Source organism: Tachypleus tridentatus, chromosome 11 (genome assembly GCF_004210375.1).
Source record: "Tachypleus tridentatus isolate NWPU-2018 chromosome 11, ASM421037v1, whole genome shotgun sequence".
NCBI lineage: Eukaryota > Metazoa > Arthropoda > Merostomata > Xiphosura > Limulidae > Tachypleus > Tachypleus tridentatus.
In genome coordinates this window covers 2,024,745-2,078,577 of record NC_134835.1, presented here as the reverse complement: position 1 = coordinate 2,078,577, position 53,833 = coordinate 2,024,745, and the positions used below count along the sequence as shown (strand labels likewise).

Genomic DNA, 53,833 nt, shown 5'->3' with positions numbered 1-53,833 from the left:
TGTATAGCGAAACCCGATTTCTCGCGGTGCGAGTCCGCAGACATGCCGCTGTGTCACGGGGGACAACAGTTTTGTAATCCTACAAATGTGTCTTTTGTAATATTCGAGAGTTGTAATTTTAGATATGTGCTTCTTTTATAACCTCAGATATGTTTGTTTTTATAATCTTATATAAGAATATTTTTTAATCTTTCAAGGTGCATCATGTAATATTAAAGAGATGTATTTGTGACGATCTACTACAGTGAAAATCTTACATAGAATTTTCTCATCAAGTTGTCATTCTTTACACAACAATCACATAAAGAGTTTCCCTGTGGAATAGCGGTAAGTCTACAAAGTTGCACGGCTAAAATCCAGGGTTCGATTCCCGGTGTTTGACGTAGCAAATACCCCAATATGGCTTTTCTCTAAAACAATCAAAAGAAGAAGAGCTGAAAAAATTATCACAAACTAGTCCTACATAAATGTAAAGTGTATTCAGGAATTCACAGTAAATAATTTACAAATAAAATTCTGGAGTTTTTAGTTTAATAAGCTGCAGTTACACTATGGCTGTTTGGTATCCAAAAATAGCTACAAGACTACAAAACCTTTCGAAGCGCTAAAGTATTTTCAACTGTATCGTAACAAAATACATTTTACGCACAAACACACAAACAATGATAACACTCATATAACACAGCGGTTCCTAATAATGTGTAAGAGTTTCATATGTTAGTTTAGCAATGAACGCCAATCCATATGAACACAACATACTCATAATATGCTGGTGAAACCAGCAACTTTGTATCAAAGGTCAAGAAAACAATCAGCTTTCTGTTCTCTCTGTACTAAAAATAGGTTTTAAAAGTGAACAACAAGTGGTTTGAAAAACATTTTGTTGGAAGTTATTTTAAACTGGTGCTAGTGTAAAACACTAGTGACCTTTCTGATGCGTTTCGCTTCTTTTACCCTGAATAAGTAGCACCTTAAAATTATTAGTATAAAAGATAGGTGGCTATTCTATGGATGTTTTTGTTGTTTGTTTCTCTGAATAAGAGACACCTTATAAGTATTAGTGTAGAAGATAAGTGTCTATTCTAGGGATGTTTTTGTATTTTGTTTCTCTGAATGAGAGACACCTTATAAGTATTAGTGTAAAAGATAAGTGTCTATTGTAGGGATGTTTTTGTTGTTTGTTTCTCTGAATGAGAGGCACCTTATAAGTATTAGTGTAAAAGATAAGTGTCTATTCTAGGGATGTTTTTGTATTTTGTTTCTCTGAATGAGAGACACCTTATAAGTATTAGTGTAAAAGATAAGTGTCTATTGTAGGGATGCTTTTGTTGTTTGTTCCTCTGAATAAGAGACACCTTATAAGTATCAGTGTAAAATATAAGTGTCTATTCTAGGGATGTTTTTGTTGTTTGTTTCTCTGAATGAGAGACACCTTATAAGTACTAGTGTAAAAGATAAGTGTCTATTGTAGGGATGCTTTTGTTGTTTGTTTCTCTGAATAAGAGACACCTTATAAGTATTAGTGTAAAAGATAAGTGTCTATTCTAGGGATGCTTTTGTTGTTTGTTTCTCTGAATAAGAGACACCTTATAAGTATTAGTGTAAAAGATAAGTGTCTATTCTAGGGATGCTTTTGTTGTTTGTTTCTCTGAATAAGAGACACCTTATAAGTATTAGTGTAAAAGATAAGTGTCTATTCTATGGATGTTTTTGTTGTTTGTTTCTCTGAATGAGAGTCACCTTATGAGTATTAGTGTAAAAGATAAGTGTCTATTCTAGGGATGCTTTTGTTGTTTGTTTCTCTGAATAAGAGACACCTTATAAGTATTAGTGTAAAAGATAAGTGTCTATTCTAGGGATGCTTTTGTTGTTTGTTTCTCTGAATGAGAGACACCTTATGAGTATTAGTGTAAAAGATAAGTGTCTATTCTAGGGATGTTTTTGTTGTTTGTTTCTCTGAATAAGAGACACCTTATAAGTATTAGTGTAAAAGATAAGTGTTCATTCTAGATATGTTCCCTTTTGTTTTTTTTCTCTCAATAAGGGAAACGCGATAACAGCTAATGGTCATCCCAATATTCGGTATGAAAATCACACCAAGTTAAATTTAAAATAATAGAAAAGAAGATTCGAAATATCAATCACAGGAATTATCAAAATTCTTATTAAAGATAAGAAATCGTTTAATCCTTATTATAATATTTTGCCAACAAGAACACTTTGTTTACTATCCTGGACTGAAAGATAAATCAAGTTTCTTTAGTCTTCATACGTAACCTGTTCTATTGGTGACTTACGTACCTTATTGGGAATTTTCTTATGACAATATGTTTTAATCGTTTATGTTTCCTTACGACTATTAACAACACTAGTGCTTTTACTGGTGAGTTTGCGAATAAGCCTAGCGTACAAATAGACCGACGTAATGTGGACTTGTGGATTGTTTACAATTTGTTTGAATGTTCAAGGTTTGAGTCACTGACTGTTATTTTACCAAAAATCTAAATGTTCACTTGTCATTTAGTAACATTTCCCTTTGTAATGCTATTTAATGTACGCGATATACATTATAGATAATACTATATCTGGTTAGTAGGTAACCCTATAGTTATAAAGCACTACGTATACTGTTATGGGACCTTACCTAGTTCAAACGCAGTGGATGAGCCACGTGAAAAGAATGCTATACCTTATACCTCTGTTTCAGGTTACTTCAACTACTATGGTATTATCTATAACTATAGGGTTACTTACTAACCAGATATGGTATTATCTATAACTATGGGGTTACTTACTAACCAGATATATTTCTGTAATTACAAACAAATACAACGTATGTTATAACTTTCTATTTATTTACGTACAAAATACAGAATGTAGTATTTAATATTTTTATTTAATCGATAACTATGTTCTACGAATATTTAACGTTTCTAGTGATTTTGTTCTAAAAGACACTTGAATTTGTATTGTAATACTATTATTTGTTTTTTATTATGAAGATCGATTAATTAATTACACAACTTTTTAGAAACGTAGTTCTAGCATAATTAGTTAGCTTATTTTTCCAATATAAGTTCTGCATAATAGCTCTGTCTCTTACTATCAAAAGTGTCGACTTTTCCTATTCTGCTGTTTTGTATGGCAAACAATATGCTGTCTGTCTGGTTTTGTCACATTCGTGATGACTTTAATTGTGATGAATATAATTGCGTACAACTTTAAAAGAAGTCCTTGAAACTGTTTAATACGTTTTAGAGGCAAAGCACTGATTATAAGATATAACAAAGACTGACTGTTCAAAAACATTACGAATTTATTACTTCCATTTTTTGTGTGTGGTTTTAACATTTCGGTTACATATATTTACGAACAGACAACAACATGGCGTTTCGGTTATATATCCTTATCAAGAGGTTACTTCAACAGGCAACATGTTAACCTGCAGCTTCATTATTTTTCTTCACTATGCCAGATTACATCAACGCAACAGGCAGCATGCTAACCTGGAGCTTCGTTGTTTCTTTTCACTATACAAGATTACATCAACAGGCAACATGCTAACCTGAAGCTTCGTTGTTTCTTTTCACTATACAAGATTACATCAACAGACAACATGCTAACATGCAGCTTCGTTGTTTCTTTTCACTACACCAAATTACATGAACAGGCAACACGCTAGCCTGGAGCTTTATTGTTTGTTTTCACTATTACACCAGACTACACTAACAGGCAACATGTTGACCTAGAGCTTTATTGTTTGTTCTCACTACACCATAATGTTAGCTTAATTGCCTGGATGAAGTGCTTAGTGTTTAGTGAACACTATGTAAAAATTAAAGAGATCTGTTATAAAAAAAAACAGGATTGTAAAATTTATTGACAGTTTTGCAGATTAATAATACGTTACACCCTCTGGCGTCAATACAACTATATAAAATTCAAGCGAAAGTCTTCTAAGCCGTGTATTGATTTCTATTAAAAAATCTTAGCTTGAATCCATTTTAAGGGTACTTTATACCTGATTGCTATATCCAATTATTGTAGCTACACAGTTATCTTTGCCGTCTTACATTTCTACATTAGAATTAGCCACGTTTGAAGATTTGTGTTTTTCCATAACCACATCATACTGGGATGAAATGAGTTTGATCTATTGATATATTTGTGAAATAAGTTACAACATTTCTTATAAAATTTGCTGAAATTAAATGATTTGTCTCTTTTATTATAGAGATTCAAAACGATGCATTTTATCTCAAAATGCATAGCTTTTAGTGTTGCATATAATCCCAGATAATTCTCTTATTTATTATTGAATTAAATATATGTCAATTTTAAACCTTTCCACAAATCACATTATTAGTGCCTTTATTACATTTTACAAAATAAGAGTTTGTAAGTGAGGGAACATGTAATATTTATAGAATGTGCTTGTTGTTAAGAAGTATTTAGAATTCAGTTTACTTGTAGTTGTTTTTATTCCATTAAATATTTCTAATCAGTTTTATAGGCAGAATTGCTTTAATCAAGTTGCATGTTCCTTTCTAATTACTTTACTTCTGACATATTTAGTTAAATCAGTTTTTCAGTAGAAACTCTTAGAAACAAATGATTTTCTGCAGTAGCCCATTATAAAAATAAGATCCGATCATTTGTAACCAACATAACGATTCTCTACAGTATTTCTATTTCAGTATTCCATCTACTGAGAGGCAGATGTCTGGATGAAAGGTTCACATTTCTAAATATTATCTTTCAAGTTTTGAAAATTTATAATAAAAAACTGCCTGGACACTATGTCTGACAGTTGTCGCTGGAACTATATTGAAGTGTTATTAAATATAATGACCATTATGACATCACGTTTAACGGCAAAGAAGCTTTAAAACCTAATTAACATCAGTTAAGACTACCAAAATAATCACTGATATGTTACTGTTCGCGTTTGACCTGAATAAGTTATTTTATATGAAATAAAAATATTAACGTTGGTAAAATGACCATCACGATGCAATTCCCGTTCATTATCACTGAAGTGTAACAAACGTTTCTTTCACAAACTACTGTTGCCAGAAAGACCACCAGCTTACTTCTCCCAGTTATTGTCATTAAAGTGGATTTAAGGTCTTTACATAGAGTGCGCTACTGTCATGAATCCGTGGACCGTAGTTCCAGTTATTTTCGCAAATTAAAGGACTGCTGGAATTGACACCTACTCTCATGTTTTAAATCTGATTCTGAAGTAAAATTTCTGCGCGTGAATTAAACTACATACTAAATTAATGAGTCACTGCCCCAGTAGCTTTCTAGGTATTAAAACAAACAACACTATGACTTAAGTATATATCTGATCTCTAGCAATTGATCAAATATAGATTGTATTTGCCAACTGTTCTTCCAAACAGAATAACATGAATATAACATCTAATAATCCAAGTTATATAAAACGTTATTCACTAAAGCCAGGGAGAATTTGTAATTCATATTATTGTATATATATAAAAATTCAATAATCTAGGGGCAAAATGTTTTTGTTATTGAATTCGTGGTTTAAGAAGTTCCTGGATTTAAAAGTAAAAATATCATTAAGATATTAAGTTGGCCTTATATGAATAATTCATGATAATTAATGTTAATTATTCATTGCCTTTAGTAGAGGTGTAAATGGATCGGAAGTATATGACAAAGAATTTCTTTTTATTCTAAAAAGAATGATAGTATTTGATGACCTAAGTAAATGTGCATATCTGCGAAGAAGAAAATCACTGTTTTATATACTTCTAGTTCGAATCTTTATTATTTTAAAGAAAGTTTGCTAACTGGAATCCTATAAAATATCGTATTACGTGTCATATCTAAAATATGAAATGTATTGCATTAATAGAGGTATTTATTTCATTTCTTTCTTATTAATTTGTCTTTCTTTCTGTTACTCAACCAAGAAAACCCAGTCCAAACAAATTGCAGTCAATAAAACAATTACTCTTTTATATGTTTTTATAATTTCTACCCATTTCTAATGGCTAGTTGTTTTTTTTTTGTCCTCAATACATGTTAATGAAGAATGATAGACGTGTAAGAAGACCGTATACAAAAAGTAGGTGTATTTTCGTGGTTGTGAAAAAGATGGTCACTCGTTCTGGTAGCTCGCAGAAAACGTCTTATTGGACTAGTATGAGTAACGTCAGAACAAAGACGTTTCAGGGTTTTTTGTTTCGTATTCCTTCACGTGCTAGGTACCGGAATCTCCTCGTATCGAAAGCAACGTTTTAATGAGTCGTAATTATATAAATATTCAGAAATATATTTTTGTATCGACAAAACGTCATTGCTATTGTTATCTGGGAAAACCTTGAGAGATCAGTTAGATATTCATGTAAACAAAAACTTTCACATGTTTAACTGAACTGATATAAGAGTTGCTCAAGGGCGTTAGAAGAACAGGGAGGGAATATAAAACATTCCTGGAAATTGTGTCACTACACCCCAACTTGCCCTATCTACAGGTATAAAGACGGTGGTTGTGATCGTTCTTGGGATAATCCTACAGTTACAGCTTCAAGACAGCCACAACATGAAAACTACGGTAAGTTTAATTTAATTACTGTTGATCCACATGTGTTTGTATACTATAAGAAGTAGAGATCCTATTTTCCTACATAGTCTTTTAAAACCCACTAGACAAGAGCGAGGTACGTCATCACTGAAGTCAGTTTCATTTGCAACAAGACATGAGTTGTCACAATCTTTTGTGTTGTTTGTTTGTAGCGAGCTCGATATTTTAACACAATCTACGAACCGTTTAGGATAAACATTAATTAATTATATTTTGCTTCCTTCTAATTTTCTTGGAACAGCCTTTTCTTACGTAAACAAGTATTGCTCGAATCGCCACCAGGATATTATTTCTAATTGATATTAGAATGAAACCGCCTTTTTTATTACCAAAACAAATATTACTTTGTTTGTTTGTTGCTTGTAGAATATAGCTACACTGGACTCTCTGTGCCCATTGCGGGGAATCTAACTCCGAATTTTAGAGTTGTAAGTCCGTAAATTTACCACTGTCCCATCCGAGGACACATATTGTTTAGAATGACCATCAAGATAGTAATTTCCTGAAGTTAATAAGGTTGCATTCGTTTTATATTCGGACAAAGCAGTGTTGTCATTTTACTACAATGTATTTCGTTACAGCTGTAAGCTGCGATAGTTTAGGTAATTATTATGGTAAGTTTTAAATGCATGTTAAATAACTTGATAATGTAAAGCTGATACACTTTAATAATAATTAATAATAATGAATATCATTTGAAAGTTCACGATTTACTTTTGTTTTATGTTTCTACAAAAAAATCCGTAACGAAATACATCACTCATTACTCACTTTTAAGAAGATTTGAAAGTCAATATTTTTTTGTTTTATTGTTCTTTGTTATTAAACACAAAGCTACACAAATGACTCTATTCATATCAAAATCCGGTTTGCTAGCAGTATAATTCCACAGACATGCCACTGGGAGGCAATTCGGAAAACAATTAATTTTATCCACAGACATGAAAAACAACTAATATCCTAAGATCAGTGTAACTTATAAATTGGCATAAATTATTTTTTTAATAAGCTAACAGTCTCAAATTCCAACGTATCTATTCAACAGTTTTTTTTAACATTTTATCTGAGTCTAGAAAATGATTACGTTTCAAGTTCAAAAGTTGACCACATGTGTTTCATTTCTTTTCTACAGCTCCTGTTCAAGCTCAAACGTTGACCACATGTGTTTCATTTCTTTTCTACAGCTCCTGTTCAAGCTCAAAAGTTGACCACATGTGTTTCATTTCTTTTCTACAGCTCCGGTTCAAGCTCAAAAGTTGACCACATGTGTTTCATTTCTTTTCTACAGCTCCTGTTCAAGCTCAAAAGTTGATCACATGTGTTTCATTTCTTTTCTACAGCTCCTGTTCAAGTTCAAAAGTTGACCACATGTGTTTCATTTCTTTTCTACAGCTCCTGCTTCTGGCTCTATGTACCTTTTTGGCAATTGCTTACTCGGGATTTCGAGGATACCCAGTACATCTGAGTTACAGATATGGACATACGTATGGATATCCTATCCGCAGTTATCATTATGGGCGAAGATATGGTTTTCTAGGCCGACCTTTCCGTACCTATGGTGGCTATCCTTATCATGGAAGATATGGCTACGGTGGTTATGGGCATGGTCGTCGCTATGGTGGCTATGGATATGGACGTCGTCATGGGGTATATGGCTATGGTCATTCTTACTGGTAGACCCTACAAGGCATGTATTAAAGTCAGTATCAGAAGATGTTCTTGTTTTTGAATTGGTAACTGTTGTAAGAAACATAAACAACAAATTACTAGTTTATAATAAGTAACACTATAATAAATTACAAAGCATCTAAACGTTAAATTTCTGTTTTGTAATGACACTTAACTTTATAAAAAAAACACAGCAATATTACTTCCCAGCTGTATATTGAGAAAATAATGTTGAAAAGAAATAAATGTGTATTTTTAACGGGTTTGATTTTCGATGAATGTGTGTGTCCATTGTAAGAGGTCCGGCATGGCGTTAAGGCGTGCGACTCGTAATCTGAGGGTTTCGGGTTCGAACCCCGTCGCGCCAAACATGCTCGCCCTTTCAGCCGTGCGGGCGTTTTAATGTGACGGTCAATCCCACTATTCGTTGGTAAAAGAGTAGCCCAAGAGTTGACAGTGGGTGGTGATGACTAGCTGCCTTCCCTCTAGTCTTACACTGCTAAATTAGGGACGGCTAGCGCAGATAGCCCTCGAGTAGCTTTGTGCGAAATTCACAAACAAACAAACAATTTTAATGTGTTAAAACTCTTTTTCCCAGTTAACAAAACTTCTGTTTCTACTTAACAGAACTTGAAGTAATCCGCTGTGAACGTCAGAACTATTACACCGGAACTCAAGTGGCAACATCTCTCAACGAGAGGTTCGACTTCATTCTCTTACAAATGTTACCGATCAAGTTAAAAAAGTTACACTGTCATCCAGTTATATATATATATATATAATAGTTATGTATTATCAACATTTGGTTCCTCCTGGTTAAAAAAAATAAACATATTTTTTGTGGCGTTTCGTCGTTACTTTCTTTTCTTTCTTGACGTTTCATGTCACAAAGTTACACTGTTCACTCATTTTACCATGCATTAGAAATGAATATATCAAATGTTTCGTAAGGAATACTCCCATACGGTTAGAGGTTAACACTCTTCAATTATTACATTTAGTAAGGAATGTTCTTAAACAGTAGTACAGGTTAGTGTTACAATTGTTTAATTGGCTAAGGAACATTCCTCAACGGAAGAGCAGGTTAATATATTAAAAATATTGAATTCCATAACAAAAAATATTTTTAAACAGAAAAAGATGTTAATAGAATATAATTATTAAATTTTGTAAAATTTGGTTTGCTTTGAATTTCGCTATCTGTGCTAGCCGTCCCCAATTTAGTAGTGTAAGACTAGAGGGAAGGCAGCTAATCATCACCACCCACCGCTAACTCTTAGGCTACTCTTTTACCAACGAATAATAGGATTGAACGTCACATTATAACGCCCCACGGCTGAAAGGACGAACATGTTTGGTGCGACAGGGATTCGAACCTGTGACCCTCATAATACGAGTCGAGTGCATTAACCACCTGGCCATGCCAGGCCCGACTGTAAAGTCTTGAGCGTTTTAAACTTGGATATAAAGATTTTTTTTTTAAATTAAAATTGCATATCTGCCAGGAACATTAGCGTATAATCCATCTAATTCTATACAGGGCACATTCCGTAAAGTACTCAAAATTATAAATTTGTTTACAATAATTACTTCACTATATATTAAACCTTTTAAAACACTTTTAGAAGTTTCTAGCTAAGGTGTTTCACGATTAAACAAATATATACACCTCAAGCTGATTGGGATTGTAAAACTATCCTAAAATTGATAAAGTAAAAATAGTTATATCTCAATGCTTGCTAGCGTTAATAATAAGGTCGTTAGTGTGTTAACATCAGACAAGTTCTCCATTGTTACAATTATCTGTCAAATGTTAACGTTAGATAAGTTCTCCATTGTTACAATTATCTGTCAACTGTTACCATTTTTTTAAATCACGACTCTTAATTGCATTTGAAAAACAACACACAATTAGTCTAATAACTTGAAAAAATAAATTGTGATTACACTAACAGACTTACGAAATATTACCTCCAGGTGAAGAATCATAAGATTATAAACCAGGTTTCGATACACGCGGTCGGCGAAGGACAGACAACTCGCTTATTGCGTAGCTTTTTACATAACAACAAATAAACGAAATATTAATTTATCATTTTTATTTTACCAGTATAGAAGGAAGTTTTCCAACACAGTCACTATTTATATTTTCCTTTTTCCATGCTTTACTTCCCTGGAAATTCCAACCTGAAACTATACACTAGACTGAACAAAGGAGGCTACAAAGGAAGTCAGACGAATAAAATTCTATATTCAGACATGTAGTTTGGTCACAATGAAACTTCCAATATTTATAATTTGCAGTAAAAGTCTGGATTATTATTAAGAATAAAATTAGGACAATTGCATTTCGGCTAAGTATAAGTGAAAGTTAAAATAATCGCTGGTTGGTCAATTTTACAAAGTTTTTACAGATATTGTACCTTACATTTCACTATAATTTAGTATTTTTCTGGAATCTGAAATAGATTCGTATTTCACCACAGTGGGATAAGAATTTCTCAAAGACTCGCAGAACTGAGAGTTTCCACCAGGTGGCGAGCAATTCAGTGTTTGTTATTTGTTACAGAGAGTGCATCATCTCTATCAATAACATGATCCAACAAAAGCTATAACTATGCAAGAAAACTCAGGGGAACTCAGATTTTGTAAATCTTATGTTTTTAATCATTTCTGTACTGAAAGCGAAAAGAAATAAATTCGTATTAAATACTTATTGCAGCAAGTTAAAACCAGTTTGAAATTACCAATAGAAAAGCTTGTTTTATCGAGAAGCATTGTTTTCATTCTCTTGTAATATTCCACAGTATCTTTTTTTATTTTGTTTTAGCTTATTTCTACAACAAAACAAAACCATCCAGTTTTACTCCTAAAAAGTCTTAGCTTTATTTTTTGATAAACCTAACCCAAACATTTTAGCTTCTAAAACATGTTAAGTTATACTTTGATAAACCTAAACCAAGCATTCTCACTTCTACAGTCTCATCCTATTTGTTGTTAAACGTAAACCAAACGTTCTTACTTCTATATAGTCTTAACTTTATTCTTTGATAAATATATTAGGTTGAGGAATAATTCGTGAGCGCTTTTAAATAATTTCATTCAAGCATTACATGCAAGACTATACAATACTTCAAGGCATGAACACATTACACCCAAAACATTTATTATGATACTTTATTTCATGTAATACCTAGGTATATAGCATGCATTTTTTTAAACGAAATTGCAAGAAATTAAATGCGAAAAGCAGTTGGTGTCGAAAATGCTCGATTTTGTCCACTTGACATTCCATTTAATAAGCTAAAAATGAAAGCAAAAATTAAAGACATATGAAAATCAAACACACCATCTATTAGAGCAAAAAATTATCTACCAAATGACATGAAATATTTTGCGAAAGCGTTTCATTTATGAATATATTTTTTTAACTTGAAAAAAACGCTCACGAATTATTCCTCAACCCAATAGTATTGTTTAATATGTGAATGTTGTTGTTTTTTTCTAATATTAAACATAGAATAGATACTACTACGACTTTTGGTTGGTCTACTTCAATCGCAAGATCTAAAGGCGTTCTACTGCTATTTTCCTGTAAAAGTATACATCATATTATAATTAACTAAATATATATAAGTAGTGATAAATATCTAATTTTTCTACATGTACAACGTAAACTAATTCGGACGATTAGTCTAACAGCTTGTGTTAGAAGGAATTTTAACATATACAGTAAAAGGACACCAATTTAAACGGTTAATCTATCATGCTCTATTGAAACGAAAATTAATACAAACACAAAAAAGAAGCCAACCTGAACGGTTAGTCTAACAGACAGCGTAAGTTTAAAAGGGCTTTAACACTTATGCAGCATTTAGTCTAACAAACAACCTATGTTAGAATGGACGTTAAAACGTACCCAACAGAAACCAACCTGAGCAGCTTGTCTACGACCTTATAGCAAATGTTCTAGTTTCCATACAATCGAGAATCAGTTGTTGGCTCTCAGTTTCCGACTCATATTTGCCATGAGAATCGGCTGCACAGTTAAGAACAGTGAATCCTGTAGTGAGAAAAATGTGTAATGTTAGTTTTATAACTAACATTGATCACCGATTAGAGAGAACTGAATAAAATCTAGATTTGTTTTTTCCATATAAGCAAGCAACTCAGATCATATACAGAAAGTGAAAAAAAAAAAAGCACAAGAAAATAACTCAAGATATTTTAGCAACGTCTACAAGTCGTAATTGAATTTAAAATATGATGTACACTTGTGACGTAGTATTCCGAGTCACTTTTGACTCGTTAAATTGCTGCCATATTGACGCGGATTCTATGCCATAAATAAGGCTTGTCTTATGATTTTAAACGACGAAAACGAGACAAACTTTTATATAATACTATTTAGCATCAATATTTCGGATGTTTAATTTTGTTCACTGTTGTTCAGACAAACATTGAACAATTTGGAGATACCTATTGTCTCTAAAAGAGACAGAGTGAAGGGCTGTGTTCCTCTTACTTGACTCTTTCTGAACACAATGGTTGACTCCCAAACATAATAATGCACTTACAACTGGATTACAGTATGGCAAACCGATCCTCAAGATGCTCTGTGAAGCTGTCTGTAACATACGAACATAAAATGTTCTATTTTCCTTTATAAATATTTTTGTTTGTGCATCTGTTTGTACTCGTACTTTCAAGTGAGTGTTAAAGTATTTAATCCAAGCTTTTTATGAATATAAATTAGTTAATTTTACACAGTAAAGCTTTCTTGAAACTAATTTACTGTGCCTAAAGTATAAACAGTGAAGATATGTTAAAACCACAGTTTCTTAACGATGTCGTAATCACTGAAAATCACGTTAGCTGAAACTCATTAACCAGAGTGTGCTTACAAGTTCAAAACAGTGCCAGTAGGTTACAAACACTGTAAAGTTAACCATAAAATAAAAATGCCTACTAAAAGATGTGCGCAATATTCTCCAGAAAACGGACTAAATCCTCAGCCGACAGATTAATTTGTTATTCCAATTATGTCTTAAGCAGGGGACGTATATTATGTAACACGTGTAAATTATATTTTATCAGATGTTGACGACATGGAAAGAAGACTACAATCAATAGTTGACTTAGAGCTCCACATTGTACAGCCTTTTGGTCGTGCAAGAAGAACGATATCAAAGATTATTATAACCTGGTGTTCATTCAATACGTCTTGCCAGATAAAAGTTGTTTAGAAAATCATCAAAAGTGGACAAGACCATTGGGGTTTATGTGAGACTATGTCCTCCAGGAAAGGAACTGGATCTTCAGCAACCTTTCTGTAAATTCCAAAAATCCCAGTACGAAAACCTGAAGCAATTCTAAAAAACATAAAAGGAATCATATATATATTTATATATATTATAAATGTTACACTATACCGTTTTTATATTAAGTATCGTTTCACTTGGTATAACCGTACATATTCATACAACATTGATAGTTACTGTGTGTGCCACAAACACCATTGCGTACAGCATATCTACTACACTGATAATGAATAATCATGTCATTATCTATTACACCGATAGTCAGTAACCATGCAACAAATACCATAACGTATAGAACGATCTGCTACATTGATGGTCAGTAAGTATGGCGAAAACAATAAGATTTAGAAGATGACCACACACTTGTGTAGTCACTGACACTACGTGATAGATATTCAACTAATTCATTGTCATTTGAAAGCTATGATTATGATGACATAGTATTTGGTAATAATACCCTGATGTGATGCTTAAACTAATGTTTTATCAAATTTCAATAAGACAAATAGAATATCTAACACATTGATACACAGAATAGATTAATTAATTTATGTTCTACTTGCCATCTGTAGAGTTAGCTCCCCCTTTTATTAGAGTTATTGGTAATATTTTAATACGATATTAAAGTATTTCTAAACGTATTGTAATATGTTAATATATAACAGAATTGAGAATGTCACTGTGTAACTTACTAACGTTTAGAAGTATTCTAACAGTGTTAATTAACTCATTAACTAATAAAAGAAGTGAAGAGTAAAACTACTTAACATGTTAAAGTACTTGGAAGAGTATCATGTAACTCATTAACATATAAATATATTGGAAGAGTATGGTATAACTTTTTAACATGTAAAAGTATTGGAAAAAGTACCAGAGTTTGCCCCTGAAGAAGAAAGGTCCACCTTTGGAAAGCGCTTGGGTTATAGGGTTGTTACTCTATTTCTTTCAAACGTCTTAAATCTACGTGTTTTTCTAACATCATAATTATTGGGACAATTATTAATTAACGAATTAACATTTAAAATTAAGGTGAAGGGTAATGGGAAGAACTGTGTTACAAATCGACATTGAATTTAACCAATGAAGAACTGTGTTACAAATCGACATTGAATTTAACCAATGAAGAACTGTGTTACAAACTGACATTGAATTTAACCAATGTACCTATTGAAAAAAATTTATTGTCGGTTAAAATTAAGAAGAAAAAACGATCTTTACATCCAAGATAAATATAAAACTATATTTTTATTTAAACCAACGTTTCGCTTTCTCAGCTAATTCATGGTTGGTTGGATGGTTGTTGTTTTTATAAACAATACCACTTTGGGCTTTCCTGTGTTCTATCCAATGAATGAAACCCTGTATTTCAATTTTGTCAACATATTTGAAGGAGAAAGTATCAAAAAGAAAAGTTTGGTAAACACGAGTATGGACAATTCAGTTATAATATTTACTGTGTAAAACTGAAGAGTCCAAACATGTTATATCGAAGTTTTACTATAACAAGGATTTTGTCGCGGCTGTTATGATTAATACCAAGGGCTGGTTTCTTTATACTACAACTACTTAAAAACACATATCAACAAGTCATACGACAACCCCAGCAGATATAAAATCGTATTTATCAGAACTACGTTTGTTATTGTTTGACATCTGTGGGTAGTGTGGTGCCATTAAAAATTTATACCTTTTGGGAAAAATATATAACAGTATTTTCTAAAACAAAATATTATTATACTCAAGTGAATCAAAGATTTAGAAATTTCAAGATGGAGGTGTCTTTCATATTTAATAAACCGGAAAACAAACGTGTATAGATCAACTTGAGGAAATAAGACCAGCTAGAAGGAGACTTGCAACAAGACGTGTCCTCGCTATACTAATCATAATGGAGCATTTCGTAAGAGGCGAAAATCCACAAACATAATGGTAAATGGAAAAACAAAAACACACAGGCAATAGTTTCCAACATAATAGAGAAATATATTGGTCTGTAAAAATGACACGGGTCACGTGTAACAAGTTTCTTCAACAAAATAATCGTACAATGGTTTTACATCTTAAGTAACCCGAGAAAGAAATAGGAATTCATGCTGTTACATACAAAAACATACGGATAAAGTTTCCAGAATTTGTGAATTTCTTCGCGTCCGAATTGTTGAAAGATGCTGGAAAATCTTTGTTTTCATATATTAAATTGATTATGGAAACCCTACGTGTCGGAATTGTAAGCTTTGAACATGACAACCTTATGACGGAGGTTTTTGCAGCATAAACTGCAGGGTTGTTGTCAAGGGTCTCTGTATTCATATACAGCATAAACAAACTTAGCGACATAGATTAAACAACGTGGCAAAATTGTAAAATAATATAACGTATTCAACCCTCTGTATATGAGAGATAATATAACGTATTCAACCCTCTGTATATCAGAGATAATATAACGTATTCAACCCTCTGTATATCAGAAACGTAGATTGAAACCGTCACAAAACTCATCCAAATCTAATCTCACCTTGCCTTCATTGATCATCTATCTTAAACGGAACTTGTTTGTATTCATTGTTTCTCATAATTGGACTTGTATATTGTTTCTGTTAAATACGGATTGTTTGCAGTTTCTCTGGTGCGCTAAGTATCTCTATTGTTTCGTCAAGACCGGATGTCAAGAGCAACAGTTACTTTAGACGGTTTGTCCAACTCCTACATTTTATAAATTCAACGTATTATTATTACTATTCAGTAGAATCACTAGTCAAATAAATATATAACAAATTTAGTCTAATTGGTGAGGTTTTATTTATTATACATTGTAAACTACCTACCTCTATCTCCCGCGTTATAACATCATAAGCATATCGATAACCCACAGGGGAATATCATAACTAATTATAGAATATCAATATTATGTCTTATATAAATTAAGGGTATCCATATAAATGTAAAAATGTTTACAGAAACTCTGAAGATAATCGTGTTTATTTAGTGATGCCACAAATAACCACTCAATTCTAAATAGTTGATGCAGTGTTTATTTGTGAAAAATGCAAAACAAATAAAACGAATCTGAAAATCGCAGAAGATTCTTTGCCTATTTCCTAAGTTGTTAATCACGCTCAAATTTTCCATTTTTGTTAGAAGTTAGTGTTTATACACTAATGTTAATGTTTTAAATAAATGGGTATCAATTTTGAAAGAGAGCTCATGGCTACTACCAGTCCATAGTTTAACAAGGTCAACAACAACTACGTTTATACTGGTTTTTATTCTGGTCGGATCATGCTGACGTTAACATGGGTAGGATACAGCTGAGACTAACATCTTTGGTTTTTGTTGTTGTTTTCTCTCAGACGATACAGATGTTATGAACACTAGCACTTCTCGGTGTAGCAGGTTACAGGTAGGTGTAAAGAAACGATAAGCCGATTAACCTTTGTTCACAAAGAGTTGAAAATATGTTACATATAATGCTACATTAAGTTGTAAATACAACTAGCCCTTGTATACGTGCACTACAATACATGTTACATACAATAACAATAATACTTGTTAAATCCTAACATTCAAGTAAGGACTATATAACACATAATAGCCCCTCAGAGGTACAGCGGCATGTCTGCGGAGTTACAACGCTATAATCCAGATATCAATACCTGTGGTGGGCTGAAAACAGATAACCCGTTATGTAGCTCTGTGCTTAACTGCAAACAATATATGATATTACGAGTACTTAATAAACATATGTTTTTATCATTTGTGTGTATGCGTTACATATAATACCAACAACACTTTTTAAATTATACTTGTTTATCTTCTGCGTTTGTATGATACAACGCACGTTACATATCTAGATATATAAAAGCTATTGTCTGATTGCAACATTCAAATTACCTCGGAATTTTGTTGTTCTTTAACCACTACGGTTGGGATTCATTATACCTATATATATAATTTAATGAATGACCAGACTAAGAACACGAGCTTCCGATATTCAGGAAGACACGACATGCTGGATTTCAAGGTGGTTAAGTCGTTGCAGTGCCATTACAGGTTAAATCGTAGATTTTAGACACACGTTTACACCATCAAACCACTTCGTGATTTTATCTCAACTGAACACTTTTATCGCCATCTATTAAACAAATACTAAACTAAATTTCTTAATAAAGATAAAATGAAAAAAGCTGAAAAACATTGCGAACGTTCTTCTAGCAAAGCCACATCGGGCTATCTGCTGAGTCCCTCGAGAAGAATCGAACCCCTGATTTTTGTGTTGTAAATCAGTATACCTGTACTAACAGGGGACTCTTCAGCAAGAGAAAGAAGAAGAAGATAGACAAAACAAAGGGAAGCAAAAATTAGAAAACATGACAGAGTCGAATAATCTCATGAAAAAGCAAAGAGATGAAGACGAATTGATGCTGAAAGACATGCAAACATGTTTTACTTCCCTTGTGCCATCCCTGTGTGTGGAAAGGGTACATCAGCTAGTATATAGTACACTTAGTAATACTAAGTATCTTATATATTATGACTTATCAAACTTACTTGTTAGCCTGTGTTTACACTGGAAATCTTAAGTTCATTATTTTTATTATTAACTTATGCATTCAGTATCGAATTTAAAAATGTCTTAAATATATTTTTTATAAAACAAAATGAGCGTCTGTCTCCCTGTATAACATTAATATCACTGGTGCATCAGGAATACTAAGCGTTTCATTTGGCTGTACAAAACATTAGTCAGGATTATACAGTAAATTCACCTCACTTAACTTTCAAGCACTTCTGTTTGTTATTGTAGAGTGCTCATGTTAATTGGTTGTCCAAAATGGCAGTCATATTGGTACAGTAAAACCACCTTAAATGATTACCTAGCAAGTCTGCCGGTTATTGTAGTAAACTTACCTTCCTTGAAAATATTGTAAAAATTAGGTTCATCACAAAACAGATGTACTGGATCTAAACTTGTTAAACTGTTGATTAATACCAGACTGTCGCCCAGACGATACACTGAGATTGTACTTTCTGTAGTTAGAAGTTGGTATTATATCACAAAACTGATGTACTGTATCTAAACTTAGATTGTTCTGTTGGTTTATATCAGGCTGTTGCCCAGACGGTATAAAATAAACTGGTTCGTGTACATATTTGCTGAGGTTAATTATTTACATTCCGTCTTTTAATGCTATAAATTTATCCTCACAAGATTTGGTAGACTTTTAGTTATGATTCCAAGTCTTTTGCACACAAAAAATCAGATTTATTAATGAATGTTTTTACTCACTCAAGAACTGTTTATGATTATATCAAGTCTGTTTCGTCACTAGTCCGAGTGTATTTTCATTTTATGAATAACAAAAATTCTTCATCCCAGAAATCTCACATATTATTTATGTTCTCTTTGAAACCTCTTAATTCAATTTCAAACTTTTGTTTTCAGTCAAACTTTATGTTTTTGTATTATTTTCTGTTCTCTAACTGCAGGAGCCTGTTAGTTTGACCGACCACGTAACTACCATCCAGAAGAATTAAAAAATAAATATAAATTATGCTATTTTTGTTTTGGAATGAGTACAGATTATAACACGAAGCAACAAATGTGCACTCACGTTACCCTATGTAATAATATATAAATGACCTTTAGTTATTACAAAGTGATTTGTCTTGGCTGTGTTTGATTTGATAAAATACAGTCACATTTCAGTTATATTATATATGTATATAGATTATTACTATTTACAAAAACATTCTTAAACAAATTTTCTTAAAATATAAAACAATAAATGCCGAGCTAAATCAAACAATTATCTCTTTTTGTTAAGAAATTTGTACTTAGTTGCTGCTTCTCAAAGTTCGTTAAACCTTGAAAACCTTGGATATTTTGAAAACATTCTTCAGGTTTAATAATATTTTGGTTATGCATATATAATATAATTATTTGATAATTTATCAAGTTTCGTTACTAAGATGTATTTCGGTAAAAAAAATTAAATTTTGCGCAGACTGAAGACACAGTCTTGACGCTTTGTTTCGAAAGAACGAGATGGCGTCCTGACATAAAAATGGTTGAGAAAACATCTAGAAATACATTCTGAGCTTTCGAGTAGTTATTCACATGTCATGTACACAAGTAAATATATATAACGGACCATTTACAAAACTGGAAATAGGTGAATGGAACCACTATGTTTGATTCAGTAAAATTAAAAGATATGAAGATTTTATTTTATATTATTTTCATTATCTGTCTTTTGAGTTTCCTATTCAAACTGTATTACACACTTTGTATTTTTATACCAAAAACATTTAATTTATTCCCAAGTAGTACAAGGTATGTCTGCGGACTTATACTGCTAGAAACCGGGTTTAGATACCCATGATACGAAGATCACGGATAGCTCTTATTGTAGCATTATGCTAATAAAAATTAGTGATAGCCATAATACAATCATCTAACACCGGGACACAAAAATCGTAAGATGTCTCAATATGTAATGTATTCTTGCTTTCTGAGGTAGTGGTGTAAGTGAGACACAAATTGCGTTACACTGTCTGTCCAGCTTATCCTCGTTTTCGCCGGTATCACAAGCTTAAGAAAAAAAACAACACGAGAGTAGATGTGAGTTATGTAGAAACTTCCGTCTTGAAACTTTTGGTCTTTTAACAGCGAACCCAAACAGAAAAAAAAAAATGTTTATAATTATCAATATTATGAAACGTTAAAGTTTGTATTCGGTTTGTTTGTTTGTACATAATACAAAACTACAGATAAAAGGGTTATCCTTTCTCTGTCCGTCACGGGTAGCGAAACCCAATTTCTAGCGTTGTAAGTACGTAGACGTGCAGCTGTGGTAGTGAGGGGGGGTGACTGTTGTAATCGGAAAAGAATGATTCTGCTACAAAAAAAAAACAAATGAATTATAACCCACATTACTACATCGTATGTTTCAGAAATAATTCCAATTAGAAGAGACTCTGCAAACCAAAGACAAAGGACAGTTTTATAACAACTGAAAATATTACCAAATTTCACTGTACCATAAAAAAACATATCTTCATTTAATAAAGGAAAAACTGGGTATATTCTCTTGCTTTGTGTAGTTCGTGAAATTTCCACTAATTCACTGTTGGTGTTTGGATATATAATACTCCTGGTTTGGATATATAATACTCGAGGTTTGGATGTAATAGGGCCAAATTATCACATTTTCGAATACTATATAATTTTTTCTCAAATTTCTCACTCGCTATTGAATAAGTAGTTTGTTTATCACCTCAAATTTGTCTATTAAAATTATACAAAACATTTAACTCCACATTTCTTGTAATGTGAAACTATCATATTTTTGATTCTGATAGACTTTTAGAATCCTTAATGCACACGGTTCTGAATATGAGAAGACTCACAAACGTGAAGATGTTATCAGGTACAAAATCATACTAAATTACCTCTCTAATCCCGGCCCCACATGAACAGGTGGGTTAATGCGCCGGGCTTGCAATCTACGGGTCGTAAGTTGGAACCCTCGTTCCACCAAACATATTCAACCTTTCAGCTGTGGGTCTGTTATAATGTATGGTCAATCCCACTATTCTTTGGTGAAATAGTCGTCCAAGAGTGACAGTGGGTAGTGATGACAGGCTGCATTTCCTCTAATTTTACATTACTAAATTATTTAAACCAGATAGTTGTCGTGTAACTTTGAGCGAAATAAAAAAACACATAACTACTCAAACATCATCCTCGTGGCAGAAAGCGAATGCATATGAGGCAAGCAAGACAATCATCCAATTTATCCTTTTAGCGTGAAGTTCTTTTTAGTGTCTTAAAAAGATATTTAAGGTATTATTTGTGTTAATTTGTTCATTATTATAGAAAACTAGAATAGGTTATTTCCATACCTGGAGGTAATTTTGTTTGTGTACTTCTTTTAACTCATAAATATTATGTGTTCTGTTGTTTGGTATCAAATAAGAAACGTGTTTATCACTGATATTTGTTTCAGAAATAGTGTTAACTATGAATTTAACACGCAGATTTGACAGAATATTTTAAAATGTACATTATTATTATATTTTTACAATTAAATTTACCTTACGTTTAGTGAGGCTAATCTTGTTACTATAATGGAATCTATTTGATAATTATTATTACTTTAAAGTTAAATTGCTTATACATATATTTAACCTTTCTCTATAATAATTTATCATAACAATTTTATTTACTAAACGCGTGTATGGCGCATACTTTATTGTACTTTTCATTATATTGTTAAAGTTTACCTCTGTTCGTTCCAAACTGTTGACTGAATACCAAGAATTCGCTCAATGCTAATGTTGGTTTTGTACTTCGAATACTATGAACTAATTTTTCGAGGTAGTCGCTGATGCTGTAATTTAAGGAAATTCCGAAACGTCTGTATTGAAGATAGTTTTGTTATTACAACATTTTTTTTTTATATTTCTTATAAAACTGTGTTTTCCAACTGAACTTCATTGAACCTCTGTTGATTTACTAATAGGATACTTGCTCTTATATTTATAGACGTTTCAATGGCTCAGTAACGTAATTTACAAATATGATGGTGAAGAGTAGAAATACCTTAGCAACAAGATGTTAAATTGTACCTTAGCAACAAGTTGTTAAATTCTACATAAGCAACAAGATGTTAAATTGTACCTTAGCAACAAGATGTTAAATTGTAATATTGTTTTTGTAGATTTGATATGGAAGCTCAACTACAGCAGTTGGTTGAGAGTTTTGTAAAAACAATATTTTAACCATGTTATTCTTCAAATCATCAGCTCACATTGTTATTCTTCAAATCATCAGTTCACATTGTTATTCTTCAAATCATCAGTTCACATTGTTATTCTTCAAATCATCAGTTCACATTGTTATTCTTCAAATCATCAGTTCACATTGCTATTCTTCAAATCATCAGTTCACATTGTTATTCTTCAAATCATCAGTTCACATTGTTATTCTTCAAATCATCAGTTCACATTGTTATTCTTCAAATCATCAGTTCACATTGTTATTCTTCAAATCATCAGTTCACATTGCTATTCTTCAAATCATCAGTCCACATTGTTATTCTTCAAATCATCAGTTCACATTGTTATTCTTCAAATCATCAGTTCACATTGTTATTCTTCAAATCATCAGTTCACATTGCTATTCTTCAAATCATCAGTTCACATTGCTATTCTTCAAATCATCAGTTCACATTGTTATTCTTCAAATCATCAGTTCACATGCGACAGAAGATGAGATTACAGAGATTTTTTGAAAATGAATTGAAAATATGAATAACTTGTAAATATTACTTGACTAACATTTTAACTTGTAGTATTGTATTCACACTGGAAACACTTCTCAAATATTATTAACTGCTCTTACATATGCTTACACATTCAACATTATACTTATGATACTTTGAAAATACTATTTTTTCCTATAAAATATTGTTGTTTAATTGCATACGAAACAAAGCTGTTCAATTGTTCAATGAATACTTTTCATGTGTGATTTCCATAATCTGTCTCAACAGGTGAAAACATAAATTTATGTGTTCTAGCCCAAAGTACTAAATGTTGGATGAACACTAGTTTATAATAATCTTTGATATTGTTATTTTTATGCCACTGGAAAAGCTGAAGATTCAGGGGTGAACCTAGTCAGGACCCAATGGAAAATTTGTGAAAAGACTCATGCCACACGAAAATGTATGTCGTTATTCAAACTTGTTGAGAATGGGCCCAGAAGATGTAGTTAAGAGTGTGGCAACAAAGAGAGACTGAGTGTCTTTTGGTGACAGATTTATGAAACTAAATTTGGTTGTCCATATGAATCATGACTAATTATCTATGCACAATTCTAAGAAAATTAGCCTAAGCTTAACAAACTACCAAGAGATTAACATGACGGTTCTGTTTGTCTGGTGACCATCAACTTGAAATATCTATAAAGTTTGACAACCACTCTATCTTATAGGGAAACCTGCAAAAAGATGGAAACTGGACAAGGAGGAGGAAAAACACTTTTGTGGTATTCTGAGCTGCCACGTCAGGTCAGCGTGCAGTGAAGAAAGAAAAAAGAACGAATAAAGCAAGGAACCTTGAAAGAGTTTCCATAGATCATATTGAAGCTACCTCAAACAGGACATGTGAACATAACCCAAAAGAATAAGGACTTTCATGGAGGCCCAAGACCACTAAAATTGAAAATCTCCTACACGTGAAAAGAGAGCATAGAGCAGTGAAAACCAATTTCTTAATGTCCCTTTAAAAAATCTGAAAAATGCTTTTTCCTGCACAATTAGAAGTGCATAGCATACCACAAAAAGTGAGTGTAAAATGAGACTCTTTCAGCATTATTAATGAACTAAGATGGGTCATCTCCCAAAGGAGTAGATTATGGCTGTATGAAGCCTATTGGGATAAAGTTAAAAGAAGCTAGTCATTCATATAATATTGAAACAACAATTCCAAGCTCTGACCGTGATGGGCCCGGCATGGCCAAGCATGTTAAAGCGTGCGCCTCGTAATCTGCGGATCGCGAATTCGCATCCCCGTCGCGCCAACCATGCTTGCCCTTTCAGCCGTGGGGGCGTTATAATGTTGCGATCAATTCCACTATTCGTTGGTAAAAGAGTAGCCCAAGAGTTGGCGGTGTGTGGTGATGACTAGCTGACTTCCCTCTAAATTCCCTCTAAACACTGCTAAATTAGGGACGGCTAGCACAGATAGCCCTTGTGTAACTTTAGGCGAAATTCAAAAACAAACAAACAAATTGACTGTGATGAGCAAATATTACACACCTCTTACTAATTCTGACTGTGTAAATTATTTTTATATTCCTTTTTCAGGGCACTCTCATACCTTATTAGATTTCGCTCAGTGGCAAACAATGCCTACCAAGATGTAATTATCCAGAATCTGACTAGTGTAAATCGGTTAAGTGCTGATATAGCTCTCACTTATGGAAAGGGGTGTTTCAAAAGACTGCTAAAGATTTCCTTGTGGTGCTCATTTTCTTAAATAACGTAAGATTTATATTGTACCAATTCGTGGACTATCACGAATACGACAGGCAGGAGATTCCTGTACATCATTCATGCTCAGTGTAAAAACCTTGTGTGGTGTTTTATGTATGTGAGTGATCTTTCATATATTAATGATTTTATACTTATATAAGTTAATGGTTTCACTTATCTTTTATATGTATGATTGATTCCAAATATCTTTTTATGTATGTCAGTTATTTTATGTATGTTTCAGTGTTAAAGTTAGTGTACTGTTTGTAAGTGCTGTTTTATATTCTAGTAATTTCTTGTTTTTTAGTTTTTCATCTTAGCTAAAAAAAAACTGGTCATAAAGTACATTCAAGCTTGCGTTTATTGATTCACGGAACTGGTCTTAAAATACGTTAAAGTCCAATGTCAGTGTTTTAATAGCCCGTGGAACTGATCATACACTTATATTCTACAATTAATGTTTATTGAGTCATCGAAATCCATAAAGTGTTTTCAAGCCAATAAATTTTCCTGTGAGAAATAACTCTTTTACTGTAAAGGTCAATGTTGGGAGGAAAAGATGACTTAAAGGTCAAGGTGAAGGTCAATGTGACAACAAATATTTAAAAATATTCTTGAATATATTTCAAGAATATTTAATAAAAATGGAAATGATTTCATTCTCAGTCCCAGTAACACCTAATACTTTTGTAATACAGTTACCTGATGCTTTTGTAATACAGTTACCTAACACTTTTGTAATACAGTTAAACATCCTGTTTATTAATACATTCGTAATTTCATCTTGCTTTTCTCTGTTTGTGTAATTTTCAGTTCTTTGACGTCATAATAAAGCGAAAACAATTCTGAGAGGACAGGATGATCGAGAGGGGAGGCGATTTTAAAAATTTACATTTTTAGTTTTGAGTATAAAATAAAAATAAATATCAGAACCATGTTTTATATCTTCTGTTTTTAAACAATCACGTTGTCGTACAAGTGAACTAAACTAAGTAAAATGCAATTTATTTGACACTAGTAATTTACGAATTATTAAATTTCTGTATAAGTGGATCATCACTGGCTACTCTTAACATTAAACCATAATACATAATAATTTTAATAATAATAAATTTATTAAGCAATAAATTAGACACAAAAAATCAAATAACAATATAAAACCATCAACAAAGAGATAACTCGTCCTGTGATGGTTAAACACATAATAAAGTAAAATCAAAACTTACAAAATCAATATAAAGTTCCCAGAATATTATCATCAGTATTTAAGATCCATTGTTTTAAGTATTTCTTTTGATTAACACGATTAATAGAAGATCTTATACTATAAGGAATAAAATTATGAATACGATGTGCCAAATAAAGATATTGATGAAGTGTAACTGTTTTACGTGGTGTGGGTACATTAATTGGATAAAAAAAGATTGAAGTCGTGTAAAATATGAAGTGACTTTAAAAGGCCTATTAAAAGAAACATGCAATGTAGATAAAGCTAAAAAATATAAATAAAGTTTATCATATGAAAGAGGGGAGTTAAATTTACTGAAATCGGTATCAAGCCTATCAGTAAAAATAAGAGAGAAAACACTTTTTTGCAACTTGTGAATAGGAATTAAAAAAGTCTTATATGTGCCACCCCAAATTGAAATACAATATTGTAAGAAAGATTGAAAGAGAGCATAATATACACTTAACAAAATATGATAAGGAGCACAATGACTAAGTTCAAAATTAGCATAGAACTATATTTTAATTTATTAACTAAAGAATTAATATGAAATTGCCAATTTAATTTTCGATCTAAAATAATTCCTAAATATTTAACAGAGGAAACTTGAGTCAATTTGGGACACTTACAATTAGGGTAAGTATAACAATCACTAGAATGATAAAAAATAGAAGGAAAAGCTGGAATGACACCATAAAGGTTAAACTGAAGAAGAAAAGATTTAGATATATTTAAGGATAAGCCATTACAGAAAAGCCAATTTTTAATTTTATTAAGATCACTAGAAATAATGGCTTCATTAATTAGATTTGGCTTACTATAAACAACAGCAATATCATCGGTATAGGCTTGGATATCTCCAAAAAACTGTTGGTAAAGAATATCATTTATATAAATGAGAAATAATAAAGGGCCCAGAACAGAACCTTGTGGTACTCCAACATTAATTGTAAGCCAATCACTATAATTATTATGGATACAAACCGATTGCTTTCTATTGTGAAAGTAAGAAAAAAAAACAATCAAAAACAATGCCTCTAAAACCATAATAAGATAATTTATTTAACAATATTTTATGATTAACAGAATCAAAAGCTTTGGCTAAGTCAAGAAAAACAGCAATTGGATGAAGATCAGAATCCAAAGCTTCTGTAATACTTCCCACAAGTTTAGCAACAGCAACCTCCGTTCCAAGCCACGTAGATTTTGTGCTCAATGTAAAGTTTATATTAAAGTTGGTGATAAAGCCCTTCATTGCTCTGGTGAGTGTCAAAAATGGTATCATTTAAGATGTAAGAACTTAACTGAACAGGATTTGGAATATTTAAATGAAATTGGGAAAAGTTATGAATGTGATTTTTGTATGAGAAAAGAAAGTTAAGCCTAAATAGTGAAACTCCATTAAGAAGGACTGTGTCCATTTCGTTAGAGGGGGAGACAGTGAATCTTGTTGAGAATAGTGAGCTTGATTTAAATATGGGGGAGGCAGATATGAAGTGGCTTAAGACAAAAGTTACTGAAATTTTGTCAAGACTTGATGACTTTCACTTAATTAAAGTAAAGGTCGAAGAATTAGTGACTTCCTTTCAATTTTATTCAGAGAAGGTAGAAACTATGAGTGAGGATATCACAACTTTGAGAGCTGAAGTTAAGGAGTGTAAACAGGAAAATAAAACATTAAAGCATGAAAATGAAGAATTGTGGAAGAAGATGGCAAGTTTTCGGAGGAAGATGTGTGAAGCGGAACGATATTCTTATAACTATAATGTTTTGATTGGAGGTATTCCAGAGAAGCCTAATGAGAATTTGCAAGAAGTTGTTGAGAAGATTACAACTACTTTTGGGGTTGACTGTGCTCCTACAGATATTGACACTGTTCATCGTATAGGAAAGAAAATAACTGAAAATAAGAGTCCGAGACAGATTGTTGTTAAGTTTTGTCGTAAGCAAATTAAATTTGATATGCTTAAACTTAAGAAAACTAAATTTCGCTCTCTTAATACTAATGATATTAAGGTCTGTAATGAATCTTATCCAGTTTATATTAACGAACATCTCTCCCCATATTATCGTGATATTTTCATGCAAGCAAAACGAAAACAGAAAGATCTTGGCTATAAATTTCTTTGGGTATCGAATGGTAATATTCTTATTAGGAAACCAGAAACTACTCAGCCCATTGTTTTACGCTGCTTGATTGATCTTAATAATTTATAAATACTGCAATGGCTGATGATTTTGATGATATTGTTGGTGTTACACCAACTTTGTCTTCTCTTTCTGATTTACCAAATGTTTTTTCTGTTGGTCATTTAAATTTAATACATGTTAATATTCAAGTCTTACTCAAAATTTTGACCAATTTCTTGTTTTTTTACAATCAAACGTTGTTAAATTTCATATAATAGCTTTTTCTGAAACTTGGTTTGTTGAGGATGGATTTGTTTCCTTTTCGATTCCAGGTTACTCCTTTTATTCTTCATCTTCTGGTCTAAATAAGGCTAGTGGAGTGGCAGTTTTTGTTAAATTTGAGATACTGACTATGATAAAAGAAGTACAGTACATTAAGTCTGATGCTTTAATTTTATTTTGTATGATTCAAAATAAGAAATTTAATCTCTGTTGTTTATCGATCTCCTAGATTGCCTGTATTGAAATTTATTGATGAGCTTTCATTAGAATTGAATTTATACAAATATGATATTAATATACTTGTTGGTGATTTTAATATAGATGTTTTGGCATTTGATGATGTTTGTTATAAGAATGCATATTTTAAGTTTTTGTCTGAGAACAATCTTCGTATTATTATTTCTTCTCCTACACGGATAACCAATGTTACTAATTCTTGTATTGATCATTTTTTAATTAGTGGAAATACTGTTAAAATTGTTATTCTTATATTGTTGAGAGTTTTTGACTGATCATTTTCCAATTGTTTTATGTATAGACATTTTATCGGATCTAGAACATGTCTCAAATGTTCAAAAGATTAAGTTTAATGAATTGAGTTCTTGTTTGAATTTTTCAGATTGGTCCTGTGTTATGAATTGTTCTGATGTTAATGTTGCTTATGATAATTTTGCTGAAGTGTTAACTGATTGTATTCAAAGTTGTACTACTACTGTTTCTGTGTCACGAAAGTTTAGAAAAATTAAGCCATGGATTACCAGTGAATTGGTTTTGTTAATGATTAAAAGAGATAAGTTAAAAAGAAAGTACATCAATTTCCTGATGATATTTATCTAAAGATTAGATTTAAGTGTTTAAGGAATTATGTTGTTAGTTTGACCCGTAAGACTAAATGGACTTATTATCATAACCTGTTTAAGAATGCTAAAACTATTAAACAGAATTGGAATATTGTTAACTCTATTATTGATGTTAAAAAAAAATAAGAAATTTTGTAATTTTGGTACTACTGATTTATCTGATTTGAATTATTTTTTTGTTAATGTTGCTAAATCTACTTGCTCCGATCCTAAATTTTGTTCTCAGGGCATGCCTCCTGCTCCTTCTTCTTCTTGTTACCTATATCCTGTTACTGTATCTGAAACTATGAATAATATTTTCCCTTATCAAATTCAGCTTCTAATGGTGTAGATGGTGTTTCGGTTAAGATTTTGAAATGCTAATCTTTTGCACCAATTTTGACTTTTTAATTAATTTATCTTTTACTCAAGGGAAGTTTCCTAATGCTTTAAAGTTATCATTGGTTATTCCTATTTATAAATCTGGTAATATTTCTGATTTTACGAATTATAGACCTATTTCCTTAATACATTTCTCTAAACTATTTGAAAAATCTATGAAGATTAGAATTTTATCATTTCTTGATAGACATTCAGTTTTGTCTCCTTCTCAATTTGGCTTTCGGCCTGGGCTTGGAACGGAGGTTGCTGTTGCTAAACTTGTGGGAAGTATTACAGAAGCTTTGGATTCTGATCTTCATCCAATTGCTGTTTTTCTTGACTTAGCCAAAGCTTTTGATTCTGTTAATCATAAAATATTGTTAAATAAATTATCTTATTATGGTTTTAGAGGCATTGTTTTTGATTGGTTTTTTTCTTACTTTCACAATAGAAAGCAATCGGTTTGTATCCATAATAATTATAGTGATTGGCTTACAATTAATGTTGGAGTACCACAAGGTTCTGTTCTGGGCCCTTTATTATTTCTCATTTATATAAATGATATTCTTTACCAACAGTTTTTTGGAGATATCCAAGCCTATGCCGATGATATTGCTGTTGTTTATAGTAAGCCAAATCTAATTAATGAAGCCATTATTTCTAGTGATCTTAATAAAATTAAAAAATTGGCTTTTCTGTAATGGCTTATCCTTAAATATATCTAAATCTTTTCTTCTTCAGTTTAACCTTTATGGTGTCATTCCAGCTGTTCCATCTATTTTTTATCATTCTAGTGATTGTTATACTTACCCTAATTGTAAGTGTCCCAAATTGACTCAAGTTTCCTCTGTTAAATATTTAGGAATTATTTTAGATCGAAAATTAAATTGGCAATTTCATATTAATTTTTAGTTAATAAATTAAAATATAGTTCTATGCTAATTTTGAACTTAGTCATTGTGCTCCTTATCATATTTTGTTAAGTGTATATTATGCTCTCTTTCAATCTTTCTTACAATATTGTATTTCAATTTGGGGTGGCACATATAAGACTTTTTTAATTCCTATTCACAAGTTGCAAAAGTGTTTTCTCTCTTATTTTACTGATAGGCTTGATACCGATTTCAGTAAATTTAACTCCCTCTTTCATATGATAAACTTTATTTATATTTTTTAGCTTTATCTACATTGCATGTTTCTTTTAATAGGCCTTTTAAAGTCACTTCATATTTTACACGACTTCAATCTTTTTTTATCCAATTAATGTACCCACACCACGTAAAACAGTTACACTTCATCAATATCTTTATTTGGCACCTCGTATTCATAATTTTATTCCTTATAGTATAAGATCTTCTATTAATCGTGTTAATCAAAAGAAATACTTAAAACAATGGATCTTAAATACTGATGATAATATTCTGGGAACTTTATATTGATTTTGTAAGTTTTGATTTTACTTTATTATGTGTTTAACCATCACAGGACGAGTTAACTCTTTGTTGATGGTTTTATATTGATATTTGATTTTTTGTGTCTAATTTATTGCTTAATAAATTTATTATTATTATTATTATTATAATATTAGGCATCTTGCTCAGACAGAATACTTGTATAATAAAGTATTAAATCCATAGTAATTTATAACTTTGAGAGTGGTGAATACCAGTCTGTGTCTGTTTAATATCTAAAGCCTGAAAAACACATTTCAAGCTACGCATTTAATTATATTAAAACAAATAATTGTAATAAGATGTTTAAAGCTTCTATAGGAAATGGTTAAAATGAGTAAAATATAGGTAACTGTCTTGGAATGAATATACAGTACTTTATTTTTATATGAAACATTTTTATTCATGTAAATTTGAACTTTCCAAATATCGAAAATATTAATTAAAAAAATAACTTTAGGCTTCATACATTTATTTTTTGTGGCTCAGATATCAACTTAACATGTTGTAGTAAAAATGTATAGATGTATTGTTTGTTGTCTCAATGAAACTGTTAGAATGATAAAGTTGTTCTGTACTTATTACAATAAAACTAACTTATGTGAGAGAAAATAAGTGACGAGAAAATGACGTTTTGTTCCCTTTTGTTTGATATTAACGAGTTTAAACAATTTCATGTTTATAAACATGTTTATTAAAGTCTAAATGATACAAGTTATAGGTGATGCTTTTCAATCTTTATACTTACTATGTAAATAGATGATGTTTAATTCTGTTACATTTTATAATTTCAATGAACTTAAATGTATTATTTTTATAATATTTCTTGCATTTATTTTTTTAGTTCATAAAAAATAGTTTATTTATAATAAAACCTTGTTCAAGTTATTTCTATAAATTAATTTAGTTCACCCCATACGTTCAATTAAACTTCCATTCAGTTCCATTTAAAGCCCGAGATAATTTATGTTTGAAAGATTGTTCTAAATAACAAAATATCACAAAGATACCTCTTTCCTGCAGGGCACGAGAGATGAGATGTCCCTGCTGGGGTCAGAGAAGATGAGGGGCGCTGAACCAGGTGAAGCACCACGACCCACGATTTTGCTTCCTAGTCCTGATTTCCGAGTTGTAAATTTTGGTAAAGTCAATTCAAAAAACAATCCGTATGAAAATACTTTAGTTCATTCTATAATTTTACTATAAATGGTATCATCTTAAATACTAACAATCAGAATCAAAAGTGAAAAGCTTGTAATGATTGTCTATTCCACAATCTTTACTACGGTTATTTATATAGTAGTAATTAAATAGAAGTATCAGAACAAAAATTAACTTGTTCAAAGAAACTCTAATAGTTTATTTACTCTCCTGACTCATATCCTGAACCGTTTACTCCCTGTCTTCAAAACCGATTCTCCTTAAGAAAAAAAAAATCATATCTGTAATGGCGTCTATGTAAGCCAGAAATCTTACATCACAGTCTGATGTTAAGAGTTTTCTAAAAGTTCTAAGCTTGTTAAATATTCAACTCTTATTTATTGTTAGGATTGGAGGTAGTTAATTAACATTAGAACACTAGATGGGGCTAATGCATTAGTGTGACTTTCTTTTATACCTTGCAATGAAACGATTTGAATAATTCTAGTAACTGTTGAGCACCAAAATGGGCTGGGTTCAGTGACCATAGGTCAAGACTTCCAGCAAAGACATTAATAGAGTTTTAAACTGATTACTTTTCTGCCCATTAAAGAAAGTATACTGAGTATAGTGACCAAGTCTAGAACCAAGAAAAGACAAAGGGTGTAACACTTCTTCAAACGACAGTGGTTGATATTATTCAATCAAAATTATGTTTCATTTATTAGCAGTATCATTACTATTAATTTAGTTATAGCAGTCCTATAGAAATGTATTTGTAATAACACCTGTAACAACAACATGATATATATCGAACATTTTAGAACCTTTCCTGGCTTCAGCAAGTTTCATAACTTGACTCATAAATTCATTTCTTTGTTTGTAAAAAGTGAACTGTACTTAAGGAAATTTTATGTGAATACGGTTTATATTAATTGCATGTTTCAATAACAAAAAGTGTATTATATTGTGTAGTAATCAGATATTACACAATATTAACTGCAATATTTGAAATAGTTTAGACTTTCCACGCTCTAATATCTATCCTCACTACTTATTTCCTGAGTATAGTTTGTTAAACATGTTTAACAACATATTTTAATGTATTTTTTTCTACTTTTCGTAAACCAAAGATGTGATATACATATTGCATTTTTTTAATGTTGATAATCAATAATTATTCATTTCAACCATCATAAGTAGTATAATAAATACATGGAATACTTAAATGATTTTTCCTAAATGCGCACAGTTTTTCTGGATGTTTAAGATAGTGATCGACTGTAGTTGTCTGGCAATGAAGTGGAAGTTACGGGTATTGTTCTTACTCTGAGGGTTACAATCGTGACCCGAAACTAAAGTCGTTCACTATATGTTGGTTGATACCGAATTACACTGATTACCCTTGGATTTTAATTAAATGTATTGTGGACATTTCTAGGTTAATCTGTTCGAGTACCACTAAGATTTTTATGAATTTTGCCTCAGGGACCACAGGAAGAACAACATCACCAAAATGGAGTTCGGGATTGTGGTGAATTCCTCGTTGGTTGCAAAAATGCACGTAAACGGTTTTAGAAAAAAAAAAAAAAGGTAAAACTATTTGCTGTGGTGTACTTCAACAAATGATTGAGTGAAGTCTGAAGTTGCCGCCAATAAACCTCAGGTTATATGCCCGACATAAGATATGGGAAACCTTACAGAGACAATTCTTAAAATCAGTTGAAAGATAGTTTGAAGGAATCTTAGGAAGTGTTAATACCCATACCAGCCGTTATGAAATACATTGTTAGTAGATTATCGAGCATAAGCCTGACTTTGAAGGTATTATCAACAATTTCAGATGAATTATTAATATTGTCTATTAAATACAGTAAGCGAGCAATAATTAGAAATCTTAGAAAACCTGAGTAAGTAAAGCAAAAGAGTGGTAGATCAGTAATATGTCAGGGATTGTGTTTAGCCATGACCATAGTAAATAGTTACACTAAACAAAAGCTAAAAATGTTTGCAGTAGTAACATCACTCTTCGCAACATTGTTCTTTCATTTTTCACATGAACATTCAGATGTTCCCCTTGCTGGTGTGCAAATATGTTTGTTTCTTCAACAATTTTAGTAACAATACTGAAAGTAAAAATGAGTTGAAAAATCAAGAAAAGTCTGACACTTGCTTGATGTGAAACAGGCTCTCCTCGATTTAAGTCCTTCAAGAAGAAAGAGGTTCTTCTCGCACGAATTCCTTTAACATTTGGGGCTGGTCATCTATGAGAACATTTCTACTTTGCACTTGCTTCTGGCTAGTGTTGAAGTGGCTGTAGTGCTGGTTGTTAGAGGACCAGTAACAGTATCCACAGATGTAAGAGTCTTCTTCCCTTTAAGGTTGCTCAGGCTACTCATGTAAGAGTGAAGCCAGCAACGTTGATTATTGTGTACGACTTTTGTTGTTGTTGTGTCTTCTTCTGAAGCAAAGGGGGACGATTCTCCTTCAAACGTTTTCAGACACACTAAATAAAACGTATCTGTTGTTGCATACCATTTGTTATGTATAGTCTGTTGGAACAGTAGCACACGTACTGTACATCTAATGTCTAAAACATAAATTGTTGTTAATAATACCTAATCCATAATCTTTGAATGCTTGTGTAAAAATAACAAGTATGTCGTACAAAATATAAAAGTTTTAAAAATTGAGAATTATCTTGCAATAATGGAGTTGACAAAGTTCGTGGAACCTAGCAATATAGAATGACGTTCTATCTGTAGAGTAAATGTTTTATTATTGATATTCTGAATATTTGATAAACAAGAGAAGTAAAAATGTTAACCTCACTGTTGTGACATATAAGCATAAGTTTACAAGTGATATTTAAATAAAACATTTCGTTAACGGTGTAAAAGTTCACGACAAATCCATGGAGTTATTGAATAAACGTGATAACTAAAACAGATACAAAAATTTGACTGAAAACTGTAGGCCTTATGGTACCTTACCGCTTGAAATATAACTGCCTGATTTACTATTGGCTTCAATTGACTGACTTACTGGTATTTATGTTCAAGAAAACTATTACATTATTCTTCCCATATTTAGAACATTCTAAGTACTCTAAAACTAGTTTCATAATTTTTTGATCCTGGTGTCATTAAACCTTCATCTAACATCTAAGTTAAAGCATTGAAAATATAGATTTCAACAATAACTTTAAGGAAAACATAGCTAATTTATAATTCGAACATTTCCCCCTGTGAAACAGCAATAAGTTTACGAATTTCCAACGCTAAAGTCTGGAATTAAGATTCCCCGCAGTTAAACCATCAGTTAGCTCTATCTGGCTTTGATCTAAGAATAAACAAACAATAAAAGTTGAACTCAATTGTAGTTCAATAGAATTGTAGAAAAATATACGTTCCATCGAACACGAAGACTTAAGACTTAGTTAAACCACTTTGCACTTGACAGAATCAAGTTTTCTTTTGCAGATTAGCCCATAAATTGATATAAAACAAGTTTATAACTTATTATGTATAATAAATTTAACTGTTCAATATAAATTTAAATAAAAAACCAACTTCTTTGTAATATTGATATAATAAAGTTATTTTTATTCTATGATTATTCCTTGGATAGTTAATACAGTGAAAGTCTGTGAGATGTTTATCAAAGCTAAAACAATGATAAAAACTAAGTAATTGTTGTACCTGATATGCTAGGTAAACAAGCTGATACACTACAGTTACCTCTATAAAATTCTGTGTATCTGATAACAGATAAGTTTTAAAGTCGTGTTAAGTTACGTAAAAAGCACACACAGTGTTTCTTCACATCGCAAAAAAAACATGCATTATTTTAAATTTCTTACTCACAAATATTTTTTGCTCTTTACAAACCGTATCAAGATTTGCACATTATTTAAGTATATTTACAATTCAACATTATTTAATAATAGGAATTGGTAACATTAAACTTTAACTAGTACGTTATCCAATCAAAACCAAAACCGTCTTCCGCAAGAATACGTAAACATAATATGTACTAATCAATGGTTTTCAAGTACTGCGAGATTAGTAATTCTAGTGTTTTTCCGTACCAAATGTTTAAAAAGTAAAGTCAATCATCAACCATTATAGGGTTGATAAAAATACAAAATAAAACACAATAATACATTACAAAAACGATATTTATGGGAATACAGAATTATATTTTAATCGACATTATTGACGAAGATACATAAATCGTGGAGGACACATTTTCAAAATTAAAAGCAAAACAAAATATAAAATGTGTTTAACCATTCTGTGTAGCGCTCAGTGAAATTCTTTCTAAACATTAAAATTATTGATCTAGAGTTTATTTATGGTATTTCTTAATCGACATAAATCGTTTGAAGGAACTTTAAACAAATACTTTAAAATTTCGTCATTTAACAAATGTTTAGTTTTATTTTTTGAGAGGTAGATACACTTGGATTAATTTTAAATGTTCGACGGATGGATAGTAATTAAATAATTACTCTGTTTTCATTTAAAACATAAATAACTATTTTGCAACGTTACACTAGTGGAGGATTTTATACTTACTAGCATTAGAAGAACATTATAACTATAATAAAACTACTTTTAATCATTTTCAGAAGTAATAACACGTACAGTAGTTTTGCTATATGATAATTTTCTTTACAAACATGTATATTATATAATGTTCAATGTTTCAGTAGTCGGTGTATGTGTGTTTGCCAAAAGTTTTATTGTTTTTAGAACTGTTTCAGTAAATTGTGTTGTGTGTTTGCCAAAAGTTTTATTGTTTTTAGTACTGTTTCAGTGAACGGTGTATGTGTATGCGTCAAGAGCTTTATATATTATGAGTTTTACGTAATGTTACAAACAATTAAAGATTGATGGACTGTTCACAGTTTACTTTAATCTGGATGAAAGTTTTTGGATGAAGTGAAACTTGGTGACATTATCGTAATTTCAAAATAACTTATTACAGTTGTTTCTCATTCCTCTTAAATAAATATTTACTGGATATAAACATAATTACGTCTTACATGTTTAAGTTTCTTTTACACCCTTTCAAAGACCTGAAGCCAGGAGTGGCTAAAGGTTAACCTGTCGGTATGCATACTGCCGGACCAAAGCTAGGGCCGTCAACTCCATTTTTGTTTCGAATAACAATGCAAAGCCCTATTGGTGTCACTTGATCCTATCTGTCTGTTCTCTTAAGAAATCTCACTTTCAGACTATTTGAAATCGTAATTTAAATTTAACATTAATTTAACTAAATTTATCAGTGTTTCATTATCGAGATTTTTTTTTAACCTTCCTCCTTCAAACAACTAGAAAGATATAATAAAAGTGAATATTGCTAAAGATTTAAAACTAGAGGTTAAGAAGTCAAAGAGAAAAAAATCCTATGACTATAGTTTTACAAATGAAACCATTTTTCGTAAAAGAAATTCCGCCCATCTCGGCAAAAACCTATATGTGTTCAATCCTCAAAAGTTGTGGATTCTTCTAAAAAATTCCAACCGGTGGGTTTATTGTTCTGGGTATTGAGGGTGGCTTTATTAATTGTCCTCATCATAACATTTATTTAGCTTCACATCTAGTTTTGGAACCTATTGTGATTGGAGTAAAACTTATTTTGACAATTAAGAATTTCAATGCGTTTCCCTTGTTTACTGTGACTTGTGCTGAGGCTAAGAAATAAAACAAGATAAATTATAGACACTTACTCAGAAAACGATATTTAAGATTTGTCTCAGATATTTTCTAACATGGAGGAGATATTATGGATGATTGTCCAACTGTCGATTCCTCAGTGAGTGACAATGATGGATGTGTGGGATCTGGTTCGCCTGGAGAAGTTCTACTTGCTAAAAGTAACTGTTCGTTGAGTAAGAAATCGATTGGCAAATATTTTCACTGTTTAAATATGCATTTCCAAAAGCCAAGGGTAGAAAGTCCCAATTGTTTATTTTTCAAAAATGGTGTTCTTGTGAGAAAATGGAGACCACCAAATGTTCCAGCTTCAAAATACTGAGCCGTAGCTTACCAACTCATTATTCCCCAAGAATATAGTTCCGATATATTAAAAGCTATCCATGAACTCCTCATGGGAGGTCATTTAGATGTCAAGAAGACAGGTGACAAAATTCTTAGAGATTTTTTTTGGTCAAACATTAGGCAAGATGATTCTCAGTTTCGCAAAATATTCATACCACTCACTTGGTTGAATAGCCAGAAATAACCAGAATAACCAGAAATTCAGTCTGATCATGTGTCAAATTTTATGTTTCAACAAGTTCTTTATCGGCTTTGTGTTAAACAGATTAAATTTAGTTAATATAATCTAGAATAACTTGTGCTCATGAGAGGTTCCACTCTACTTTGAAAATTGTCATACAGACTTCTGTCTCAACAACACGAAGGACTATGATGAAAGAGATAATTTACTTTTATTTCCTATTCGTGAGTCAGTTCAGGAGTTGTTAGTATTTAGCCCATTTGAGTTGGTGTTAGATGATTCAGGGACTTTTACATGCTTGTGAACTGACTCGTGGAAATTTTAGATCATAAGAAACTAGAATTAAAAATGTTTATGACTGAAAGGCTGAAAAGCATAAGTTCAGTCCTGGTGACATGGATTTAGAATTGTTAACCATAACACCCACTCAGAGCTACGTTACATGGTCCCAATGAGATTGTTAATTTTAGGCGTACTGATTGGGAAATACAAGAGTCAAACCATGAGGGGAAAGTTTTTTCTATAAACTATTCAAGATGTATTTCTTCACCGATTGGTCAATAATTATTGTTAACTTCTAATTTAGAAATGGCTTTGAAGGCGGAAGTCACGGAACCTCTGACTGTAAGTGATCATTCCTCTATTATGTCCATTATTTTGCTGCATATAAAGATAAGGCATAATAATATTTTGTTTACAAGTTTCAAAGGATGTGTCAAGAATTATCTGTTGCGAATTGAGCAGCTAAGTTGATTGGAGGTAATTATCAAATGTGAAAAAATTTTAAAGTCAAATATTTAAATATTCGACGAAATATATTCTTCATAAAAAAATTAAATGTAGGTAAGAAAAAGCGTTGTGCACAAATAATTTAAAGAAAAACATCACTTTAAGAAATTTAAATTGACTAATATGACGGAAGATTTTAGAAATTAAACAGGAAATTAGGACATCACAAAGGTATGTGAGAAATGGTTGACTTTAAAAATTAACACTAAGGGTTTCTTTAATTATAATAAGAGTAAAAAAGAGATGTTATAATTGGGGTAACACCCTTGAATTGTTTCTAACAAAAAATTGTATCTAATTATTATAAGATGGTTGAGTTATTAAATGTTGCTTTATTTCTTCGGTTATTCCTAATGATGATTTAAGCAGTAATCCACATCCTGAACAACTGATAAATGGAAAAGATGTCAAACAAAATGGTCAAAAGAGATTGGAAATTTAAAATAAATCTCCAGTTCCAGATAATATTTCTCCAGGATTTTGAAGTAAGTTAAAGATTGGATTTCTTGAAGAGTGGAGAGGTACAAGAGAATTTGAATTTAGCTAATGTAGCTCCCGTTTTCAAGAGATATGATAAAAATTATCCCAGTAATTACAGACCATTTATTATTACTTTAATTTTAGGAAACGTTTTGAAAAGTATGTTAAAAGATGATTTGGAAAGAGGATAAACAATGCGTTGAATTTTCTTTTTGGATAGTCATTGTGATTTTACTGAAAAAACTTGCCTGACAGTTTTTTTGACATTCTTTAAAAATGTAAATGAGGGTAAGGTGTATCTGGATTTACAAAAAGTATTTGACGAGATGCTTCTGAAAATTGTTTGTATAGGCGTCGGAGATAAGTTTTAAAATGGATAAAAAAACTAAACAAAGGGTTTTAACAAATTAAGTTCAGTCCTACTGGATTAATGTCATAAGTAGGATACATCAGTGTTCAGTCTTAAGACCTTGCTTTTTTTTTTATTTAAATGAATGACCTAAGTGAAAGAATAGTAGTTAAATTACTTAGATTTCTAGATGATATTAAAGTATTAGGTGTTTCTAGTTGTGAAAGGGACGATGCTGATTTACAAAAGGATTTAGATTACTTACTGAGATGAGCAGACAAATGACAGATGAGGATTATGCAAGATAAAGCAAGTGAATTGTTATAGTTTGAATTATAAATATCATTGGTATGAGAATAGCTTAACAGTGTCATGAAAGAAATGGATCTGAGTGTAATGACCGATCAGTCTCAAAAGCAAATAGTAGCTCTACGAGAAAATTTCACATTAATTCTTCCTTCTTTTGTTTCAAATATTAGTATTGACTTCACTAAAGTTGAAAATGATTCACAAAACAACAAATCTATTTTCGTAAGCTACTCGAGGGCTATCTGTGCTAGCCGTTCCTAAATTAACAGTGTAAGACTAAAGGGAAGGCAGCTAGTCATCACCACCCACCGCCAGCTCTTGGGCTACTCTTTTACCAAAGAATAGTGGGATTTACCGTCACATTATAACGCCCTAACGGCTGAAAGAGCAAGCATGGATGCGAACCCATGACCCTCAGATTACGACTCGCACGCCTTTACCCACTTAGTCATCCCGGGCCTACGTAGATAGGAATAAAGTGTTTGTGAAATTGTGTTGGCTTTTTTCATTTTTTGTAGTGTTCTGTTCAGTTGCGTTTCGTGTGTCTTTGTTAGATTTGTGTGTATTGGTTTAAATTTGTTAGTGTCTGATAGCCTGCTCAGTTTATTCGTTCTAACAAAAACTGGATATACTTTTACAAAACAGAATGTCCCATCTTATTTTTCTGATCACCTGTTGGTGATGTTTTAAAACATGTGAAGTGTTCAATATATGTATATTTCATTCCATTATCAGCCTAGTCCGCCATACCTCTGAACATCGAATGTTTAAGCCTATCAATAGATAATCGTTATTGTTTAATGTCAGAGACTCCCCTCTTTAGTACACATTCTGGATTGTATACCTCTTACTCCTTCTCCCCACCTAAGATGCTTACAAGTGTGTCCTCCCCACTTAAGATGCATGATATTTAGTCAAAATTTAAGCAGTAGAACCAATATAAAAACTAATATTCTCGAATAAAATGTTTTCATTTGGAACTTAAAGTGTCTAATCTGATATCACATGCAGCCAAGAAATTGCATTTTATGATAGAAACAATGTGATCAGATTGATGCTACTATCATATGATGCAAGTTTAGCTAAATAAACTTTTACACGACTTTTTAACAAAAACAGAGATTACGAGTGTTCTTTATAATTTGGAGATTTTATTATAAAATATATGCTTATGGTGTTATTTTTACTTTAAAAATCCTGTTGAAAATATTATATATTTTTTAAATTGTAAACATTAAAGCATAATGATGAATTTGGAACACATTATAGTTTGCCCGTCTTATACAATTTAGTTCATAATTGACATAGTAATTTTGTAATATATACAATACCAGAAACCAACATTACAGGATAATATGCACATTTTAGTTCTTTTCATCGTACAAAACTTAGGGTAAATATAATTAAAATACTAATTTACTGTACTTACAGGCGTATAAGCAGTTGTATGTTCTAATTTATAAGAGGAAATACATCGTATTAAAAAGTATTTAAACGCAATGTGTTTAAATAATTTTTATTGATAGTAAATGTAAATAAATTGACTGACCCTAATTTCTGGAAACAGACTTTCCGAGAAACCAATAGTTTTAACATTAGGCAGCTTTTATCAGGAAGCTGAAGTTAACGTGTACAACATGTAATAATAAAAATGTATTTTTAGAAAACTCTTTTGTGGAGAAAATGCACTGAGTCTACTGCTAGATTGCTCTCAAGTTGTATCAGAGAAAAATTAACTAGGTAAATGTATACGTCGTAATGAATACAATGTGTTAACTACACTCATATACCTTGTTATTATAAAACTACTGACTGTTACATTTATAACACAACGATAGTATAATGTTTAAGGAACGTTTTGTGGTGTCCCACTAATATGAACCTGCCTCACCAACTTCAATATTCAGGGATTTACGACAAGGACTATTCGTGTTTGTAAAAGTCATATTTCCAGCAAAAACTTTATGTTACCGAATTTAACTAAGGTGAGGAGCAATTATGAAAAAAAAAATTTGAATAATTATTAAATTAAAAACTGTACTGACTCCTTAAAATTCATCCACTCCACTTCTAAAATAATAGATTTAAGTATATATGTCATTGTCAAGGTCGAAACATTGTTCGTTCCTCTACATAGAGTTTTCTCTACCCATACCAGCCGTTTCTAATATATAATTTTCTCTGCATGTGGGTTTCCTCGTCACCACGGAATAGATTTAAGTATATTTTACAAATTAATGTATGATAAATTTTCAAAGTATATGGTGAAGGAAAAACTGTATGTTAGGAGGTTACCATAAAATAATATACCCAGGCTTTTATAACTCTAGATTTCTCATAATTAAGGTTCTAAGAAACCAGGTTCAACGGCCCTGTTTCATAGAATCAAATCAACTAAGACTAAACGTCTTTTGTTTTATGTATATATACTCACAAAGTAAATTTAAAAAACACATGAAATTAAGATCGAATTAAGACAGAAATACAATCTCCTTTCACGTTCAGGATTTTCGTTATTTACCGCGAAAGTAGTTCCGAATATATCTTGCATTATCTTTAATACGTTTTAAGATTTCGCTAATATCTTCCAAGATAATTTCACGGTTATCATTTGTCATTCCTTCAAAGTGGTTTTTATAGGGATCAAATATATCTTGCAGATATCCTTTTTCCACAGCTTTATATAGCTTCAATAAAGCTTCGATAAATATTTTACCCAGTGAGATATCACGATCTACATCCAGACTGAGCACAAGAACAGTAAATATGTGTGAGCTATAAAGTCCACTTTTGCGCCACTGCATGTTATTTCTGAGTGCTTTAAGGATACGGATGACCTTTTTCTTCTCACCAAGACGTCTCACGATATGCTTGCAAAGAGGAGTCAGGTCAAGTTCCCAACCATTCTTATCTTCCTTGGGTAAAATATGAGCGATGGGAACACTTCTACTGCTTAGGTCGTCAAGGTTACTATCACATAGCTCCAGTTGTTCTATCACTGTCTGCATACTTTTCAGTTTATTCAACACAACTTGTGATTTGGACACGTCAATTACTGGCACTACATCAATTTTTACTTTATCATTAGTATGATTGTTGATGATTTGTATCTGCATGGCTTTAATGCCTTCTTTAGCTTCTACACTTTTATTCCTGAATTGGTGTGAATTTCTCATTATTTCAATAGAACTCTCACATGCATCAAATACGTTTTTCCTAAACTCTATGCTATTACTGTTGATTGTCACGTCAAAGTTATTTATTTTGATGGTATGTAAAACCTAGAAACAAATGAAAAAACGTTATTTTCATTAATCTCAATAGCCAAACCATTAATAAGTAATGTTTTACTTACTTCAGATAATAACTTTTTCTTAATTGTGATGGGAAACAAAATACTGAAAAAAAATTTATTATTTTTGTTTGTTGTTATTAACAAAGTTCACAGTGAGTTCTTTTTTTTCTCTCACTACAATGTGAATTATCAAGGTCCGGGTTTTAAAATTATAAGTTCTCAGACCTTCCACTGATCCACAAAAGCAAACATTTATCGCAAATTACATGAAACGTCTCGATAATAATACTTTTGCAAAGTGGTGGAAGGTGTTAATTAGCTGCCTTATCTCTAATATATTGCTGGTAAATTAACAACAATTAGCGCAGGTAAGCCTCGTGAAACTTTGCCTAAAATTCAAAACAAGCCACACCAAATATTCCACTAATTCACCGACGGCAAAGTTTTTAAGAAATTACAAAATAGTTCTTCATAATAATATCGTTTCTTTTCCTCGTCCTTCTGTATTCATCAATTATAAGCTTGTACAGTTACGGAACAGAAAGTATTTATCATATGAGTAATGTGCAAAAAATCAGTGACCTGATTCCTCATGTCTTTATATCAAACAAAAAATTTGGATGACTTAATAAATAACCTCCCCTTCGCCGTAGTTCAACGGTAATTCTGAAAGCTCATAACACTAAAAATCTAGTTTCGATATTTATGATGGGTAAAGCAAAGACAGCACATTGTGTAGCTCTACGCTTAACAACAAACAAATAAGAGCTATAAATGAGATGATTTTTGTTTTAAAATTACCTCACCATCGGATAAGTGTGTCGTAGCTGAAAATCAAAATCGTAGCTGTCTCTTACATAGAGGTTTGTTCTGGAACTTCCAACTGGATAGATATGTACATGTGATCCAATATTTCGACATATATTTTCCACGACTGCCAGAGCGTCTTGTTTTTGATATCTCAGCTCACTCAGAGCGACAGTTATGTCCTGACTGAACACTTCATTCAAGGAATGAGTCAAGACAATCAAACAGTTTTCACTAATGGAGAAAGTGTCAGCAAAAGAGCCTGAGGAAGACGAACGTGTAAAAGTTACGGCGGGAGATACAAACACAAACACACGTTTCACACCTGGATACTTAAATTAAATATAATGGAAGTTAGTCAACCATAAGTTCAACCTCAAAAGTTAAGATATATCAACAAGCTACAAAACATATGTCAAAATAATTACTTAAAAACAAAAGTAGAGAATACTTACTGGCTGATAAGCCCATGTTTCACGTTAACACTGAACTAAGCAAAACCTTTTACTCCTTGCACAACAAAGATTAACTGTTACTCAACTCAAAATCCCAGACTCTCTGAGAGATAAGTTCAGCTTTTGTTCCGTTATTATTTTTAACTGCACTAAAAATAACACATACTACACAGATAAACTTCTAAAGTAAATTCAGGCTCTGGATCTACTTATAAAAAATTGTTCATTTTTTTAACTATAGCTCCTGAATTTTAGGCAGAAACCCTCCCCTATAGGAGACTAATCGCCCCCCACTGACATTAATTCCAGAAATATATAGCTTTATTAAAGAACGCAGAAAACTCAGACAACTATACATGAGAACCAGAGATTAAACACTTAAACGAAAAATAAAACATACATTAATTGAACGCATTATCAGTATTTTGCAAAAAAAAAAAAAAACTGGACTTAATAGTGTAACACTTTAGATGATAATAGCAATAATCTAAAATAATTCTAGAAACAAAATTAAAATCACTAATGGGAAAAAAGAACAACAACAAACTCTTCCAAAACATTAAAGTACAATAACAAATTCTTCCAAAACATTAAAGAAAAATAACAAACTCTTCCAAAACATTAAAGTAAAATTACAAACTCTTCCAAAACATTAAAGTAAAATAACAAACTCTTCCAAAACAATAAAGTAAAATGACAAACTCTTCCAAAACATTAAAGTAAAATTACAAACTCTTCCAAAACATTAAAGTAAAATAACAAACTCTTCCAAAACATTGAAGTAAAATTACAAACTCTTCCAAAACATTGAAGTAAAATTACAAACTCTTCCAAAACATTAAAGTAAAATTACAAACTCTTCCAAAACATTAAAGTAAAATAACCAACTCTCCCAAAACATTAAAGTAAAATTACAAACTCTTCCAAAACATTAAAGTAAAATAACAAACTCTTCCAAAACATTACAGTAAAATCACAAACTTTTCCAAAACATTAAAGTAAAATAACAAACTCTTCCAAAACATTAAAGTAAAATTACAAACTCTTCCAAAACATTAAATTAAAATTACAAACTCTTCCAAAACATTAAAGTAAAATAACAAACTCTTCCAAAACATTAAAGTAAAATGACAAACTCTTCCAAAACATTAAAGTAAAATTACAAACTCTTCCAAAACATTAAAGTAAAATGACAAACTCTTCCAAAACATTAAAGTAAAATTACAAACTCTTCCAAAACATTAAAGTAAAATAAAAAACTCTTCCAAAACATTAAAGTAAAATAACAAACTCTTCCAAAACATTAAAGTAAAATAACAAACTCTTCCAAAACATTAAATTAAAATTACAAACTCTTCCAAAACATTAAAGTAAAATAACAAACTCTTCCAAAACATTAAAGTAAAATGACAAACTCTTCCAAAACATTAAAGTAAAATACAAACTCTTCCAAAACATTAAAGTAAAATAACAAACTCTTCCAAAACATTGAAGTAAAATTACAAACTCTTCCAAAACATTAAAGTAAAATAACAAACTCTTCCAAAACATTAAAGTAAAATAACAAACTCTTCCAAAACATTAAATTAAAATTACAAACTCTTCCAAAACATTAAAGTAAAATAACAAACTCTTCCAAAACATTAAAGTAAAATTACAAACTCTTCCAAAACATTAAAGTAAAATTACAAACTCTTCCAAAACATTAAATTAAAATTACAAACTCTTCCAAAACATTAAAGTAAAATAACAAACTCTTCCAAAACATTAAAGTAAAATGACAAACTCTTCCAAAACATTAAAGTAAAATTACAAACTCTTCCAAAACATTAAAGTAAAATGACAAACTCTTCCAAAACATTAAATTAAAATTACAAACTCTTCCAAAACATTAAAGTAAAATAACAAACTCTTCCAAAACATTAAAGTAAAATTACAAACTTTTCCAAAACATTAAAGTAAAATAACAAACTCTTCCAAAACATTACAGTAAAATAACAAACTTTTCCAAAAAATTAAGTTAAAATTACAAACTCTTCCAAAACATTGAAGTAAAATTACAAACTCTTCCAAAAATTAAATTAAGATTACAAACTTTTCCAAAAAATTAAATTAAGATTACAAACTCTTCCATAACATTAAAGTAAAATAACAAACTCTTCCAAAACTTTACAGTAAAATAACAAACTTTTCCAAAAAATTAAGTTAAAATCACAAACTCTTCCAAAACATTAAAGTAAAATTACAAACTCTTCCAAAACATTAAAGTAAAATTACAGTCTCTTCCAAAACATTAAAGTAAAATAACAAACTCTTCCAAAACATTAAAGGTACAATAACAAATTCTTCCAAAACATTAAAGTAAAATAACAAACTCTTCCAAAACATTAAAGGTAAAATGACAAACTCTTCCAAAACATTAAAGTAAAATTACAAACTCTTCCAAAACATTAAAAGTAAAATAACAAACTCTTCCAAATTATTAAAGTAAAATAACAAACTCTTCCAAAACATTAAAGTAAAATTACAGGCTCTTCCAAAACATTAAAGTAAAATAACAGGCTCTTCCAAAACATTAAAGGTAAAATAACAAACTCTTCCAAAACATTAAAGTAAAATTACAAACTCTTCCAAAACATTAAAGTAAAATAACAAGGCTCTTCCAAAACAATAAAGTAAAATGACAAACTCTTCCAAAACATTAAGGTAAAGATTACAAACTCTTCCAAAACATTAAAGTAAAATAACAAACTCTTCCAAAACATTGAAGTAAAATTACAAACTCTTCCAAAACATTGAGAGTAAAATTACAAAGGCTCTTCCAAAACATTAAAGTAAAATAACAAACTCTTCCAAAACATTAAAGTAAAATTACAAACTCTTCCAAAGCATTAAATTAAAGATTACAAACTCTTCCAAAACATTAAAGGTAAAATAACAAACTCTTCCAAAACATTTAAGGTAAAATAACAAACTCTTCCAAAACATTAAAGTAATATTACAAGGCTCTTCCAAAACATTAAATTAAAATTACAAACTCTTCCAAAACATTAAAGTAAAATAACAAGCTCTTCCAAAACATTAAAGTAAAATGACAAGGCTCTTCCAAAACATTAAAGTAAATTACAGGCTCTTCCAAAAACATTAAAGGTAAAATGACAAACTCTTCCAAGGCATTAAAGTAAAATTACAAACTCTTCCAAAACATTAAAGGTAAAATAAAAACTCTTCCAAAACATTAAAGGTAAAATAACAAACTCTTCCAAAACATTAAAGTAAAATAACAAACTCTTCCAAGACATTAAATTAAAATTACAAACTCTTCCAAAACATTAAAGGTAAAATAACAAACTCTTCCAAAACATTAAAGTAAAATGACAAACTCTTCCAAAACATTAAAGTAAAATACAAACTCTTCCAAAACATTAAAGTAAAATAACAAACTCTTCCAAAACATTTGAGTAAAATTACAAACTCTTCCAAAACATTAAAGGTAAAATAACAAACTCTTCCAAAACATTAAAGTAAAATAACAAACTCTTTCAAAACATTAAATTAAAATTACAAACTCTTCCAAGAGCATTAAGGTAAAATAACAAACTCTTCCAAAACATTAAAGTAAAATTACAAACTCTTCCAAAACATTAAAGTAAAATTACAAACTCTTCCAAAACATTAAATTAAAATTACAAACTCTTCCAAAACATTAAAGTAAAATAACAAACTCTTCCAAAACATTAAAGTAAAATGACAAACTCTTCCAAAACATTAAAGTAAAATTACAAACTCTTCCAAAACATTAAAGTAAAATGACAAACTCTTCCAAAACATTAAAGTAAAATTACAAACTCTTCCAAAACATTAAAGTAAAATAACAAACTCTTCCAAAACATTACAGTAAAATAACAAACTTTTCCAAAAAATTAAGTTAAAATTACAAACTCTTCCAAAACATTGAAGTAAAATTACAAACTCTTCCAAAAATTAAATTAAGATTACAAACTTTTCCAAAAAATTAAATTAAGATTACAAACTCTTCCATAACATTAAAGTAAAATAACAAACTCTTCCAAAACTTTACAGTAAAATAACAAACTTTTCCAAAAAATTAAGTTAAAATCACAAACTCTTCCAAAACATTAAAGTAAAATTACAATCTCTTCCAAAACATTAAAGTAAAATAACAAACTCTTCCAAAACATTAAAGTACAATAACAAATTCTTCCAAAACATTAAAGTAAAATAACAAAGTCTTCCAAAACATTAAAGTAAAATGACAAACTCTTCCAAAACATTAAAGTAAAATTACAAACTCTTCCAAAACATTAAAGTAAAATACAAACTCTTCCAAAACATTAAAGTAAAATAACAAACTCTTCCAAATTATTAAAGTACAATAACAAATTCTTCCAAAACATTAAAGTAAAATTACAAACTCTTCCAAAACATTAAAGTAAAATTACAAACTTTTCCAAAACATTAAAGTAAAATAACAAACTCTTCCAAAACATTACAGTAAAATAACAAACTTTTCCAAAAAATTAAGTTAAAATTACAAACTCTTCCAAAACATTGAAGTAAAATTACAAACTCTTCCAAAAATTAAATTAAGATTACAAACTTTTCCAAAAAATTCAATTAAGATTACAAACTCTTCCATAACATTAAAGTAAAATAACAAACTCTTCCAAAACTTTACAGTAAAATAACAAACTTTTCCAAAATTAAGTTAAAATCACAAACTCTTCCAAAAGATTAAAGTAAAATCACAAACTCTTCCAAAACGTTAAAGTAAAATAACAAACTCTTCCAAAACATTAAAGTAAAATAACCAACTCTCCCAAAACATTAAAGTAAAATTACAAACTCTTCCAAAACATTAAAGTAAAATTACAAACTTTTCCAAAAAATTAAGTTAAAATTACAAACTCTTCCAAAACATTGAAGTAAAATTACAAACTCTTCCAAAAATTAAATTAAGATTACAAACTTTTCCAAAAAATTAAATTAAGATTACAAATTCTTCCATAACATTAAAGTAAAATAACAAACTCTTCCAAAACTTTACAGTAAAATAACAAACTTTTCCAAAAAATTAAGTTAAAATCACAAACTCTTCCAAAACATTAAAGTAAAATTACAAACTCTTCCAAAACATTAAAGTAAAATTACAATCTCTTCCAAAACATTAAAGTAAAATAACAAACTCTTCCAAAACATTAAAGTAAAATTACAAACTCTTCCAAATTATTAAAGTAAAATAACAAACTCTTCCAAAACATTAAAGTAAAATTACAAACTCTTCCAAAACATTAAAGTAAAATAACAAACTCTTCCAAAACATTAAAGTAAAATAACAAACTCTTCCAAAACATTAAAGTAAAATTACAAACTCTTCCAAAACATTAAAGTAAAATAACAAACTCTTCCAAAACATTGAAGTAAAATTACAAACTCTTCCAAAACATTGAAGTAAAATTACAAACTCTTCCAAAACATTAAAGTAAAATTACAAACTCTTCCAAAACATTAAAGTAAAATAACAAACTCTTCCAAAACATTAAAGTAAAATTACAAACTCTTCCAAAACATTAAATTAAAATTACAGGCTCTTCCAAAACATTAAATTTAAATTACAAGGCTCTTCCAAAACATTAAAGTAAAATAACAAACTCTTCCAAAACATTAAGGTAAAATAACAAGGCTCTTCCAAAACATTAAAGTAATATTACAAGGCTCTTCCAAAACATTAAATTAAAATTACAAACTCTTCCAAAACATTAAAGTAAAATAACAGGCTCTTCCAAGACATTAAAGTAAGATGACAAACTCTTCCAAACATTAAAGTAAAATTACAGGGCTCTTCCAAAACATTAAAGTTAAATGACAAGGCTCTTCCAAAACATTAAAGGTAAAATTACAAACTCTTCCAAAACATTAAAGTAAAATAAAACTCTTCCAAAACATTAAAGTAAAATAACAAACTCTTCCAAAACATTAAAGGTAAAGATAACAACTCTTCCAAAACATTAAATTAAAGATTACAAACTCTTCCAAAAGGCATTAAAGTAAAATAACAAGGCTCTTCCAAAACATTAAAGGTAAAGATGACAAACTCTTCCAAACATTAAAGTAAAATACAAGGCTCTTCCAAAACATTAAAGTAAAGATAACAGGCTCTTCCAAAACATTTGAGTAAAATTACAAACTCTTCCAAAACATTAAAGTAAAATAACAGGCTCTTCCAAAACATTAAAGTAAAATAACAAACTCTTTCAAAACATTAAATTAAAATTACAAACTCTTCCAAACATTAAGGTAAAATAACAAACTCTTCCAAAACATTAAAGTAAAATTACAAACTCTTCCAAAACATTAAAAGTAAATTACAGGCTCTTCCAAAACATTAAATTAAAATTACAAACTCTTCCAAAACATTAAAGTAAAATAACAAACTCTTCCAAAACATTAAAAGTAAAATGACAAACTCTTCCAAAACATTAAAGTAAAATTACAAACTCTTCCAAAACATTAAAGTAAAATGACAAACTCTTCCAAAACATTAAAGTAAAATTACAAACTCTTCCAAAACATTAAAGTAAAATAACAAACTCTTCCAAAACATTACAGTAAAATAACAAACTTTTCCAAAATTAAGTTAAAATTACAAACTCTTCCAAAACATTGAAGTAAAATTACAAACTCTTCCAAAAATTAAATTAAGATTACAAACTTTTCCAAAAAATTAAATTAAGATTACAAACTCTTCCATAACATTAAAGTAAAATAACAAACTCTTCCAAAACTTTACAGTAAAATAACAAACTTTTCCAAAAAATTAAGTTAAAATCACAAACTCTTCCAAAACATTAAAGTAAAATTACAATCTCTTCCAAAACATTAAAGTAAAATAACAAACTCTTCCAAAACATTAAAGTACAATAACAAATTCTTCCAAAACATTAAAGTAAAATAACAAAGTCTTCCAAAACATTAAAGTAAAATGACAAACTCTTCCAAAACATTAAAGTAAAATTACAAACTCTTCCAAAACATTAAAGTAAAATACAAACTCTTCCAAAACATTAAAGTAAAATAACAAACTCTTCCAAATTATTAAAGTACAATAACAAATTCTTCCAAAACATTAAAGTAAAATTACAAACTCTTCCAAAACATTAAAGTAAAATTACAAACTTTTCCAAAACATTAAAGTAAAATAACAAACTCTTCCAAAACATTACAGTAAAATAACAAACTTTTCCAAAAAATTAAGTTAAAATTACAAACTCTTCCAAAACATTGAAGTAAAATTACAAACTCTTCCAAAAATTAAATTAAGATTACAAACTTTTCCAAAAAATTCAATTAAGATTACAAACTCTTCCATAACATTAAAGTAAAATAACAAACTCTTCCAAAACTTTACAGTAAAATAACAAACTTTTCCAAAAAATTAAGTTAAAATCACAAACTCTTCCAAAAGATTAAAGTAAAATCACAAACTCTTCCAAAACGTTAAAGTAAAATAACAAACTCTTCCAAAACATTAAAGTAAAATAACCAACTCTCCCAAAACATTAAAGTAAAATTACAAACTCTTCCAAAACATTAAAGTAAAATTACAAACTTTTCCAAAAAATTAAGTTAAAATTACAAACTCTTCCAAAACATTGAAGTAAAATTACAAACTCTTCCAAAAATTAAATTAAGATTACAAACTTTTCCAAAAAATTAAATTAAGATTACAAACTCTTCCATAACATTAAAGTAAAATAACAAACTCTTCCAAAACTTTACAGTAAAATAACAAACTTTTCCAAAAAATTAAGTTAAAATCACAAACTCTTCCAAAACATTAAAGTAAAATTACAAACTCTTCCAAAACATTAAAGTAAAATTACAATCTCTTCCAAAACATTAAAGTAAAATAACAAACTCTTCCAAAACATTAAAGTACAATAACAAATTCTTCCAAAACATTAAAGTAAAATAACAAACTCTTCCAAAACATTAAAGTAAAATGACAAACTCTTCCAAAACATTAAAGTAAAATTACAAACTCTTCCAAAACATTAAAGTAAAATAACAAACTCTTCCAAAACATTACAGTAAAATAACAAACTTTTCCAAAGAATTAAGTTAAAATTACAAACTCTTCCAAAACATTGAAGTAAAATTACAAACTCTTCCAAAAATTAAATTAAGATTACAAACTTTTCCAAAAAATTAAATTAAGATTACAAACTCTTCCATAACATTAAAGTAAAATAACAAACTCTTCCAAAACTTTACAGTAAAATAACAAACTTTTCCAAAAAATTAAGTTAAAATCACAAACTCTTCCAAAAGATTAAAGTAAAATCACAAACTCTTCCAAAACGTTAAAGTAAAATAACAAACTCTTCCAAAACATTAAAGTAAAATAACCAACTCTCCCAAAACATTGAAGTAAAATTACAAACTCTTCCAAAACATTAAAGTAAAATAACAAACTCTTCCAAAACATTACAGTAAAATCACAAACTTTTCCAAAAAAATAAGTTAAAATTACAAACTCTTCCAAAACATTGAAGTACAATAACAAATTCTTCCAAAACATTAAAGTAAAATAACAAACTCTTCCAAAACATTAAAGTAAAATGACAAACTCTTCCAAAACATTAAAGTAAAATTACAAACTCTTCCAAAACATTAAAAGTAAAATAACAAACTCTTCCAAATTATTAAAGTAAAATTACAAACTCTTCCAAAACATTAAAGTAAAATTACAAACTCTTCCAAAACATTAAAGTAAAATAACAAACTCTTCCAAAACATTAAAGTAAAATAACAAATTCTTCCAAAACATTAAAGTAAAATTACAAACTCTTCCAAAACATTAAAGTAAAATTACAAACTTTTCCAAAACATTAAAGTAAAATAACAAACTCTTCCAAAACATTACAGTAAAATAACAAACTTTTCCAAAAAATTAAGTTAAAATTACAAACTCTTCC

General features: G+C 30.3%; 2 protein-coding genes and 1 long non-coding RNA gene across 8 annotated transcripts; 2 read left to right on the top strand and 1 right to left on the bottom strand.

Moving 5' to 3' along the window:
• The first annotated feature begins 6,435 nt into the window (after positions 1–6,435).
• LOC143231609 (uncharacterized) lies at positions 6,436–9,133 on the top strand. The gene is made up of 3 exons (XR_013017053.1): positions 6,436–6,589; positions 8,012–8,318; positions 8,915–9,133. It is a non-coding gene; the product is annotated as an uncharacterized LOC143231609 (long non-coding RNA).
• Positions 9,134–25,781: 16,648 nt separating this feature from the next.
• LOC143231608 (uncharacterized) lies at positions 25,782–43,139 on the top strand. Of its 5 annotated transcripts, none has more exons than XR_013017051.1 (3): positions 27,162–27,820; positions 31,985–32,102; positions 38,937–43,139. XR_013017051.1 is itself a non-coding variant. In XM_076466135.1 (2 exons), exons 1-2 carry the CDS (start codon positions 27,355–27,357, stop codon positions 31,996–31,998), a joined length of 480 nt encoding a protein of 159 aa, XP_076322250.1. In that variant the 5' UTR covers positions 27,163–27,354; the 3' UTR covers positions 31,999–32,311. The 5 variants fall into 5 exon arrangements, 1 of the variants encoding a protein (XP_076322250.1); XR_013017050.1 differs by lacking the exon at positions 38,937–43,139 and adding an exon at positions 33,590–35,713; XR_013017049.1 differs by lacking the exon at positions 38,937–43,139 and adding an exon at positions 33,543–35,713 and having other exon boundaries at positions 27,163–27,820.
• LOC143231607 (uncharacterized) lies at positions 41,409–45,047 on the bottom strand. Of its 2 annotated transcripts, none has more exons than XM_076466134.1 (3): positions 44,835–45,047; positions 44,430–44,641; positions 41,409–43,558 (listed from the first exon to the last, which is right to left on the bottom strand). In XM_076466134.1, the coding sequence occupies exons 1-3, from the start codon at positions 44,848–44,850 to the stop codon at positions 42,791–42,793; spliced, it is 996 nt and encodes a 331-aa protein (XP_076322249.1). In that variant the 5' UTR covers positions 44,851–45,047; the 3' UTR covers positions 41,409–42,790. The 2 variants fall into 2 exon arrangements, with proteins under 2 accessions (XP_076322249.1, XP_076322248.1); XM_076466133.1 differs by having other exon boundaries at positions 44,379–44,641; positions 44,835–45,041.
• Between the last annotated feature and the right edge of the window lie 8,786 nt (positions 45,048–53,833).

Excerpts from the sequence above, each read along its gene's own strand:
- LOC143231607 (XM_076466133.1), bottom strand. Across the intron at positions 43,559-44,378 it reads TACGACACACTTATCCGATG|GTTTTACATACCATCAAAAT; the intron begins GTGAGGTAATTT and ends ATTTGTTTCTAG.
- LOC143231608 (XM_076466135.1), top strand. The coding sequence starts at position 27,355 with ATGGGGGAGGCAGATATGAAGTGGCTTAAGACAAAAGTTACTGAAATT.